This window comes from Ambystoma mexicanum, chromosome 3p, assembly GCF_040938575.1.
Source record: "Ambystoma mexicanum isolate Mex_15411 chromosome 3p, UKY_AmexF1_1, whole genome shotgun sequence".
Lineage (NCBI taxonomy): Eukaryota > Metazoa > Chordata > Amphibia > Caudata > Ambystomatidae > Ambystoma > Ambystoma mexicanum.
Genome location: NC_090925.1, coordinates 678146026 through 678218114, shown reverse-complemented (window position 1 = coordinate 678218114; position 72089 = coordinate 678146026). Strand labels below are relative to the sequence as shown.

Sequence of the window (72089 nt, the reverse complement as noted above, 5' to 3'; positions counted from 1 at the left end):
AGCAGTCGCAGTGTCCTTTGACGCCGAGAAGGCGTTTGACTCGGTCTCCTGGAAGTACCTCTTTTTGGTGCTGGAGGCGTTTGGGGTGGCAAGTACGTCAGGCTGCTATACACAGCCCCGGGTGCAAGGGTGTGCACGAATAGAACTATATCTGAGCTGTTTCAGCTGGGACGTGGCACCAGACAGGGATGCCCCTTCTCCCCTATCCTCTTTGCTTTGACAATAGAGCCCATGGCGGCTGCGATTCGTCTGAGACATTTTAACAAGGGTGTACCACTGAAGGGTGCCACCCAAATAATATCCCTATACGCAGACGATACCTTGCTGTACGTCCGCGAACCAGACAAAAACATTGTTCCTATTATGGCAGACATCAACGAATTTGCGGAGTACTCTGGGTACACGGTGAACAATGCTAAATCAGAAATGTTCCCGCTCACCCCATCCACAAGCCGCCCAGCTCGGATGTGCGGCCTTAAGTGGTCGGAGCGACACATCAGATACCTGGGAGTCCTGGTTTCAAGTAATAGACAGACCCTGTATGCTGACAACCATGACCAGGCGCTACAAACACTCCATACCAAACTACAGACCTGGAGACACCTCTCAATCTCACTACACAGTAGAATTGCCATTCTTAAAATGATTGTACTCCCAAAATTGCTATACCTATTTGTAAACATACCTATATGGCCGGGTAAGGAATTTTTCTCCAAACTTCGATCCATGGCAGTGTCATTTCTTTGGAACGGAAAGGTGGCTAGGATTGGGTGGGAAAAGATGATAGAACCATATGAAAAAGGGGGAATAGCAGCACCAGATTTTGAGCTCTATTACATAGCGGCACAGGCGCAGTTCTCAAAACATTGGTATGACGAGGCAGACAATTCACCCCACACGTGGATAGAAGAGTATACTACTAGACTTTTGAAAATGCTAGGTTCTTGGCTCACCCTAAGTGCGACCACACTGATCTTTGGCCCCTCTCTGTATTTTCTGTACTTCTTTCTATTCTATCCTTTTCCTCTTCCAGGTGCTCCCTGCACACCTTTGTTATCATTCACTCGGTTGTGCTCACCTGCACCTTCTTTGTCTTGCTTTCTCTCAGTTTGCCATGCCACTGGCACCTTCCCTTCGGGTTCTCTTTCTCCTTACTGTGCCTCTTGCACATACATTTCTTTGCTTTCGAGCACCCTTGCATCTGTTCTTTCCTTTACGTGCCTCTTGCACATTTCTTTAATTCACTGTTGCTTACTTGCACCTTCACTTCACTTTTGGGTCACTCGTACCGTTCTTGTTTACATTATTTCACTTCCGAGTGCTCACTTGCACCTTTCCTTCACTTTTGGGACACTTGCACCCTTCTCATTTATCTTGAAGCCTGTTCTTCCCTTTCCGCTCTCTCAGCACCTCTCTCTCACTTTCCTTTTGATTTGCGCTATCTTTCTTGCTTTCCTCTTCGTGCCACTTGTAAATTCTGTCTTTTTTCTCCCTTCATGCTCCAACTAGCCACACGCTCCCGAGTTTCTCTCACTTTCCCGTTTGAAACGCACAAGTAGCGTTGCACTGGAGAGCGGTCCAATCAGGGCATATGGGATTGAGGTCAGGGTCTCACCACATGCTTCTCAGACCCCATTGGAACTGGCACATGTCCCAAAGGAACGAGCACTCCTCTACACGTCCCCAGTACGACACGGGCTGCCTCAATCCGGCTCCATTGAGACAAGCTCCCTAGCCACGCTGCAGCCCCTCACAGGCACCGGACCAGCGCCATGACACGCCGCTCTCGTCTGGATTCTCCAGGCTCCTCGCACTTCAGCTCCCTGCTTGTTGGCTTCTCAGCTTCCTTCAGATTCTCAGCTGGCTTTTCTGATTGTGCAAAACCACACCTTTTATACTTTACATGAGTCAAGTGGAGTCAGGTGTGAGCATTCATTGTGAAATGCCTGACCCTGGCTGACCCAATTAACTGCACAACCTAATGCTAGTAGGTGGCAGTCTTTCTTTTATTTTTCAAGGGGTTTCATGCAGGTAATCCTCATTACTCTCAGTTGCCTCTTCTTCTTCCCAGTGTTTGTCGGAAACAGGGAGAGGGAAATGGAATGGGATTGCAAATATCTCATGAAAGCTGACGAACGGGTTTCAGATGGGAAAAGGGAGAGGGGGAATACCATGTCTCACCCTTGGGTATTCTCTGCCGAATCCCTCGTGACCCTCCACTCAGGTGATCCTCCCTCGCTTGTCCACCCCCAGAGTCAGGATCCAAAAGCGATGGCCCTTTCCTGGCCAGCTGCATGGAAGATCCCGGGGGAGTAGGTGAGAGAACACTGTGAGATTTCTCACACTTTTCTTTGTTGTCTCTCAGTCGGGGTGGTGTTTGTTGGGTTTTGATTTCCTGTGGTTCTCTCTTCGATGTGGCTGTTTGCTGAGATTGTGGTTTGTGACTCTGTCGCTTCGTTGGGGAGTTCTATTAAGTTGATGGAAGGGTTTCCTTGTTCTGGTTCATGGTGGTTGTTTGTTTATTTGTACGTGTGGGCCTTTTTCCAGTCTTTGGTATGTGGGGGGTGGGGATGGGTATGGATTCAGGTTTGGCTCTGATTCCTAATGGGGTCTTATCGAAGGTTTTTTTTAGTTGTGTTTTGTGCATTGAGGTGTTTGGTTTGGAGTCCTGTTGGGTTTGAGGTTTGCTTGGGTCCTTGCTTGTGGGTTGTTTGTCAGTTTTTTGTTTTCTGTTGAGTTAGTCATAGCTGGAAAGATAGCGTGAGATGTACTCGGTGTTCGCTCTTTTCTTGCCCCATATACTCTTCTGTTTAGTGGTGTCCACACTCGGCTTTTAGGTGTTGTGAATTCTGGTGGGTGGTTTCCATTGCGGGGGGTGTGGTTTCCTTCCTGTTTCTGTTTTCCTTTCTTGTTACTTTGTCTTTCTTGTATCGTGGCATGTTGGTGGTCTATGTTTATTGTTGAGGGATGCATGGGTTTGAATTCCACGGCAAGTGCAGAGGTGAGCACAATGCTTTTACGTCTTTATCAACTTTTCAGGAGCTTTACATCAAACCAATTCAAACATAAGTACATAAAATCAAACCACTACACATCCCACGTCACACTTGTGTTTTGAGTAGTTCTGTCCATAACAAAGTTTCTACCATCCTGCATGGGAATTAGTCTTGTCCCCCAAATGGCCCTATAAACTCTGACTCTATCCTATGCCCTTCCTTTCTTTGCTGTTCTTTAGCTTGAAGAACAGCTAAGTGTTCCCCTCTATTTAGGGAATTGCAGGATTACTATATGGCTTTAAAAAAGATGAACAATAGATCAGGTTGTCCCCGGTTATACAAGAAACACACACAATTATACAATGACTTAGACGAAAAGATTCTTATTGGCCCTCATTACGACCCTGGCGGAAAGTGACAGACCGGACCGCCACAGCGTAAATAGCGTTTCCGCCATTGCACGAAGGAGCAAAGTGCGGCCCATTCCGACCCATCGGGCACGAGCACCACGGCATGGCGGAAGTGCAAAGTCCGCGATGGCGGAAATGACCCCAAAACGGCCCACACCGCCGCCGTACGGCGCCCTAGGTGCAATACCGCCACCCATCACAGCGGACACCGCAGTGTGCGCCTACCGGAAAGTACGGTGACCGGAAATATACGGAAACGGAAGTTAAAACATGGGCCCGGAACGGGAAACATCCCGCCGTACACCTATAAAACCACTAAAACCACACAGCCACTAAAAACACTACCCTGAGACACACCCCAACCCGACATCCACCCTAGCGAAACCAAGAAAAATGGGAAAAGTAGCGAAGAAAGCGTGCGACCGCAAGCGGCAGGTCCACTTCTCCCGTGAGGAACTCACCGTGCTTACAGAGACCCTCCAGGAGAATGCTGCCGTCGTCTTCTGCACGCAAATGACCAGGACGGCACTTGCAAACAAGAAGGCCATATGGGCTCTGGTGGCACAGCGGGTAAGTGCGGTGGGGACCGCACCCCGCAACCCACAGCAATGCCGAAAGCGATGGGACGACCTGCGGATACGCGTCCGCAGCATACTCTCTGCCAACCGCAACATTGCCACAGCCACCGGGGGAGGTCCTGAATCACCCATCAAGTTGACCCCCTGGGAAGAAATCTGTGCCTCCACCATCGGAATGGAGAGCATAGAGGGAGTCGGAGGGATGGAGAAAGGAGTGCAGACATCCGAAGAGTCAGGTAGGTGGGCCAAATAAAACAATGCCAAATCCACAAAGTCCATCCATGTGAAGTACCATGTGTCCACATAGTGCAACAGAAACACATGTCCAGGAGAACGTCCACACACATCGGCCTGATAGCGCACGTTAAAACCCACAATAAATACATAAATAATTAAAAACCCCTAAAACACGCACTACACGTGCAGCAGGCACACCCTAACTGCAGGCTGCCAAACAACTGCACCCTCACCCCACACACAAATGAAAGCACCTCCAAGGCCCCGACCCAAATCACCCTCAGGTACCACCCCAATGCATGTGATACAATGCCATTCCAATACCCACAGACCCATTAATAACCCTCGCCCTCCTTTACTCCACCACAGGGTCCGATCCAAACAACGAGCATCAGGACACCCCTACCAGCACACCTGCAAAGAGGGCCAAGACCAACGGCCAAAGACCCTCCACCTCAGCTGCACGCATCAAGACACGGCAGCAGCACAAATCAGGTGGCAGCACAGAGGAGGGAACATCAACAGGCACCCCAGCAGCCAGCATGCCCACAACACCACCACCACAGGTCCCCCCAACGGATGCCACAGAAGGCACTGCCTCTGGTGGCAGCAGCACCATAGGTGACACCCCATTGATGGCAGCATGCTCCGACACAGAAGACGGGGATGTCGAAGTCAGATCCATCCATGACCTGTCCCAATCCCCCTGTCTGTCCCATCCCGTACAACATGAGGATACCACGCAGGGGCACCCACAAGACGACGACTGGCCATCCCCCACAAGCCCTGTGGCAAGGCAACATGAGGACAACTGCCCCTCTGTGACACCCCCGCAAATGGCCATGGCCCAGCAGAGGCAACAGTCCCTCGACCAGTTAATCGTGCAACAGCAGCAACTGGCCACGCTCCTCAAGGACCATGCCGATGAATGTGGGGGCACTAAGGCAGACATAGAAACATCAACTGAGACACTTAGGGCAGAAATGGAGAGAGGTACAGAGACACTAAGGGCACAAATGGAGAGTAGCACCGAGAGCCTGAGGGGGGAACTGCATGCGACGTCCAAGGACGTATGTGCCGAACTTGCCGCAGTGCGCCGTGTGCTCACTGAGCTCTCGCAAACCCTTAGGGACATGCATGGACGTGAGCAGGCAGAGACATCATCCGTTGCAAGTTCCGTCCAGGGTAGCCCCCAACGTAGATCTGGGAGGAACCTGCGCTCCACAGGCAGGGGTGCCCCTGATACCCGCAGAGGGGGCTTGCAATAGCGACAGCCCACTGACAATGAGCATCTTTGGACACTGGTGTTCGGGGGGGAGGTAGGAGGGTGGAGGGGGTGTGTTGGGCTCACTTGGGTGGCGGGTCGATAGGGTGTACTACATGATATCACATATGCCATAAACAGTGCACGATCAACCAATGAGATGTGTGGACATTGATCTTTGTGTACTAGGCCATCATAGGCGTACAGTCCATATTGTGCATGTCCCAGACACACACAGTGCCACGAGTCCCGTGTCCATGTATCAGCCACCAGGCGTGAGTGCTAGAAGCATACATCAATGAGATGCTGACGAATGTCACGGCCCTCCGGTGCCTCGCAGACTCCTTGAGGTGCTGCCACATCCCCACCCTCATCATGACCATCATCAGGTGCTTGCAGTTCTGCGTCAGGGGGCATGGGCACATTTCTACGTACGCACATGTTGTGGAGCATGACACATGCCATCACCATCTTTGCAACCTTCTCATGGCGGTACAGGAGTGCCCCGCCAGACCTGCTGAGGCAGCGGAAACGGCCCTTCAGTAGCCCGAATGCCTGTTCAATGACTACACGGGTACGTTAGTGGGCATGGTTGTAGTCCTCCTCATGCTGGTCCCGTGGGTTCCGGACTGGTGTGAGGAGCCATCTCTTCAGTGGATATCCAGCATCACCTGTATGTGGACGACAAACGTATGATGTGGAATGCCATTGCTACGTATGCACACCCCCCCCCCTTCCTGCCAGGTCATTGCCGAATCACAAACCCCACATTATCATGCATGTAATGAGACTCACCGAGTAGCCAGGATCTGTTCCCTGCGTGTCGCTCCATGTAGCGTGGTATCGTAGAGTTCCTCAAGACCATAGAATCATGGGTTGATCCAGGGAATCGGGCACAACAATGTTTAATGATCCTGTTGGAGTCACACACCATTTGTACATTCAGAGAATGAAATTGTTTTCGGTTGCGGTACTGGGCCTCCATGGCATGTGGGACGACCAATTCCACATGGGTGCAGTCGATGGCACCAATGCAACCCGGTATGCCGCCAAGTGCATGGAATCCCACTTTTGTGTTCGTGATTTCCTGCTCCGAGCGTGGTAGGGAGATGTAGTCGTCTGCGTGCTGCAGGAGGGCATCGAGCACTTGCAATAGTGTCCGTGAGAACAGTGGCTGAGAAATGCCATGCAACTGTCCGACTGTGTGCTGGTAGGTGCCTGTGGCCAGGAAGTGTAGTACAGACACCACCTTCAGTAGGGGTGGGATGGCGGTTGGGCTATCTATCATGCTGACAAGGTCAGCCTGTGTCATGTCCACAATGGCGGCTATGGTGTCCCGGTCCAGACGGTAGAGGGTGTGGATCTGCTCATCAGTGAGGTTGAACGGATGTGCTCGGAGGCGTGGGATTGCGGGCTGCCTGCGTGGTGGTAGTGGCTGTGCTGGCGGCCCTTGCTGGCCCTGCCTTGCCCTCCTCCTCCTCCTGCGTCTTCTCCGTGCGGCCGGTTGTAGTTGGTGTTCGTCTTCTTCTTGGAGTTGGAGTACTTGCAGTGCTATCATGTCCCCCAGGGCCAACATCGCGAGTCCTGCCGGTAGCATTTCGGTGTGGTTGTGGGAGGAGACTGGCTGTGCAATTTATGTGTTATCAGGCTGTATGGCCTCCACCTGTGGTGATTCATTCCACCTGTGCAAACTGCTCTCCCCTTTGGCCGAGCACGTCCCGCGCACAACGCTGCAATTCGGGGAATGGCATCTTGCTATTGCAATCATGTATTTGTACCCGATGGCCGTGTAACATTGGTTGATATGTTCATTCTGCTGTGGTCCCATTGTTTCACATACTATCTGTGCAGTCGCGAACAGACTTGTGAAGGGTCAGTGGAACGTAGTACTCGAGTAACGGTGGGCCCTCATGCATCACTGTACCGAGTTGCAACGACGGGCGGGGCGTCCCATTTGTGGGTGAAAGCAGTTGCCATTTTCACACACAGCCGCACTCGATGGATTAATTAGTGATTTCAAACGGCCACAGATGCCTCTTCGACGTGATGTTGCAAATGAGGAATTCGAAGGGCGGCGCTTTCGGTTTTCAGCTGGCGGCGAGGAAATGCCCACAGGTCTGACTGCAAATATAACGTACTATTATTCAATGTCCTTGGGACAGGGGCCATGGCGAGGATGCAATGATTGATATGAATAGTATGGGATGCGCAATAGCGACGTGGGCGATGAGGCCGGACGTTCCCAAATACATGTTACTTCACTACACTGGAATTACGGGCTGGGGCACTGTGGATTTTGCAGGCTGCATAACGCACAGACTCAATGGATATTTCTAATGTTATGTGAGTAAATATTCAGGCGTTTTGATCCCGGGATGAGGGAATGATGAATGGATGCATGGGCAGGTGATTTGATACAGAGTTTGCCATGTACAGGGCTTCTTGGGATCTATCCGCCTCCCCTACGCTATGTGATGCAGGGCTGCCATAGTGGGACCATCGTCTATCTGGCCTTGTTGAGCCCTCCCTGTCTCGACGCGCCCTCAGACACTTGTGTCCATGCACGTTACCAATCCCATCTGATGGATTCTGTTTTGACAGACGCATGCACAGGTACACTCGTTTGTGATGGTGTTTACACCTCGATATAGATAGTTATGAGTCGCAAGTGGTTTTTGGGTGGTGATGGACCTTTGGAGTGGGCTAGCATGCATATGGCTGTGGATTTAGTGTGATCATTAAAGTGAGTTGTTGGAATGTAGTTCTGATGGCCATTCTGTTCTTTTTCTTTTCTTTTGGTTGACAGGTATCTCCTCCCCTTTTGCCACTGCCATCTGTATGCCACTCCTGCAGATGGGTTTTACTCCCGACACCTGCTGCTTCGTGTTAATCAGTGGAGCAGCATTACGATCTTATGGGACGATCGCCAATGGGCCACATGCCCTTACGCAGTACTGGTGGCTCGGAGCAACATTTCGGCCTTTCAGCTGGACTAGTGCCTCCCCATTGGGACGGCCCTGCGGTTCTGTGCGCTTCAATGTTGCCTTTTCGTACGTGAATGTGGCTCTGTGTACCATGATGGAACAGGGCGTCACACAAGTAGTGGCTGGTCATTTCTTGCGGATGCAGCCCACAATGGTGAAATGTGTTTTGGAGTTCATGGCCTGATGGCTGTATGGGCTTGGTGATTTTGTTGTGCATTAAATTTCTATTCTGATTTGGCCCGTGTAGCGTTCTTCTTTGCAAGTGATGTGGCATATGCCTATTTGGGGAGCGATGTATTGTGAGGAGATCTGCATTGGGTTCCAGCTTCGGAGTTTAGTTGCGTGGTACTGTACTGGGCGCGTTTGCCTACGAAGCCCGTGAGGTCAGGGATGGGGGCTGCCAATATGACTGTTTGAATGTTGTCATGCTCAGGGGCGGGGGATTGGGTTTTGTGTGACAGATGCCGGTCAGCCAGGTGGACTGGTGGAATGATGTGATTTTCGGAATATTGCTGGTCACAGGTGCCTGTGTTTGCGTGCGTTTCTTGGTGGGGGACTGTGGTCATGTCCATTGGGATGGCTTCTGTATTCGTGCCATCTGTGCCCTGCAGCTCCCATTGGCCCCTGTTGTGTTTTTTTGTTCGTTGGCATGCATGGGTGACTTGTACATTTCACTGGTTGCATTGTGGCTTCATTGCACCTACGGGGAGTTGTACTTTGTGGGCAGGGAGCGGTGTACAGGCACTCAGTGGGGCCGTTTACGGTTGATTCGCGATGCCGTACTTCTCACCATGGCGGAATGGTACATTCCGCCATGCTTGATGGCGTTAGGTACATGTCCGCTAGGGTCGGAATTGGCGTACCCTTGCGCCATGGTGGTGTTTACGGTTTGGCATGGCGCGCGCGCGCGTGCTTGGTGCAGTTGGCGTTGGCGTTCACTACGGTGTCGCTAGTGGCTTCGTACTTTGCGGTGACGGGTCATAGTCGCACCGAGCGCTATTCGATGGCGGTATTGCATTTCCGCCATCGTTTTCCGAATTCCGCCAGGGTCGTAATGAGGGCCATTGTGTTTTACAAAATAGGTGAAAAAAACGTCGCCACAGGTGATTGAACCCAATACATTCCCTATGACAGAAACAGATACATCACTTTACATATAAATGGACAAATTATATCAGCATTGAGTGACCGACAATATACATTCCTTGTGCATTATGTAGGGGTTTAAAGTTAAAGAGTGGTGTAGGGCGTGAGGCTGTAGTCCTCGTCTGTAATAGGCAAAACACACGGTATAGTCTTTTCTCCAGCAAGCGCCGTCATCCTGATATACCAACCTTCGACCTGAACCCACCTCGACTACAAACAGGTACTGAGCAAAGGCAGAAAACCAACCTTGACAACTATCAACATTATTTTGGCTGGCCTGAGCCATTACAGAAGGGGACCAGTTATTTGCAAACCAGTCTTGGCCCTGCCACCATTGGGAACCGTCCAGCTAGAGCTGCTGGGATATTTTACCTTTGCATGAGAACACATGCAACCTCAGACATGTTTCAGCCATGTTGGATCTAATCAGTGAGGAGAACCTTGATTTCCTCGGTGTAGCAAGCAAGGAAATGCAAGTCCGATTGTGTACTCTTTCTTTTATAGACAGACAGTCTAACATTAAAAATGGGTGGATAGAATGCTTTGAATGAATCAGAGGCAATGGTATTGATTTGGCAACTTTCGATGGCATTATACTGTGAAAACACAAGGCAGAAACATGACTGGCATAGTTGTGTTCTCGCGTAGAGGGCACATGGCCTAGCAGTTCCTAGCAGTTCCTAATGAACTGATCCTTTTGGTGAAACAACCAATAATCATCTGTATATGGCTAGCAGCTTTCTATAATTCTACAGGTCGGGAGAGAAGTTATTGTATAGAACGCTGTCCAGATCAATGATAGGGGTTATGATAAATCAAGATTAACCAGACTAGAATAGTGCAGTGTTTATTCTATTAAAGAACCAAGAGAAGCATTATCCTTTCCTTCTTTATTAACTCCTCAGCAGCTTTAAATCAAACCGATTTGAACATAAGTACAGAAAATAAACAAGACATCCCATGTCCCAATTGTATTATGAGTAGTTCTGTCCATAACAAAGTCTGCACCTGCACCCTCTTCTCCCGGGGCTCTGTTCCACCTGGCCTCCCCAGGGACTCGTTGTACCCTTCGGAACTGGAGCCTTCCCTGATTTTCGTGTTGTAGAGGCAGTGTGAACACCAACATGGAAGTCAATTGAAGTCCTTTCAGTTACTGGAGCTGATTTTAATGACACAAGGATGTATTTTAGGGAGTAGCATGCATATGGCCAAAGAGGTAATGACAAGGTAGGGCATAAAGTAGGCAGCCGGGCAGGAGGAAGACAAGAGGAAGGCAACCTGGAGATAGGCAAGACGCAGGCTGACTGGAATAGGCAAGAGGCAGACAGGCAATGATAAAACAAGAGACTGGCTGACTGCGAACAGGCAGGAGGCAGGCAAGGAATGGTCAGACAGGAGGAAGGCTGACTGGGTACAAGCAGGAGGCAGGAGGGCAGGCTGGAGACAGGCAGGAGGACACAAGAGTCAGGACAGCAGGAACATGCAGTCAAGGCTCCGGATTCGGGCAAAAAGGAGGACTCCCTAGGAGCACTAAGACACCCTGAATTAGCAGTACCAGCATTTTAAATACATCTCTAGCACAGTATTGAGACTGGGCATCCCCACGCCGGTTACCATGGCAGCAGAGAGCACATTCCAAACTGCGCATGGGCGGAGCCAGTCCTCCACAAATGCGCAGTCGAGGCAAGATGGTGGTGCTCACAGAGGCTGGCACGCCTCCCCACGAGGCCGGCGCATCCCGCCATGGTCGCCTGCTCTGCTAACTCTCCTAGCCATTCACCGCCAGCGCAGGCAAGCCTGCCAAGAAAGTAATTGGCATGCAGGGCAGAGCATGACAATCAGGAAAGGTTGCCCACAGTAATGCCATTCGTTATGATTTATGTAAAACCTTCAATTCATCACTTTTTAGTTTTGCTGGAAAGTGGAAGGATATTAAATAGACAAGGTCTAGACAGTGTGTCACCCATTGGTGAGTGCCTGTGATGTCATGTTGTGTGACACACCCTGTGATCTCACTCCCCATGGTGTCACCTTGGTCAAAGGCTGCGTTGAAAGGCACAACTCTCTGCCCTTGTCCCTCAACATGCAAACTACCTACGTGGAAGCCTAAGCAGAAAGGTTGATAGGTTGCATGAAGCATCTCTTCACACCAAATTAATTTTCTTTAAAAATCAGTGCAACGAAGACCTGGGGATGCACTTTTTAGTTTGGGCTATTAGGTGGCGCTTGCTCCACTTGTAAGGCAAAACTATTGCAAACTATTGCATATCGGGAGAAATGGCTTATGAAGAGGAACACACAGCTTGTAGGTGTTTTTTGGTTATTTGCCCACCTATTGACTGCCCATGGCCATGCTAATCCCTACGTCCATTCCCACATAGTTCCTGCCCCTTTCTCTCAAAGCACCTTTTGTGGGAACTTTTTGAGCTTGCTTTAATCAAGCCTTACCATCAAACTTTGCACTCAAAGTGCCTGCCAGTGTTTTTTCAAAGCAGTCTTCTGAGAGTTAATGACTTAACTAAAGCCGTAAAGCTGCTACTGCTATAATAAAAATGTCTTAACCAGGTCAGCCTTCAGACACTTGATTTATAAGAACTAAGCATGTCCTTGACTGGAAGCATTTATTTATTTATTTATTTATTGGGTTTTTATAATGCGCCTGTACACAAGTGTTTCAAGGCGCAACAAGACAAGGGGGGTGACAAAACAGAAACGGTCCTACTAGGATTTTTGACATTTGGATTGTGCAATTGCAGTATAGAAGGGTAGGCGGCAGTACTGAAGGGTAAAACAAGTCCCTGGGGAGGCCAGGTGGAACAGAGCCCCGGGAGAAGAGGGTGCAGGGGCAGAAAGGTCAATGTGCTAAGTATGATAAATGGGTTAGAAGGGCTAAGGGGGTGCATGCCCAGTCAGGCTAGTTCAGGGGGAGGGAGCTCAAGGGTAAGTGGAGGTTGGGGGGGTCAGAGGAGACCAAGTGCAGGGGTAGACTGATAGGGGAGGGCTTGGTTCCCCTCTAAGAATCTGAAGGCACCAGGCAGCCAGTAAAGAGGCAGGGGTGGGGGAGAGTTTGCATTGGGGGGAAGGAGGAAGAGAAAAGGAGGGTCTTGGGAAGTTTCCGGAACTTGAGGAGATCCGGCTCAAGTCTGAGAGGGGCAGGGAGACCATTCCACTCACTCTCTTCTTGGAGAAATATCTGATCTGCAGAGAGTTGGCGCTAGAAGACTAAAGGGCTCTAGCAGGAAGGCATTAAGGGTAGAGAGTTGGATGTAGCAGGGTCCCAGGTTCCAGAAAGCCTTGTGGATGATGCAAAGGGTTTTGAACTTGATCCTCGCAGCAATCGGGAGCCAGTGGAGAGATTTTAGGGCTGGAGAGATGCGGTCCCTGGGCTTGAGGCTAAGGATAGGTCTCACAGTCATATCCTGGATTAGTTGAAGGGGGCCAAAGGAGGAGTTAGACAGGTTGAGGAAGAGGCTGTTACAGTAGACCAGACTGGAGAGGACCAGAGCTCTGGAGACATTGAGTTTCTGGGGGAAGGTGAGGACAGGAAGAATGCCTCTGAGGAGGTGAAGCTGAAAGTGAGCCTTCTTGGCAAGGTCAGTGATGTGAGGAGAGAAGGAGATAGAGAGGCAAAGTAAACAGTTTTGGCTTGTGTAAAAGTATTAGGCATTTCCCTGACACTGCTATTAGATGTCCAGGTGCTCACACCATTTTGCACCTGCTACCATCAATGGCCAGCTAATAACACTATGGGAGTGCCTGGCAAGTGCCTTTCCCATGCCTACAAAAATCCCAAACTGTTGGCATTTCCATACATGCCAACATTCTGAAGCACCCAGGGGGCGGGGGGGATTTTGTCAGGGCACGGTGGAGAAATGAATTTTCCCATAAGCTTACATTGGGGCTAGATTATTTTAGGTGGGAGAAAGGGTAAGATAGCAACATTTTTAATTTAAAAATCGGGAATTTCCAGTCTAAATTGGGAGGGTTGGCATGTATGCAATGCTTGTTTACACTTCCAATGGTAACTAGAAATGTACATACAATTCAGTATCAATGAACGCATAGCTCTCAACTCACACGCTTTTGGCAGATGTCACCCGCCTAGCAATCAGCTGACTCACCTGTCAAGTCTCCTATATCCCCATTCAATTCAATGGGCTCTCACTCGCCCCCTCCCATACTCTCCCCAAAACAGTATTTTCACCAGCTTTGGCAACACAAAAGGTTGAGAGCTATGTGAACAGGAAACGTTACTTGTACCAATCAAACTACCCAATTGGATTTCTCTTTCTTAATATACATCCCCACAGCTGTACATGTGGCACTGTACAGTCAACCACAGTACAGAAGAATAACACATCATGAGGTAAAATCATACATGCCAACATTCTCACGTGCCTGGGAGGGAGATTTCTACAGAGAAATCGGGAGACAACAATTTCCCCATAGGAATGCATTGGGGAAATAATTATTTTAGGCGGGAGAAGGCGAAAAATAGCAGTATTTTTCACTAAACATATCTGGAGTCTCCCGCGTACATCGGGAGGGTTGGCATGGATGTAAAATACACTATAAAAATACACTATTATGAAATGTTACAAAAAGCCTTCCCTGCGACCCAAAAAGCCTTTATTTTCAAGGAGTTCTGAAACACATTGTAATGCTCCGGTGCTGGATTCATTTTTTATTATTCCCCAAAATTGCCATCAATCGGGTAATGTGCTTATTTTAAAATCCTTTGACTGTATGCAATTTTGAATATAGTAAATGTTATAGAGCCCTTTCTTGTTTTCCATTTAATTTTTGGGCTTATGGGCTGTTTGTTTCCGTAGAAAATGCTGCCCATTTCACATCTCCTCCAGCAGTATGGCGTAAGAGAGGTTCTCTTTTCTGCCTCATCTCGAGAAGGTTAGCTTTCTAGTGTTTCGTACAAAGCTCTCTAGCAGGACAGACTCGAACCGGAAGCAGTTTTGGATTGTAATATTGCACCGGGTTAGAGTTGAGGGAGCGCTCCACTGCACATGTATTGGTGTTTGTAGAACCCGCAAACAGGTTCACGTTTGCGTGCGGGTTAAGGAATCAGGACCCCCGTACAGCACGATGCCGAAAGCCAAAGGCGCAAACCGCAGAAAGAAGTTCAATTACACGGTGAACCGGAAAAAACTGAAGAGAAAGAGCCAGAGAAAGGGCAAACCTAGGATCGAGTGGTGAGGAGTAAACACGTTAATAATAGAGAGGTCGAAGTATGACGAGTGCAGAATGAATGACTCCGAGGAGAGTATTTGTAGGGCAGGAACGGGACAGGAAGAATAATGTGGGTTGGGAGGTATTTTTTCTCGCCCCTCAACGTTTAGCACTCAGCCCCTCAAGATTTATCAACAACACATGGAAAACAGCCACGTGGTGACAGATAAGCACACATCAAAATAAGGGCGATATTTTATTTTTGTATAACATTTTAATTGTCGTCAAAGAAGATTTAGGTGTGGGTAACTAACTGGGGGGAGGGTTGAAGGAGGGGTTGTGTGTTCTTTCAGAATAAAAATGCTCCGATCACCTAAACGTAAAAACTTGAGCTCTAGTCGAAAACAATGGTTACTCAAATCCACCCTCTTTTACAAATTGCTTCCTATTTTGATGAGCTAACGTAATAAAAGGTACCGTGAAGTATTTTTATATTTTGGACCTGTTGTGCACCGTTTGCATGTAAGGTAGCTGGAGAGTATTTCTTCCACCTCACAGGGATTTGCGAGGTGGGAGCACAGCCTCGATCTTCATAGGCAGGACAAGCAATCCCCTCTGGAAGCACACTTTATTAATGTGTATACTCGTGACAGGCTGGCAAGTAGTGTCCTGGTTAATCGCTGACTGCCCATTGCCTGTTTGCAAGGTATAATGAAGCTGCAGGAGACTTCATAAATGGTAGAAGCGTTAATAAGTTATAACGTGTAAAGCGCTGCAGTCTCCGTTCGCCCTCTGCCAGTCTTCGTATCATAACATTCCACACCCAATAACAGTTTGTGACCTCACAAGTTGGTGGCAAAATTCCACTTGCAAAGCAAAGGTGAACTATATACAATGTAGACAGATATTTACAATATACAACACACCACCTTCCCTTTAAACCAAACAACAATGGAACAGCGAAAGGGAGGTGATGGTCATATTTTACAACATATACCTGAACATTTGACAAAGTGAAAAACATAAAATTGGTGGTGGAGATGCCTCAATTGAATTCAGCAACACAACATACCCCTTGTTCCACACCTCCTTCTACACGCACAGCATTTCCATGGTCCTCCACCACCTTCTTCAAACGGGAACATGTAGACTCTACCTGGATAATTTTACTTTCACAAGATCATCTCTTGTAGTTTAAACCCATGCTTCTCATTGTATCATCTCTTAGACGCTTCTTCACACACTCTCATTATCTCACCAAAAGCCTTGACATTCAAGTCCACGATTTTGGAATGTCCCATCCAACTTCGAGTTAACAATGTATTGCGTTTGCGTCCTCGCATAAATTCAAAAGGCGTAACACCGCTCAGAGGATGAGGTGTACTCCTTCATTGGAAAACTCTCCACATCAAATCCCTCGGCCATTCACCACCACTACATATGGATAAGTGTATGCCATCTATGAGCGTTCTATTGAAACGCTCCACACATCTGTTACCTTGGGGATGATAAAGGGATGTCCTCCTGTGTTTAATCCCTTTCTCAACCAACCAAGTTTGAAACTCTCTTGGGACAAAATGCGGACCATTGTCACTGACCAGCACCGAGGGCCAATCTTCCCTCCAGAATATTCCTCCAAGAAACTTGATATTACTGGAAGTAATATTCCCTAACCCCACCCTCTGGGTTCCATGTGTTAATATCCCCACGAAAATATTGGGCTACAAAAATATTGCCATATTTATGTGGTGATATTAAGGCATGGAACCTGTGGGAGACACCCCCGCATTATTTTTAATAAAGGAGTGGCGGACACCCGTGCTCCCAAAAATTATCCCCTCCCCGTTCCAGAGGACCATATATACGGCAATATTCTCCGAAGGCCCATTGTGAGCCTGTGGAATCACCATTGGAGGCACACTCTGCTTCAGTGCCTTGTCACTATTTTTGCAGTCTACACCTTCCTTGATCCTCATCTTAATGAAGTCATCCATCCGTGGCCACCAAAAATCCATCCTCATCAGAGATTTAGTTCTGCAAATACCCTTGTGTCCTAGTTCCACAACAGCATTTTGCATACCTTGGTGAACCAGCAACATTTGTCCTCAACACACCACTCAATCACCAACCCTCAACTCCTCTTTCACCTTCCTGTACTCTTTAAGGCATTCGATCAACATGTGGTCACTGTTGCCAGACCTTTTCCTTTGTATCATGTCTCTTTCCTGCAAATATTCATTATGCTCCTGACAGGCTACCAACCACTCACTTCGCCTGCAGACGTTCCTCCACCACAAATGTCTGTCACTCAGTCATCCATCAGGGTGTCATCCTCCAATAGTGGCTGTCTAGAAAGTGCACCAGCCACCACATTATCAGAGGTAGTGTGATCTATGCCGAATTTTGGAAAATGTCTAGTTTAATAAAAGCAAGCTTTTGGGCCAGTCAAACATTGGACAAGTTACATTGCCCAAAACAATCATAGGATTTAAAGAAATGTTTACTGGTACCTGCCTGCATGATTTCGCTTTGGTTGCGATGTGGTGTGTGGTTAGTCTTTTCAGTTGCTAGTTCATGGTGCGTGTCCATCTGCATTGTACAGTATTCTAGTGTGAAACTAATTGGTGCTATAGTTGGGGACCATTTGAGGCGTCGGTGGAGGGATGGAAGGGAGGTCCTTGCCAACTGACAAACGGTGAACTCTGAATGTGTGCCATGACTGTTTCACCTGACTTGCCATAGCCTAGTCTCACAGCACATAAGGTGACATTACAAGCTGGAGAAAGAATGTTTTGCATGTGTGCATATCAAATAAATGTACCAACTGGAATGATTTCAAAGTGATTGTTTGTCCCCGGTTGTTGGTCTGTTGGGCAAGATATGGTAACGGTAACCATCTAAATTTCTGAACATGTTAAAGAACTTTTCTCATTTTTTGAGGCTTTATTAATAAATCTAACTAGGTTAGCGCAGACATTCAATTCCTTTAAGAAACCCTTAATTCCTTTGTTCACACAGCCTAGTTGCTTTTCTACTTGGGATTCTAAGGCTGCACCAGTCACTACTTACCCCTCCACCTAGCCTCAATATTGCTTTGTGATGTGTTGAGCCCGTCCCTTTCGATTTCTTAACCCACTTAATGCACTGGTGGCAAAGATCGCCATGAAACACAAAGAATAGGGGTGAAGACAGGGTTAAGGGTGGGGTGGTGGGAGGAGACATGAAAGAATGAGGAGCGTGGGCATACAGGAGACTGATTTCAGTTTTTGGGGGACCAGAATAGAGTGGTGTTGCCATTTGAGGTTCAGGGTTAAAACTTGGGGGCAGGTAGTCGGGGCTACTCAGATGTTGTGGGTATATCCTTTTCTGGGTGTCAGTGGTACACTTGCAGGTGGCACTCTTTGAGAATCACCATTGAGAATATCTCCATTCATGAGCAGTTGGGCACGTAAACTGGCAAAATGACTACTGCTCTGCAGGATTACAGAGATAGGTAGTGGTTAAATTGCCTACTCCGCCCCACGTTACCACTAAACCAGCAGTGATCCCACGCATAAAATTAACAACTGTTGGCCATGCCAACAGTTTGGGGGAAAGGCACCAGGTACTGTTGTAGTGGTATTAAGTGGTTTATAGTCAAAATGTCGAAAACAAAAAAGCCGAAAATAATGTTAAAAAAAATTTCGAATTGTTTTTTATTTTTTAAATGGGGTGTTCTCCCAACCCCCATTTATTTTTTATAGCTAAACCCAAAAAACATATAAATAAAAAAACACATTCGTTTTTTTTTTCGACATTTTTTTTTGTTATTGTTTTCGACTTTTTGCAGTCGACATTTGACTGCGCACCGTATTAAGTTCATGCGATTCTAATAGTGCTACCTGGCAAATGCTTATACTTATGCACAAGCCAAAACTGCTGGCTTTGCTAATGCTTGTTTTTAACAGGACTTCAGTGAAGGACACGGATAGTGCTTATATATCAAGTTATGTTATTGTGCATTTGTATAGCACCATATATATCATTGCTATGATATTAAAGCGCTGTGGGTTGAATGCACTTGGGGACCGTAGTCCAGGTCAGTGGGGAGAGTAAGGTAGTATGCAGTGCTTGGGTGCACTCAGTGGTTGTACAGCCAGTGTGGTTTACACATCGAGTGGCTTAATTCTAATCCTAGGTGCAGTGGTTGAGTGATCAGTGGAATGTGCCGCAAGGTAGTTGGCCTCCGAGTTTCTATTCTAGCAGAGGTGGAGCCTGTTTTATGAGATTGTGTGCTGCCAGGCTGACTTCCTTTTCATGCGGTATAACTGTTCTAAAGACTGTTGAGGTGTTCATGGAGTAGTGTAGGTATGTGTGCAGCTAGGCTGAATTAATTAATATCTGTGTTCCATTGTTTGTTGGTGTAAAGGAGAGAATGTGTATATTGGTATGAGTGAGTGTTTGTGCTTAATGCTGAGATGCCCATATTCCTGGTTGCACTGATCCTTTCTGTCCTGGTGGTTCGTGGTAATGGCTCTCCAAGAGAAATTCTGACTGGGCACAGTATTTTGTGATTGCCTGGTTAGAGGGTCCTCGTTTCTGAGGCTCGGTATTAAGTGCCAGAGGGCAAATTTTCCGGGTAGTTGGTCATTATTTAAAATGGGTGGCTGGGCATTCCTGAGGGGTTTGTTTTCAGGTGTGGAATTGTCACATCAACAATGTCACTTCCGACAACAGTAGTGCTAGAGAGCTGTCTGGCTGGAGGATGTAGTGCAGATTCTTGGGAGATGAGAGCCAGTCTAACCTTACTTGATTAGATACTGCCTTGTGCACCAGATGGGTGACATGATCTGGCCCCATCGTCGTTTTTGAAACGTAAGTGCTGTTAGGCTCTGCAGTAATGGCCTTGTGCATTAGTTCCCAGATAGGTAGAGCTTGATGCAGGAGTAACAAGAACTGGCCCAATCGTATGACGTTTGCAGCAGCATTCATGAACTCTCCAAAATCTGCTTTGAAAAAACACACGCAGTCACTTGGAGTGCAAAGTTTGATGGTATGGCTTGATTAAAGCAAGCTCAAAGCGTTCCCATGAGGAGGTGTTTTGGGAGGGGCAAGAACTGGGTGGGAATGACCATAGGGATTAGCATGACCAAGGTGGAAGAGCAAATAACATAACACTCGCGTCCTTTCTCCCTACATGTACTCTAATGCAGTAGTTTTGGCTTATAGATGGCACAAGTGTCACCTATAGCCCAAACAAAAAGGGCACAGTCTGAAAGGTATAGCGCCTTCACCACTTTTGGTAGCACAAGCTGAGCACAGGTTATATCTTCAGGGGGGGTGTGAGGTGATTTAATGCAAACCGCTTTAGTAAAGTGGTTCCAAAATAAAAGTATGGGCAATCAAGATTCTATACAAATATAGGAACTTAACAATCAGTGCAACAAACTAAAATTCCACAAAACCACTCTTGTAAAAGAAACCGAGAATGGACACCTTGGTTTAAGAGGGCACTCTGGGTTGATCATAAGTGTTGTTCAGGCAAGGGGCTTGTCAAAAATGCCAAAAGATCAAGGATGAAGAAGGTGGGTTTAAGTCACTATGGCCCCAAAAGTGGACCGGGTGACACATCCTCTCTGCAATACCTTTTTGTCTCCTTGTCTTTGGGGACTCAACAGCGTTCAGCTCGGCTTCTAGGTACTTCCTAATGCAGCAAGTGTCTGGTTGTGGTGAGCTGGTCGACCTGAGTCCAAAACAAGATGCAGTCCAAGCAGCAAAGCCGCATGGCACGAAGAAGCTTGGAACAGGCAGGCAATGTTCATGTTGTGTACAATGTGATTCAATGCGGGAATCTGGGTCCAGGCCTGTTCCTTGATTTCTGGGTTGCGGAGAGAGACATTCTAGGGTCTCCAGAGCGAGGGTAAGTCTTAAAATTGACACTTCCGCTCCAAGATGTGGTCTGGTACCAACAGGGGTCTCTTCCCATTCAGTGATCAAGATCCTGGTTCCAATGCACAGCCAGAAGACTGGCCTTGGTCCAACAGAGGTGTCACCGTTTCAAATCCAGGCTCTTATAACAAGCACCCGTTGCCTTCTGATTTCGCACACACAGTGCCTTTCCTGCTGGAAATGGGGCAGGGGGGGATTGAAAGTGGTTGAGACCCCTAGAAACCAAGATGGTGGAACGTTCTCAACACACTTTCCTGGCTCGTCTACTCCCAACCCTTTTCATGCCAGCTGACTTCAGAGAGGCACCAGTGGTCAGCACCCTGGTGTTAGTGTAGCTTTTCCCCTGTGCTACCTGCAGGCACCGCTTCCCAGGAGGTCTCCTGAAGTGATTTTTGTATCCTGGAGGAAGGTGTGGCCCTTCAGACACCGGGATTAGTGATGGTTCTAACAGGTGCCAATGCACATCCATCCTGTCATAATTTGGTCCAGCTGACAGAGCTGGCACTAGTGTGATATGAAATTACTGTGGCTGTATAATGTTGTGCTTTTAGTCGCAATGCCCCAACCACACATCCTTCTGTTTAAAGATGTATGTGCCACCGGCCTGACTAAGGCTTACAATCACTAAGTTTGGAAAAAGAGGAGCAGAAGATTAAAAAGGCTTCACCTTGTACAGCAGCTTGCCCTTTCAGAAGCACATACCCAAGAAGGCCCAAATAGCCTGACACAGAATCTCTGTCCTTTGAAAAATCAAACCCCTCATCCAGCCGCAAGTCCTCCGACAGTAGTGCTGGCCCTGGTGGTCTTGCATATCGATGGGGGGAAATACTCTCCAGACGGGCTGCCAGCTGTTCACTTGGCTCCCCTAATTCCACCACGCTGGAGCATGTCTTACTATGGGAGCACGGACATTTTACTGAATTCCTCCCCCACCCCCTTCCTACGTGAACTACATTGGCTGACAGGATACTGTTCAAGACTGCATGTGTCCTCTACAAAGCAGTCCCGAGTAGCACACAAGCGTACCTGGCGGATAAACTCCACATATCCACACTCCTTGCTCCACCAACCGGCTTGAATCACAACTGGTCTGCAAAGAGAGGACCCGCAAACAATCCTTCTCTTGTCATGCACCGACCCTATGGAACTCTATCCCGGTGTCTGCTCAGATAGCCCCACAATCTCTCAAAACATGGCTCTTTCAACAACACCTGACCAAGAACTAATTCCAGTGGATGTACATACCTCTCAGTACTGCACTACTGGTAAAAGGTGCCAGTCCAAATGCTGGCTACCCGCACTCAGCTGCTCTCGAGCTAGGTCTGCGCTTACAATAAAAATGAAGCTTTGTTCCATTAGTTTTCAGAAATGCTTGTGGCCCGTGTTTGGTATTGAAAAGCAATGAAAGGGGCGGTGGGTGGGTTTCTGATTAGCAGACCTTCTTTTTCAAAGGCAGAATTTCCTGGCATCACTTTGACAAATTAAAGCGAAGGTTTTAGCACTATTTCAGCTGTCAATATGTTTCAATTGGATACAGAGATTTTAAATGTGGTTTGCTTGGCATCTGATTTAGTCTTGCTGAACTTAATAAAGGTATTATCCCGATTACTTCTGGTTTGCAATTATTTAAAAAAGATTACAAAAGATTCCTGCTTGCATACCCAATTCCCCCACCCTCCCGGTCACAGGCATACAGCATTCATAGAGGTGCGTAATGTCTTATCCGTTCTCAATCTGTGTCATCATGTAGCTATTCATTGACTTCTGTCAACTGAGAAGACCAGTAGTATCCTCTAATGTTCGGAAAGGCTGATACCCCCTACCAAACAGAGAGATAGTGTTTGCAATGCAATTCATTTGAGTCTTACCATGAGAGCTTCTGTAGTGTATGCTTGATTTTTGTCGAATTCCTTTTTGGGAATTTCGTATGGAGTGTTCTTCGATGCATAGGTATCTACGAAGCATCAGCATATTGAACAGAGTAGCTCTTCCCAGTAGTGAAAGTGGCAGAAGACTAGTGTTTTGGGTCCCCTTGGAAGCTAGTTTTTATGGGTTCCAGGATACATTTTAAGGTTGTTTTTAGTCTTTAATAAGAAAGATGCCCAAGTATAGAAACCGGTCTTTCGCTATTTGGAAGGTACAGTTAATTGGTATTGCAAGTGGCCCTCCTTGAAAAAGGATAGATCTGTCAAATGATCGCAAGTCTACTATATTTCTCTAGGATTCTAACTACATGTGGTGGAGAAAACTTGATTTCCTAAGAAGATTGGGAGATCATCCACATACAATCCTATCTTCGTGTCCGGTCGGCTATAAAAACAAAATCTAACCTTGGTCTGATCTTGGCCATGGTGCTAGAGAGTCTGTGTAAAATGGGCGAGTGGCAAGACGCCGCTCTATCTTGTTCCCTCAAACACCCTCCCCCCCCACACCCCCCTCAAGGTAGAAGAGCAGAGATTGTGTTCCACAGAGGCCATTGGTTTGTTGTAGTTTATCTTCTAATTTCTAAATGTATTGCCAAATCCCATTTAAGTCAGGACTGTCCAGTCTCGAATCACTGTTGATGCCTTTTCAAAATCGATGGCTAGAATGGATGGAGGCGTTTCAATTATATGGGCTCGATTCATCGCTAAATGACGTCTACGCATATTCCTTATATTAGCTTTGTTTGGGTAAGAAAACACATTGGTCGGGGTAGACCAGACTTTGCCTTACATGACTCAGTCAGCTGGCAAGGATTTTTGTATTTGGGCTTCAGCATTAATCCTTAATCCATGATATTCTTCTATAGGAGGCATATTCAGAAGGGGTTTATTTTTTAGGTATTAACTGGGCACCTTTATTTTCATGCCAATTCACTTTGGGGTAGATCTTTATCCTCTACAGGTGCCTCCCTCTGGAACAGCCCCCCTGCCTCTCTCCGTCTTGAGCCGGAGCACCTAAAGTTCTGGAAACTCCTCAAGACCTTCCTCTTCCTCCTTCTCTCTCCCTCTACCGTACTAACCTCCCCTTCTTTTTCTCCACCCTCCTTCCTCCTCCCTTAATCCGTTCAGTTTTTACTGACTGGTTGCCCCGTTCACCTCCAGAGCCTAACAGGTCTCAGGCCGCCCACCAGTCTTTGCACTTACCTCTGTGCCACTGTACTATGTCCAGCATTACTGCACTTTCTGCTTACGCTCTGAGCGAGGCAACCGCTGTACACTTAACCCAGGGCCCTGTTGGACTGAATGTACTTGTTCCCCTTCCTTGCACCTCTCTCTGTATGCATACGTTACCTAAATGTACTAGGACTAGTAAGTTTGTCTGTCCTGTTCCCAAACCCCCATTTATTTTTTTCTGTTCCCCCACCCTAGCTGGGTCAAAAACTGTAACGCCTCGTGCTCTTTCACTAGGAGAAACACTGTTGGGCCTAGTATACTAGTTTTTCTGTTTAGTTCATTTGGAAACTTCAAGACCTAAGAATGACTACTGTATTCCCTTGTTCCCTTCCCTCCTTGAAGCACTCCACCTGTGTATAAGCGCTGTATAAATAAACAATTACAATTCAGGTGTGGTGCTATAGCTGTTTGATTTTAATTGTGTTTTTGTAATGTGCTTGTGAAATACTGGTCAAGCAAACTCAACTGCTTCTTCAGCAGACACACCGATACAACGCCTAAGCAAGAAATACAGCTTATTGAAAAAGATGCAATTTTAGTTCTCTCTTAAAAATTAGAGTAGTCCGAACAGATCTGAAATAAAAGATTTGGCTCGCATGGACAAGGGTACCCATCTGTAAGCAAGATGAAGTGGAACATAAGGGTGGACCTTATTGGACCAATACACTGGTCCAAATTCACAAAAACCTTTTAAGCAGTTCGTATTTTCACATAATTGTACTACTTGTAAAGCAAAGTGCTTCTGAAAAAAATGTGCATCCGAGTTCAGTGGTATGCCAGAGCAACTGCCCAACCAGATATATTCCTCCAGTGCCTCCTTTGCTTTTTCGTTGCTGTTCTTGATTCCTCCTTCTCTTCTTCCATCCATGATCATCACCATGTCACCCTTCTTCATTCTTGGGTGCCAAATTTGTCCGCTTACGTTTGAGCTGTTGTTCTTGTTCCTTAACTTTACAGTCCACTGCTCCCTCCTAATTATTCCTTTTAAATTGCTGTGCGCCTTCTTGTATTTCAAACCCTTTTTTTCTCTGCCTCCCACCTTCACCTTTTCTTCTCCTGCACATATAGTACGTTTTATAAACATTATACTTGCCGGACAACATACGATGCACCCTTTGGCTCAATACAAGACCCATTGTCTCGGCGAGTGACCTCGTTTTTCCCCCCCAGAGTTGATGTGCCTATAAAGATCGTAATGGCATCTCTCGCTACAGTAAGACGCAAGCACCGCAGCCAGGTGTGTGGTTTTGGCCGTGTGGGTGGTGATGTAGAATAATCGTCTACCCTTCTAAGACTTTCATGCGCACAGCGTAGCAAGGAAAGTCGTTGCAACACTTGCCTCCTGAATGAGAAGTGTGGGAGCTGGGTTCATCTTCAGCTTCCATCAGCATCTTTTTTTTAATTGCCCGTTTTTTGCTTTTTGTTGTCTCTAAAAGCCAATACGCACTAAGCTTGTGTATGACTGGAGCGGCAATTCACTTCATGGTTTGGTGGCCACTCTGCTGTATGTGCTGTGTGAAGATACAAACCTAAGTTCTGAACTCATTGACGGCGAATACAGTTTCTTTTTTGACAAAATGCTAACCATTGGTTTATTTATTTTGAAGCATATATATTGCGCCAAGCCCAAAGGCATCAGGGCGCTTTCTTACAGAGTGTAGAAGTTAGTTGTATCACAAGCAATTACAAGACACAAACTGCGATGATAATGGATTTACACATAGATGGCGTGATCATAAAAGCATACAGAGTTTTCGATTACAGGTAGGAGCAGGAGGTGGTGGTGACAGTGGGGTGCTTGGTTGCCTAAGCTCGGGGTGAAGAGGTGCGTTTTGAGTTGTTTCCTGAAGATCCAAAAAGAGTCTTGAGCTCTGATTGGGAGAGGCAGTGAGTTCCACAGTTTGCTGGTAAACGTGGGGAAGCTGCTACCACCTGCCTTTTGGAGCTTGGATCTGGGAGTGGCTAGGCGGTGCTGATAGACTGCTCGAGTAGGTCTAAGCGTTGTCAGCATGATGATGGCGGGGGCATTTGTGTGTGAGTGATCTGAACATGATGCGTTCCTGTACTGTGAGCCACTGTTATTGGCGTCTGGTGGCTGAGATGTGTGCAGATCTAGGGACATTGAGCGCAGCCCTAAGGGCATTGTTTTGTAAGACATGTAACTTCCGGAAATTCTGGGTCTTCGACCAGGCGTACAGTACGTTACAGTTATCGATGCATGTGAGGACTACGGCTCGGGCTAGAGTAAGACCGCTGGCCGGTGAGAGGAATTTTCTGTAGGCCCTATTTTCTGTAGGCCCTAATGAGTTTGCAAGTGTATGCGGTGGCTGAGGTGGTGGCATTTACTGGTTTGTTGAGATTGAGTGAGGAGTATAGGTGGAAGCCAAGCATTTTTACCTCATTGGTGACTTTAATGGTGTGTCCATCTATGATGAATGACTTGAAGAGGTGATTAAGTTTGGCAATTCGGTGTAGAGACGATGATATACTGCCCGGTCTTATCGTCATTTAAGCATAGCCCGTGTTGTTTCAATCTTGGATAGATCGGTATATAGCATTGAGGGTGGCCGTGTCGTTGTCATGGTCTCCTGAGATGGGTATGAGAACCTGGGTTTCATTTGTGTAATTGATGTAGATGACACCCAGGACGTCGAGACGGTCAAAGAGGGGCTTTGTGAAGATATTATATAAGGTGGGGGCCACACAGGAACCTTGTGGCACTCCACAGGTGACTGGGGTGGGGGGAGCTTCGGCTTTGGGGGCGAATACTTTCATAGTTCTGTCACTGAGGAAGGAACTTATCCAAAGTGTGGCATTAGGGGAGAAGTTTGCTGCATGTACGGTGTTAACACAGAATGTTGTGGTCCACCAGATCGAATGCAGCTTAGAGGTCTAGGAGAAGAAGCACAGCTAGTTTCCCGTTGTCCCTTAGATTGTCCATTTGGATTTTTAAATACAGTAGTGCTGTTTCCGTCCTGTGTCTTGAACAGAAACCAGACTGACTTAACCCCAGGATGTTCATTTCCAGGTAATTCTGAATTTGCAGATATGCTACACGATCAAGTATTTTCAGGAGAAACGGTACCGTTATAGGTGCGGTAGTTGGTGGGAGTGTTAGGGCCCAGGGTGTGTGTTTTTAAAAAAAAAAAAAAAAAAAAAAAAGAAATTTAAATGGGCAGTACCCATGCTTTTTTTTTTTTAGGTCCCATTTTGAATGAGGCATTGATAAGATTGGTGATGAATGGGAGTAAGTTGGGGTGCGCAGTCTTTGATTACTGTGGGTGGGCAAGGGTCACCTTGGCATATTGAGGGTTTTAGGCTAAGGATATTCAGAACTTCTGGGATGGATACCTCCATGAATTTGGGAAGCTCCTTGGGGACGGTGGTGTTGGCAGAAGGAGGTGGAGGTTTGTGTAGTTTTATCTAGGCTGATCTTTTTGGCTTCAATTGTAGATTGGAGGTGACTCATTTCGTTTTGGAAGGCATTTTGAATGTTCTCTCAACAGACCGTTTCTTTATTGCAACTTTCTGGGGGAGGGATGGGGATCCCTGAGGATTAGGAATAGTTCCTTGATGTTGGAACTGGCTTTGGCTATTCTGTCGTTGTATAATTTGCCTTTGGTAAAGGGTACTTTTGTTTGTAAGCCTTGAAGGCAGTGTCGAAGAAAACTTTGCTAGTAGATGTGGGTGTTTTTTTCCCCAGAGTGATTCTGCTTTTATTTTAGTTATTCTTAGATCTTTTTTAACTCTGTGGTGAACCAGGCATTGAGGTGGAGCGGTTGTTCAGCGCGAGGGGAGCTAATTTGTTTATAGCCGTCAGGATTTTGTCGTCATAAAGACTGGTCATTATGGTGGGGTTGGCGGTGTCGATCGTGGGAGTAGCCAGGGGCGTGTTGCAGCAGTGGGAGCAAGTTGTTAGCTGTGATCTTTTTGTTTCTCGAGGGAGCCTCTGGGGCTATATTGGGAAGGTAAGTAGGGCTGATCATGGTATTGATGTTGAAAGCGATTAGATATCGGTCCAGGGGCAGGGAGGGTTGGATATGATGATGGCAGTGCAGTTGATATATGCAAGCCAGTTGAGAGTGGGACCTTTCACATGCGTGGGATTCTGGATACTGTGCTCAAATCCAAGTGATGATCTAGTGTTGGCCAGGGAAAGAGCATTGGTGTCAAGTCGGTTGTTCAGCCCTAAATTGAAATCCCCTAGTATGATTTGCGATTTGGGTTTTGTATTAGACGAGATGAGTTGAGTGACCTCATTCTCAAAGCCATATGTGAACCCAGGGGGACGGTAGATGAGGTGGACGTTAAGTGTCGCTGAGAGACAGTGTTAGAGGAGGTGTGGGGAGCGTAGGGCACTTCTCTTATTGTTCAAAGGGGATTTAGCTACGATGGCCACTCCTCCCCTTTTGGCATTGGGTCTCCCCCTTCTGCAGATGGAGATGTTGTCGGGAACAGCAAGGGACAGAGCTGGGCCTGAGGCTTCTTTGAGCCAGGTTTCCGATATCGCTAAGAAATGCAAGTTGTGTTGAGTGATAATGTCAGCAATGTCCAGTGTGTGGGCGGGAAAAGATCTGGTGTTGATGAGGGCTCCCATAATGGTTTGGTTGGGTGTGTTTAGAGTGGTGGGTCGTGTGTTGGCGCGGCTGTGCGGTAAGTGAGGAGCGAGTTTCTGAGTCGGTGGTGGGGCATGAGTGCCTGATGTCTCTGGAGATGTAGGTTCTAGCCTTAAGGTGCTATTTATTTATTTATTTGTTCTTTTCTGAGTGCAAGGGGGTGGGGTAGGCTGCGTATGGAGGTGAGCCCTGGAGGGGATGTCCTAGGTTCCAGAATGTGCCTGTCTTGGGATACGGGTGGGTGGAGGGGCAGCTGTAACGTTGATAGGTAATGGTTGGTTATGGTCAGGAGGGATGACTGGGTCGAGGAATGTAGGTGTCAGGGGGGGCCTGAAATAGGATAAGGTCAGGCAGTGGTAGGCGTATATCAGCAGGTTGATCAAGGCGGCAGACATGGTGGTTGGAGGATACATGGTGAGGTCAGCCTCAGAGTGGCGCTGGGGGGACGTACAGAGCAATTACCTAGAATACACTATTGGATCAGGTGAGCATTAGTGCAGTGCAGGGTGTCTGGTACAATTACACAATAAATCAGAAGGAGGATGGCAAAGGTTTTTCCCGGGCTTGGTGGGGAGAGAGAATCTGGCAAGGTTGGTGTCATATGTTCACCACAGAGATCAAGGGCCAGGATCGGGCCACTTCTGCGTGGAGGTGGCAGAGCGGGAGGGATGGGGCTGAATGGGGGTGGAGTATGAATAGTGGCGAGGCCGCTCTGGCGTCTCAGTCGGGCACAGTCAGGGCCTTTTTTGCGTACCTTTGTTGTGGGCCTGCTGACGCCTGCCTGTAGCCCCAGATAAGCTAAAGGAAGCTGCCCAGCTAATCGGGCACAATCACTGGCCAGGATGTGCGAATTCTTTTTTTATGTATTTTTATTTTTTCGGTGGCGGCCATCTTTAGAAGTGCAAACCACGCGATTTGCTTGTGGCGGATAATATTAAAGATATAAAAATTGAAATATGTCGCGCTCGTCGAGTGGGCAGTAATGCAGATGCAGTTTGTGTAGTTGTAGTATCAGCTGTTTCAAAAGCGCATAGCGTCACAGAAATCTGGTACAGCAATAAAGCCCACGGGTTTACCTCGAGGGAGCTGAGATCGGGAGAGGTGGGTGTGTTGCTCCTGCAGCATACGAGGGACGAGGGGCTCCTGCTTGAATGCTGTAATGTAAAATCGGGCCAGGGCTTGGAAGGCTTTGCATTACATTTTGCGCTTTGCTTTGGATCAATGCAACTCCCTTGACACTTAGCACATTATTTTAATGGTGTCCGATTTGTAGGTGGGGGTGTTCGAATGCTTATCTAGTTTTCTACAGACTTCGTGCTTATGCGTTGGATTGTCGAGAATGAATGACCTGGTGCTCCAAATGAGGAGCAGGCGTAAGAGCTTGGTTCCAGTAATACCTCTGCCTAAGCCCTTTTTGAATTGGCCTGGAGTATTTTTATTTGTTCTGTTTTTATTTACCCATTGACAAATGGAATGAAAAAATAAAATACTGTAGACCTTATGGGCTCAAACATATGTATGCCTGGAGTAGGATGTTTTGAAGATTGGTGACTGAGGAGGGAGTGCTACAGCCAGTACAACGCTGGATCTGGTAATCCATCCGGGTATCAATGACCACAGATTCTTATGTCGCAGTTTTGGGTGGCCCTTTTCATACTTTCAGAAGCGCCAGCGTAACTTTTACGATGACTGCCCGAAGCCGGCACCATGCTGTACATGATGCATCAAAGTGCTCCCACCCTCAGATCCAACTCCCGCTTTTTGGTTCGCTTTTCCAAAAACCTCTTTGTATTAGCTTCATTCCACAACCCGTTCTGTGTGTGTGTGTGTGGTCGTGTGGTCGTGTCTTGGCCTCCTGCAAATGGTGGTCCTTTTGTCTGTGTCTTGAAGAGATGTGGATTTTCACCTTTTTTGGTGAATGTTTTGTCTGCCCTGTATCCAAGAGGCATTTTTGAGTCCTCGAGTACTGTAGCTACAGTAATAATTGCTTATGCATTGCAGTGTTTAGCAGCTTATTACTTTATTGAAACATGTGCACCAAACCCGTTTCTTTGAATTGCACTACTGTATATCAATAACGCTTCATTCCGATTACTTATCCTGAAACCCTTCTTGATTATGTACATTTCTGACAGAATGGCCATATGTTGAGTACTGGATAACCCAAACTTGTTCTGTTTTTAGTAAATAAAATGATGTGGGTAATTCGGTTTCTGAAAGAGGTGGCGCTCATCAGACTCCCCAGCCCCCTTTTATAAATGCCCCATGGATAAATGTTAGTAACTAGTCCCAAGACATTCTCCACGCTAGCCCTGCACGGCACAGGGTAGGCGCAAAGGTCGTGTACATTCCTGACGGCTATTGGAAGAAAAAATGACAGGCAGAGGTGGCTTTTAACTGTCTGCACCTCTGGTTAAAATTATAATAATTGTGTAATCTAGTCAGCCTGGTGGCATGGTAAGGTGCCATATAAAATCCATGCCTGGTTGTGGAATGGTTGCCAGTAGGGTCGCATGATTATATAACTGCAGGGTTTGATAGTAAACCAGTGTCAGATCTGTGAGCATGTTTCAGTTATGGGAGGGCTGAGGCATGCCATCTAGCCTGGATGTATTTAACTGTTGTGTGGGAGAATAGCCTTCCTCTCATGGCATGGGGAAACCTCTGTGATCTCCTGGCTTTGTGTTTCAAAGGCAGCACTGACATAAAGCCACACTCTCACCAGGGTGCTGACAACTGGAGTCCATTTGTGAGATAAGTGAACTGGGCAGATTGAGAAAAGCAAGGGGTGAGTGGTAGGATTTGACCATCTTGGTTTCTGCTTGAGCTCCATAAAACTGCCCCGCCCTTCTCTCGCTGCTACTCTCTACCCCATTTCCTGCAGGAGAAGTCAACATCTGGGTATGATATTGGAAGGCAAAGGGCACTTGTTACCCTTCTTTAATTTATCCCTGGACTTAAAAGAACTCCCCTGGCCTCTGTTGGGGATACAGCATGTTCTAAAGTCCTCTGCCATAGAGGTTAAGACGAAGTTCCAAGGCAGAGGAGCGCTCTGCCCTGTAACAATCTCCAGGCAACAGTGGGGGTGACATGCTGTTGGACCAAGTCTCTCTGCTGGCACTTGAACAAGGAGCCTGTTAATTGGAGGTAAAGGACCCCCTGTACATGGCCGACCAACTTCATGTACTTGACTTGCCTTGTCCCTGGAGACCCTGTATTGGGCCTCCCAGCATCTCGGAATCCGATGGAAACATTTTTCATTTCCTAAAGACATTTACGAGCAGGCTTGACCGCACAAAGTGCCATTCGAGCCTCTACAGGACCTAACTAACGTGGTGCTTTTGGCACCCTAGCCATTTTAGAACTGCTTATTTGCTTTTAAAGCTGGTTTGGACCTACTGCAACGGGCCACGTCAATTCACCCAATCTCTGGTTTGACTCCATGGGCACAACTGATTCACGTGCTGACTTGACTTGCTGGAAACGCTGACTTGACTCAGAATGAGCATCTTTTCGTCACCTATTCGACCACTGCCATCAACATTGGGTCAATTTTAGTAAATGCTTTTAGAAGCACGCCTTGATGCTTGTAACAGGCTAGTCCCCTGTTAAACTTTCCAAAGACTTATCATTAAACAATTGACATTGCTGCAGTCTCTTGCCAGAAGAAAACCCCTGCTTATGAACACAGAGTGCCCTTTCACATAAAGTTCTCCATTTCCCTTAGATGGGTGGGTTTTTAGAATTTTTAACTAGTTGATGCCATTGATTTTAAAGTTCTTATTTTTCTAGAATCTTGATTGGACGTTTTTATTTTGGATTCATTGCACTAAAGATGTTTGGGTTGGTACTGTTATCAGCTCAAACTTACTGAAGCGTATAGCACGGCCTCAGCCCACATTACCAAAAAACGCAAAGGATGTATACCTTTCGGGCTGTACCTGTTTCATCTTTATGATTGGGATCACTGCTGGGTTAACAGAAGTGTGTGGCTGAGTAGGCAGTGTAGCCGCTGCTCATCCCTGTACTCCTGCAGAGCAGTTGTCATTCCGTCATGCAATTAAATTGCCCAAAGGTCTTTCCGCCCCTTACCCCCTGTGGAGTTTGTCAGCCACATTAATTTTTCTGCTCTTTGCTGTGCCATTGAAGATAGGTGTGACGAATGACTGGCCTCTGGAGATGAGGGGGAGGGTCTTTATTTTTTACAGGGTGACAGGATCACCACAAAAGTCAGATAACAAACGGAAAACTCAGTTACAACAAATCTTATCCTGAGTTGCTCGCTCCTCTTGTCCCAGGGGGGCTGCTGTTCCTCGGTGCTGTGATGGATGCAGGCATTTTCTGAGTGCCATATCGATGGCCGTTTTAAAACCAATAATATGCCACTATTCCAGTTCTGAGTAGACTCCTTGCAATGCCTCGTAGATGCACCTCTGTCGCCTCCACCCACCTTCAAGGTTACAGCTTCTTCCCCCGCCCGGGTCTCCCCTTCCAAGGTTTATGCTGCTATGAGCTCGCTAGCTGGTCTCGTGCCTCAACCAGACTTGGGCCAAGCCATCCTCCTCATTTTTTGCTTCTCTTGCTCTATTTGCCACCTTCTGACTCTCACCGGTCCCCCTAATACAACCATCTCTACTTGATGTTACGCACTTCTCCAGACTCTCGCCACCTCCTGGCTGCTTCTCCCTGTCTCGCCTCCGCTCTTCGCAAGCCCTTGTATAATGTTCTAAGCAAAAACCCACCCTGTCAGACTGAGCTGCTGGGCTTATATAGGGAGCTTTCCCCCCTCCCCTTTGAGACTCTTGGTGATGGTCTGTACGTGTGGTTCCTAATTGTTTGTGAAATGGGATTGCTCATTGCTGCCATCCTCGGCTTTATCCAGTTGAGGCCGAGGAGTCTGGGCTAAACCCGCGCTGCATGTTGTTGTTTAGTTAAGTACGTTTTGGGACGTTAAGGTTGACTTTCTTTTTTTACCTTATTTGCGTGTTCCTCCTAGTGTTTGTTTGGCAAGTCTGTGAGTTTGGTGACTTTGTGAGCAGGTTCTCAGACCACTAAACTGTTTACTAACATCGGAACCCCAGCAACACCCATTGCTGCTTGCTAGCACCTGTATACTCTTGGTTGCACGGATCGTGCACCACAACAACATGGTTCTAATGAAGAAGAGCATTGGTGGCCCTGGCTCAGGTGGGGCTTGTCAGAGCAGCTTCTTCTAAGGGCGCTTTTTGAGAAAGCTTGTGCTGGGGGAAACTGCGGGTTTCTTCAAGTGGAGCATGCAATCTCGGGATGTATGTGCTGTGCCTTTTAGGACATGTAGTTCTCCTATGGCAAAAATGCATCTGCCAGAGTCAGTAAAAATAACATGGGTATTGGACTTGCATTCAAAATAACAATGGTGAAGCAGATCGAAACCTGGGACTCGATTGATACCCCTGGTTTGAATCCTGATAAGCACCATATAAAGGGTACATCAGATGGGTGTTCAGCCCCTGCTCACAAAGCCCCTGTATCCACCTCTGTATAGAAGTGCCTCAAAGCACGTGTGCTTGAAAGGACAGCTTTGCACACTCCTACTCGGGTTATGGGTTTGGTAATTCATGGCCAACGCATGAAGTCGGGTGCTTCCCGATTCTCCATGATCACGACCTGGACTCCAAAATGTAACTTGGTATTCTGTTTGTATGCGCAAAATGTGTCCTGCACCGTTTCACTCTTTATTTATTTATTTTTTTTTGGGTGGGATGATTGGTATCATTCCCTCATTAAATTTGGATGCATGGGTACACTCGCTGGGACTAGATCTACCAAATGTGTTTTGGTTGCTTTTGATTGTCAATCCACTCTTTTCAGAGGAGAACACTTCACTGAGGTTTAGCGCCTAAGGGGTCGAGTCTTGCTACGATTCCTTGCACCCCTGTACATTGAATTCCTCTTGTGGAGTTGGATGATTGCTGCCACTGCATATATCTTTAATTAAAAAACGAGTTCCTGAATGGTACTACTTGCTCCATTTAGTGAGTTGGTCCGCACCACTTTTGCATTGAGTGAGCAGATCTGGTACTGAACTGTTGTCCTGTGCTAGGGTGAATTCTCATTTCTGTTCTAATTCCCTTCAACCGTAGAGACCCCCAGCTCTTTTGCTGGACTTTAGGACTTTTTAATTTTAATCCTGGAGTGAGCAAGACCTTTTTCTCACTTCTATGTATTTTGATCTGATTTGGATTATGTGTTTCCTTTGTTTTTGGAGTCTGACAAACTCTAGGCATCTGCTTTTTGTATGGTGACGCACAGCACCTTCAGTGCAGTGTCACAGAGAAATCCTTTAGATTTCTCTTAAGGTTTAAAGAACTTTTTTTTGGGTGAACTACATTTCCCAAGAATAGTAAAGTGAATTTGACTTTACTTGCCTTTTTCTCTTTTGTAGGTCCAGCACCCCCCATCTTATGTGGAGTTCTGGGGGTTACTTAGCCTCTTTTCCTACTTACGCATGTAACATTTTTTTATGTTGCCCTTACTGCTTTAAATGGCTGGTGGCAGTGGTTTAATTTTCCTATCATTGTGCTTTTCTACCGCAGGCTGAATCCTCAGCTGCAGTATAGCACCCATGGGTGACCATTGTGTCAAAATAGCCCCGGTCTTCTTTTTTTCATCATTTCTTGCTTGTGAGGTCTTTCTTGGGTTTTACTCTGCGCTCCAAACCAGGTTTAACCCTTTTGTTAGTTTTGCCTTTGGCAGGCTTCAATACTGAAACCTGCCTCTGGCTCCCGTGTGTCTGTCAGGGCAATAAGTGAGGGAGGTGCCCAAAACTTCCCTGTCCTTAGTCTCCTTGGTTACCTGAATGCACCCAGTCCTGATTAGCTCGCTGGCTGTCCTTGTAGGACAGCGACCCTGCTGTGTTAGTGACAGCTAGGCAGTGCATGAATGGGAGAACGCTGCATAAAAGGTGAGGCTTCTTGGACTGAAGACAGTTGACCACTGGAAGAAACATCCGATGAAGGAATCGTGAGGAGAAGCTTCGTGCATCATCCTGGACCGTTGAACTGCTTGGTGAAGCCCTGCTGCTGTGCTGAGACTCCTTTTCCGAATCGACAAGAGAAGTTCCGGAGAGGACGACTTCTTCCCTTGGGTTAGTGGGACCAACTAACCCTGAGACAAACTTTGCTGGAAGACCTTTCCCCAACTGGCTGTACTTCTTTGTTGCTTCTGGAACAGAATGCCAGGAGGCGAAAAATCCGTAGTAGAGTGCAGCGCCTTTTAAGCTAGACCGAAGCTGTGGGAAGATCCTGAGGACCCTCCTGAAGCAGGACAAGCCAAGCTTGAGTCCCCCTCACCAGAGTGCTGGACTCAAGGAGTGAAGGAAGCCCATCCTGTGTCCAAGATCCACAATGGTGCGATTTGCCTTTTAGCTGAAACCGCAAAGTGCCTCTGAATTGAAAAGAGCCAGACCTGCCGCCGAACTGCTGTGCAGGAGTCCTCCAGATGTCCTCCCTCTTGTCCCCACGACTGAGGCTCAGGAACACAGCATCTGCAGCCAAGACAAAAGCCAGCTGGATCCACTTTTTCTAACCTAAGGTGGTATTCTGACTAAGGGTTACTTACCTCTTTGTCTGTAGCTTGCTTTTCTCAGTTGAGACTTGCAGTAGCTGCTTGCTAGATTTGATATCAGCTCTAACATTTCACAATGTAGTAATGCAACCTGATTGGCTCACCATCCCTCCAAGAAGCCAATCGTATTCTCTGGGAGGCGAGAGCCGGCCTTCGGGAGAAGGCTCTCAGAAAAGGCTCAGATCCCGACTGAGCTGACCGAGCTGCAGGGCCTAATGCTCTGCCACCTTTCACTTTGTCTACTGCTATACTTGCCTACAAAGCCAGCCCCTGCCCATCCAGGTCCTGAGCATTGGACCCTTGCCCTCGCAATTCAACAAACCTCCTTTGAGCCCCAACCAGGATTTAGCAGATGCAGGACTTTTACATCACAGAGGTAACCCTAAATGTGAACACCTCCTGCCTGTAACTGCACTACCACTTGTCCCCCTCCTGTGGTACCATTTGCTAATTGCATTTAAGTTCATGTATTGCCACATGTTATCTATAGCTAGCAACCTGCTGCATCACCTTCTGTCAGTTATACCTATTGTATTGCCTTTACAGTTGCACCTGCATTATACTGCCACCTGCTAGCTGCATTTAGCCTGTTAGTGCATTTATAGTTGAATTACCATCTGATAGCTGCATTCAGCCTGTTAGTGCCTTGATAGTTGAATTGCCACCTGATAGCTGCATTTAGCCTGTTAGTGCATTGCCATCTGATAGCTGCATTTAGCCTGTTAGTGCATTGATGCTTTTATTGCCACCCGATAACTGCATTTAGCCTGTTAGTACATTATGGCCACTGTGTTGCCCATACTTGGCCACTGTGTTGCCCGTACCTAGCCATTGTACGACCTTGTATTTGCAGCCTAGGCACCTATACCTAGCATCTGCGGCCCCTGCGCCCAACCCAAATCTAGCGACTGCCAACTAGGTGCACCCTGCAACTACCTAGAAATACAACCAAAACCTAGCCGCCAGTCATTATGTGCCTGCCCCTCCTAACTTATAACACCACTTGGAACCTTCCCCCTACTCACCACCATAGCCATCACCAACGTACGTAGCCCCACCACCCAACACACACCAGCCATGACACCCATGCTTTTCATGGCACACCCTGCCAACACGTCGACTCATCCCCTGCCCCCACACAATCTCTACTTGAACTCACCTGCGCTGTGGCTAGAACATTTCGCCACTAGGCCTATGCCCAACCAACCTTGCTCAGCAACCATCAGGAATGCAAGACTGGGCTCAAGACGTCCGCGCCACACCCGGACTCCTAAGAGGCCCTCTCTCCCCCTTCAGAGCCCTCCATCTGCACAATCTCCCCGCAGTAGCATCCCCTCACACTCTCCAACACCGAACAACCTACCCAAAGCACCGCTTATCAAAGGTGGCCTGATTAAGGCCAGGCCTGAAACCCTGCCCAACAAAGCCCACATGCTTGATAATCTAAAAGTAACATACGACCTCAAGGGTGGTCTCATTAACGTTAGATCTCTAATGGCCCACGCCTCCGAAATTGCTGACATCGTCACCTGCAACCATCTCGACTTCCTAGCAGTTAGTGAAACCTGGCTGCACAAAGCTGCTGGCCCTGCCCTAATGCTAGCCATACTCCCGAACTTTACCATCTTTAGAAAAGACAGAGACATTTCCAAAGGAGGTGGCATAGCTTTTATCTGCAGAGCCAACCTTACAATCAAAGAAATGGATAGCATTACTATGCCGTCAGCTGAACTACTCTCCTTAAAACTAGAAATCTCTTCTTCACGTACCATCACGTTGCACCTTATCTACAGACCCCCTGGCCCACTAGGCACTTTTGAAGAAGACTTAACTACCCTCTTAAACACTAATGCTAAACCAGGAACACAAATCATTCTATTAAGCGACTTCAACTTAGGCTACAATGACCTAAAAGACTCTAATGCTTCCACCATAGTCAACACCATCTTGGAAGCAGGCCTCACCATACGCAACAACGGCCCCACACACTCTAAAGGCCGCACATTGGACTGGGTCACAGACATCAACTGCGTTTCCCTCATAACGGCAATTGAACCTTGCTTTATGGACTGATCATTATCTGATCTCATTGACCATTTCAGATCTTTCCCAACCCAAATCTACTAAACCACATGCTCCTCCTGCCTTCACCCGCTGCAAAAAATGATAACCCTATCAAACCTCCTCACGGTGATCCAGCCTATCACTAATCACTCTAGCTTGACCACCAACCCGAAGGATCTAGCTGACCTGTACAATAACACCATCAACTCAGCGATTGACGCCATTGCGCGCTGAAGCTCACCAAATCTAAACCTCCTGCCCATCTCAATACCTGGTACATCCCTAAGCTAAAAGCCCTACACAAGGAGAAACGACATGCAGAAGCATGCTGGAGAAAAAACTCTTCTCCCCACAACAAAAACCCCCTTACTGACCTCACCAACAGTTACAAAAAACAAATCATTCAGGCAAAAAAAGAGAACTTCAACGACAAAATAAAAAAAGCAAATTCGAATACCAGGGAAATCTTCTCCATCCTGAGAGAATTAGAATCCCCTATTGCACCCTTGGATTCCTGCACCAAAGACAAAGCCTGGTGCGCAAACATTCAAAATGCCTGTTGCAACAAAATCGCAATGTTACAAGACAAAATAACAGCCAAAAAAACCTCCTTCCACAACATTGCCCTCTCCACGCAAGAAACCATCCTTCAGGAATTTTCCGCCAATCAAACCAAACCTCTTAACCATTTCAGCTTTAGAGCCATTTCTATTGTGGAAACTAAGAATATCATTACGTCGCTTAAACCCTCGCGATGCCTTGGACACCTGTCCAGCCCCTATTATGAAAGAGGCTGCACACGAACTAGCCCCCTTCGTCACATCATTTGTCAATGCATCATTCAAATAATGTTCTGTGCCAACCAACCTTAAAGATGCTTGGATATTACCTCTCCTAAAAAAAATTAACCTGGACTCTAATGTCCCAACTAACTATAGGCCCATAACAACTGTCCCGTTCCTCCTCAAAATCTTAGATAAAGCTGCATATCTACAGATCCAATCCTACCTGGAGATCAACAAGCTACTAGGGACAAGACAATCAGGATTTAGACCGACATGGAACCGAAACGGCTCTCCTTGATCTAAAAAATCAACTAGATGAGCGTAAAGATAGGTCTGGGAGTAGCAGAATAGAAATGTCTATCAGCCGCATTCGATCTGGTAGATCACAAGGTTCTCTGTAACCACATCAAATCGGCTCCCAACTTCTCCACAAAAGCCACTGCATGGATAAAATCATTCTTGGATAAGATAACTATAAGAGTCTTCTCACCTACATCAGCAGCGAATCCAGTCCCCATCACCTGTGGAGTCCCCCAAGGGTCATGTGTTTTTCCCCCCATTGTATTCGATATCTTGGACAAACTAGGGGTCTCATATACCAACTATGCTGACGACACCCAGATTTTTATCCCAATCCAAGGAGACTATGACGGCACCAACCTCATAAATAAAGTCTACCAAATCGCCCAAACCTGGATGGCTACACACGGCCTAGGTCTTAACGACGACAAGACTGAGCTCTTAATCATCGGGTCCACTAGTAAACTTAACAAATTATCCCATTTCTACAATTCCATCACTATTGATGGCATCAAAATCAAGGTAGCCAAGGAAGTTAAAACCTTAGGTTTCTACCTAGATTCAGCTCTCACCCTTGACAAGCAAGTAAATGCTAAAGCCTCAGCAACTAGCTACACCTGCAAACTCATTCACGCATGCAAACCATACCTGTCCACAGACAGCTGTACCACCATAGCGCGAGCCCTCATCCTCTCCAAATTAGACTACTGCAATGCACTGTACCTAGGCACCAGTAAACACAACACTAACAAACTCCAGACCTTGCAAAACAATGCCCTTAGGACAGCATTAGGCTTTCCTAAAGGGCAACACCTATCTGACCAAAGAGCCGTCAACTGGCTGGCCATCAATGACCGTATCAAACTTAAAACTCTAAATATTACACACAACGGTATGAATAATAAAGCTCCTGCATACCTCACAGAGAAATTCACAAAGTACACCTCTGAACGACCCATCAGAAAGGCTCAATCAAATAGTATCAAGGTCCCCAACTTCAAATTGAAAAGAATTGGAGGGTCCAGCTTCCCAGTACTAGCAGCTCATCTTTGGAATTCCATCCCAGATTCACTTAGAGCTACGCCTTCCTTCCATGTGTTCAAAGCTAATATCAAACTCTGCTTCACACCAATGACTGTTAAAGCTTCAACGGTACCGAATATTCTGTATATTTAATGTAAAAATACTTGAAACTTCAACATATCCTATTTGTAAGCTCTATGACACTGTATCATAAGAAATTTTGTATATGTGAAACTATAACATTAGCAATGTATAATTTCTATGTACTTGTAACCTAAGATTCTACTTTCTGCAAGCGCCAATTTGCTTAACGGGCAGGTGCGCTCTATAAATAAATAAACAATACAATAGTAACAGCTTGTAGCCCAACAGTGATTGTCTAGAACAAATGCTCTAACTTTGTGGATGATTTTTTGCTATGTAAGAAGTGCCTCCGCTCCATGGACTTTGCTCCATTTGACTTTGGCTGTCCTGGCTCCCTGCAGACTCTTCTAGTCCATTGACTTAGATCCTAACTGTCCCTCGTAGGTGATGAATTGGATTTTAAAAGTGCTCACATGCTCTGAGAACCTGTTAACCTTTTTCCTTCCCTTAACCTTTCTACCAACCTCAGAATTTTACAAAGTACAAAAGTGATATATAAATGCCAATTCTGTCCTAGTTGGTGAATTCACCACAGGGTGTAGGAAGTGCGTATGAAGCATTGCTGAAGAGTGTGTACTTGCTTTGCACTGATTCTGATTGCTTTGCATTGATTCTAATTCCGAGAAAGTATTTTGATTTTTTTTTTTTATTGTTGCACATTGCCCTTTTTAAAGAATTCTTATTTAAAACTGACTGTTAAATAAATGATTATTTTATTAGCAAACATTGAGTGTGTTGTTTGGATAATTGTATTTGTGGATTTCGATATGACAGCTCTACAGCTCACATTTACCCCTCTTAAGATAGTCTAGCTGCTCAGTCACACTAACAAGTTGTGTAGTACAGACCTATACCACCAATAGGTGAGTTACCTAATGCCAAGAGAACACGACTGGTGTAGTGTCCCACAAGGTTACTGCATCAATCTTTCCTAACATCCTGCACCTAGCCGTGGCACCACACTTGATAACATTGGTCATGTATAGTGCTGACATACTGCCATTGTCCAGAAGAATGTCTTCCTTTTATTAAAAGTATATTCTGTCTTTCCTGTGCCAGTGAGCAGATCCGCAATGCCTGGGATGACACCAAATCAGTGGCTCGCAATTTGGCAGAAATGGGCCTGGCTGTGGACCCCAATCAAACACGGTCTATCCGTAAAGGAAAGGTATGTTGCCCGTTTTCCGAAGGGGACCATCAAGGTAGCTATATGTACACGTGCTTGTGTTCTCTGTGGGCGAGGAAGAGTAGTTATGAACCATGTGCCGAAATCCATGCAGTCTGGAATTACGTATACTTTGAGTGGTGGGAGTGGAGGCAGCGGAGCTAGGATGTGGTGGTTGTCTGGATGTTGTTGTGAGGGTTTCCTAGAAATGGCGGTTGAAAAGTTTTTGTTGAAAATGGCAAGGAGATGTACAAGTTGGTGCTTTCAGAGGTAGCGCAATTGTTTACATAAACCGAATAGTCATATTTGTTATGTACATTTCACTAAAAGATGATTCGTAAGTATGGACAGGGGAAAGTATATACATTGTTTCTGTACAAAATATATGTAAGCATGTAGCACTGAAAGTTTTATGCTTTGCCAATGGACCCTCTCCCAAAATGTGTTTATTGAACCAAAAGCGGACAATTTTCTTAAGATATTAACATAGGAGTGTCTTGGCTGCATGTCCACAGTTTATTGTTGTAATGGCTACATTTTTAAGATTTTTTTTTTTCTTTCTCTTCATGCAGTCTATGCAGATGGATGTGGACCATCCAGCGCAGCTGGTTCCACTTGTCCGAAAGCCCTACGTGTTGAAAGGTTTGAGTTTTCTTTGGCTGATAGTTATTTACATCTCCCTTGTGCATCCAGTATCTACATCCCTATTCAGGCTAAATAGTATCGACCCTTTTACATGAGGGCAGAGTTGGGGGAAGTCGGGGGGGGGGGGTGAGGGGGGGTGAACGGGGTGTGTGAGGCAGATGTTCGTTTTGTGTTTTTTTTTGTTTTTTTTCTTTTTTAATTTTATTATTTTGTCCACAATATCTACTTCTGACCACCAGGTTGCTTTTAAGAATCTGGTTGAGTGGACACAGTGCCCTGCCTAATCAGGTCGCCATCGAGTGTGCTGCAGTTGACCGTTTTGGGTGTGAGGGGGGGAGATGCTGTTGCTTTCCTTGTGACTTGATGTCTGGGTTTGTGGAGGCATATTAATAACCAGTGTCCACTCCACAGGCCAATGCTACTCGGGGTCCGGAATAATAGGTGCCTTTGCTTTGCCTACTCTTCCTGGCTATTAAATCTTTTTCAAGTAACTGATTTCTTCCCCTTGTTCAGGCTTGCAGGCAGTGGCCAGTCTCCCAGAGAAGAGCTCAAAGGGCATATCCTTGGACATGATTGAGTATGTGCGGCACATGATTGAGAACCATGGCCAGAACTACAAGGTGTGTGAAATGCCAATGCTCGTGAAAAGTGGTACAGGGACATTGTGGCGTGTCTCTTTTTCAGTTTGAGAACAATTCCCTGACTACCCCACCCCATTTTATCTACCCACAAGTCCCACTATATTGTAGTTTGGGCTGCAGTACATAAAATTGCCATGACTGTGAAAACATGTGAAGTAGTGTTTACATTTCTGAGAGCATTAACTGGATCTCTTAGATCACGTGGTCTATAAATTGTCCTGCATCATCACAAAAGGCATGTAGTTTGTCCAGCTAGATTTTGAGACAAGCCTGCATCACTCTACTACTACATAACAATCAATGCCAGCACGTCTCTACATGGCAGCATGGGATTTTAACAGCACAATATTAACACTTCTGAACTGACATATGGCACTACTGCAAAATTACAGTAACCACTCTTCTTTGGCTGCATGTTTTCAGTTCAGGAATAATGGATGTTATTGGGAGTGGGGGGGGGGAACGATTAAAGTAAATCTGCTCTGCTGGATGTGGGTCATTGCGGTACTGCAAGTTTGGATTGAGGTGCAATAGCAGAGCAGTATGTTGGCCCAAGAGCTAGACTAGCGGGGCTTGCTGCAAGTCTGTGTGTAAGTGTACTGGTGGAGCTGTGTGGGAGACCCAGTAGTAGAATAGCACGGATGATGAATTCGGGAGGTGGTGATTTGACGGAGATGTGTGTAACCTGGAATAAGAAATGGTTCTGCAAGATATGTTGGTGTGCTTTGACATTTTTGGCTACCTGTAATGGAGTAGCAGAACGTTCTGCAGATCAGGGTTTTAGGTGCGTTGTTTGGTAGGTCAGAAGGATACGGACAAGTTTTGGGCATTCTAAAAACTTAAAATAATAATTGAAAATAGCCTAGCTATCTATGGATTTCCCTGCCTAACCAAACTCACTACAGTGCTCGTCTTTGTGAAGTCCAAAGTAAACCGTCTGTCCTCTGTCCAAAACGAAGCTGTTCTGTCTCTACCACTAAGACAAAAATAACAAAAGACCAGGAGAGATAACTTCCTTCTCCTGGATAGGCTTATTCAGCCTTGGTAGACCAGTTTGAGATACTTTTTGACATACATACTGTATGACTATCTCTTGGATTAATTGTAGTTCCTCTACAGGAAGTTTCAGTCTTTGTTTCCTCATTTGATCCTTTGTAGATTTTTCTCCTCAGTGTTATGGGCTTTGGCAACTCCTGTACAATGTCTAAGTGTCTCAGAAAGGCACTCCTTCTCCGAGATTATTAGGGCTACTGAATCCATCTTTGTGGTTCTTTTTCTCTGTTTCTGTCATTCTTTAACTCTGTGCGCGTTGAGACGGTGGAAATCATGATCCTTCTCCTCTGATTCTTGGCTCTTCTTGAGAAAATTATAACAGACCCAATAGTTATTCTTATTCTCATTCCCGTCTGATGCTAATTAGACGAGTAAAAGGGGGTTTTGCACTGGTTCTTACTATTCTTGTTTTCAGGCCACTCACTGGGACTAGTTGGCTGATGGTACTCTTTATCCCTGTGTTACCTCCAGGGCCTCCTTGGTTTCCAAGGGTTGACGTCACCAGGCCTACTCGCAGGATCAGGCCTTCCCTTGTAGTCAGAATAGCTTTGGTTCTCGCTCAGACTCCTTCTGTTTCTTCGCCGTGGCCTTGCGGCTCCAGCGGTCTCTGCATTGTTGCAAGCCTAAACAGTCCACCTGTCCTGGGTCACGCCACCATCCTCGACAGGTTCCCTCTCCTGGGGTTTTCTTCGACCGCCATCTTCTGCCTTTGGTTTCCTCGATGCTTCGTGCCCACTGCAGATTATGATTTCCTCCTGACTGAAGATCTACCGGTCTTCCTCAGCTATTCCGACTCAGCTGATTTGAAACTCTCGGGTTTCACTTCTCTTAGCCAGTGGTCCCTCTTCCCTTTTTTATGATGGGTTGGTGGGTCCTCCTCATTGTAGGATTATAATCGGTTTTCTTTTAGTTGAACACTCTTCATTATTTGTTTGTTCTTCATCACTGTAGTGTTGGTTCCCAACCACTGACTAATCGACATTACTCGCTCAGCCTTCTTCTTTACAGTATTTGTACTATACTGTTCCTCAGTTTGGATCTTGGGTCTTATGTCTCAATAACGAGCAGTGGCTTAGTTTGATGGATGTCTCTGAAGTTTTGATGTGACTCTTGTTCCAAAAGAAAGGGTTCTAGATTTCCTCTGTGGAATGGAAGTGCTTGTCCCCCAGAGGGGACTCTACCTGTGAGGTTCCGCATGTCGCCACCACCAGGGCGATTATTGCGTAGCAGGTACACCTTCCTAGCCTCACAAGGAAAGGCTCCCCTGTGGAGAAAAGTAACTGAATCCCTTGATGCGTCACAAATGGCAGAACGGTTTGTTTGGTTACAATGCCGGAATCATAAAAGTTGCTGTGCATCTGCCAATCTGTCTGGGTTTCATAACTTAAATAGGCATGGGGTACTAAAGATTTAGATGATGGTCATGGTCCCATTGCGGTGTTGCGGATCACCTTTTAAAATACACCAGCAGAATTGTGTATGGTTGCCAGTAGTGGAATAACTAGGACAAATGTACATCTGCATTCTGGTACATGAGCAACATGCTAGCAGTGCATTGGCTGAGCAGTTTGAGGGCCGTAGTGCTGGAAAACCAGAATTCATTGTCTGGATCGCGGTGTGTTGTGGTAGCTCTGTTGAATTGAAGATTCAGGTGTATTTAGTGAGATCAAATGCTTGTGCTTATCAGTAATGTTGATTCCAGTTCAGGAATAGCATGGTGTGGTGCACCTTGGGATGTGGTCCATTGGCTGAGCTTTGTTGGACAATAAGCTGCTGCATTTTATGCTTGAGACGCGCCTGTGTCGATCCCGCTACTAGAATGACATGAGTGCTTTGGAGTCTGAAGGGGTTCTGCAACAAGAGATTAGGGCACATCTATGGAGATTTCTCTGGCTCCTAATACTAGAAAAGCAGCAATGTGGTAAAGGGCAGTGTGTTCCAACAGAGCCACATAGTCCCTGTCATTGCTGGAATACTGGGTGGGCTACATATGATTAAAATACATTTGCAAGGCTGTTGTCAATCTCTGTGCCAAAATATCAATGTTTGCCACGCAAAAGGGTTAGGTTGCATCTGCAGACGTGTTAGTTGGCAACCATGCAGAAAAAGTAGGTGGATGATATCGTCACCCCCAGAGATAGGAATTGGAAAACTATCTAGAGCATGCAGTCATCCACAATTTTGTTTTTAAATTAAGTGTTAAGTGTACATTAATTAAAAAAATTCCTGGGTGGGGTTTGGTCATTGCAGTGATGGGTATAAATTGATAGTACATACACTCCAGTGAGCAAGGTATAGTAGTACTGTTCTGTATGAAGCTGCCCGTGTTTGAAGCTGGAGACTAACATTGACCTAAACTCTGGCAGACCGGGCACAGTCCACCTCCTGATGAACAAAATGAATTGAACATGCAGTCTTGGAGTGTGTCTCTGAACAGCCCTGTTTTATGTTTCAATATTCAGGTTAGTTGTAGTGTGAATTGCAGCATTATTGCATTCGCTTCTGGCCCTTAAAAAAATCCTTGTTGGTCATGAGAACTATCATTGTTTATTGTTTTCATGTTTCTCTGTAGACAGTCATTTTGGCTTTTTCACTCTAAGTCTCTATGGTGAATTTATTGTGACATTAATTAAAACCTCTTTTGGCTTTTTTTTACGAAACCACTGAATATTTATCTTTATTATTAACCTAATCAAAAGATTACTGTTCAAGTATCTATATACGCAATCAAAATTTGTTGAACCATCATTGGATGGATTTATGACGGAGTGCAGGGGATGGGAGGGCTCCTAATTTTGGATCCTCGTCTTTCTTTCTACATATACTGTTGTTGTGATCCTGTGCCAGGTTCACGTTTCCTCCCCCGCACCTCAAAATAATATTTACATTTCTACATATCATTGAGCAAATTAATTTCCAACTATATAATACTAGGGAATGCTTCTACTGATCCATCCTTTTTCATGGTCATGAGAACGGTGTCTCTGGCCGTGGAGCCAGTGTCTGCAATGTGTGTCTCCAGATGTTATGTTAAAGATTTGCCAATGTGCACTGTTGCCACATGTGTGGTTTCTTGGCACTCTAGCATATCTCTAAGGCAAGGTGTGGGTAGATTGGTAAATTGGTAGGATTGAGCAGGAAAAATTAGCAAGATAGCTGTGATGTGCTGTTAGCAGCTTCAGTTCGGTGACGCTGTTCACTTAGTGTAAGTGTGTTCGGTTGGTAGCCGCAATGTGGTGTTGGGCGAGGCTGTGTGGTTTGTTTCATTGTTGTGAAGTGTGTGCGCTTTGTTGTGCTGTAGAGGTATGGTTGTGTTTAGTTTAGGGTGTGAGACTGTATTATTATTTTTTTTATTAGGGTTAGTTGGTTATGGATTATGACCCCCTCACCTTGACTATGCCGCCTACAGGGAACTGTATTCAAAAACGTCTGGCGAGCCAAAGGTTGCCGACACCTAATTGATATATATATTTCTGATGGTTGTGGATTGGCTTAGAATCACATGCTGTGCATGTAGTCCGACATCTAGTGGAAATCGTGAGTATTGCATCTTTCCTTCAAAGATTGAAAGGGACGTCGACACAGGCTTGACTGTTAGACTACCCCTAACGTGACTTGTAGTGTCCCTAAAATCCCTCATGCGTCGAGGTCCCTCAGATCGTTTTTTTCTGCCAACCTAGTTGGTCACTTATGTCGAGTTCGTAAGTTTTATATTGCTAAATTCGTTTCCATGGCCTATGGTCATCTAGTCAACTTAGACAACCTCCTCGATAACTGCTTCATGGGTGTCCTGCCGCCGCTGACATCTGCAACTGCTCTGTCGACCTTGTGGCCTCTGCCCTATAACCTGGCTCTTACAGTAGGGAGAGTGGGGCCCAGGGTTTTTATTCCTCTGAGAATGTATTTGCCCTCACCCCCCCTTTCTCTTTTTGGTCTGGCTGCCTCTAACCTCTGCTATGGAGATGACTCCTTTTAAATTCTGCCTGTCGTTTAACAGCAAATTTCCCTGCAAAGGCACCCATCGCTGTGTCTTCCTCATGAGCACGACGAATGCACGTGCAAGCCCTGTAAACTCTTTTGACTGAAAAACTTAAGGCAGACAGACCAAACGTTGGGCAGCCTCTCTAAGGTCTTATTGGGAAAATCTCCCCCTTCTGGGCAGCCCTTCCCTCCTCTTGACCATTCAGCTTCCTCTCTATGGACTAGGGAAAGGTTTGAGCAATCTATGGACAAAATGTCCCAGTTTACTGACTTTTCTGACTGATATATTCTACCCAAAAGACCTAGGGAAGTGGACTCCTGCCCCATCCCCTCCAAATTGCAAAATCTCCTCACCTTTGCACAGGGACACCAAGAAGACATCTTGAATGTCCCAGAGGACCCAACCCAGGAGTGTTCTTATGAAGAGCTTAACCCCTTTGATCAAGACCCAGCTGATCAGGCGGAGGACCAGGGCCCTTGGTTTATACTGATGCATACCATTGACCCGTACATAATCTGTCTAGATCCCCCCCCTTCTACTCCTCCACAAAGAGGTTTGTCATCCTGTTGACGACCAGATGCTGTTCAACTCCGTTTTAAAAAGAGCAGCAGACCGTTTTAAAATTGCAGTGCACAAAGACGCTCCAGACTCTACGTGGAGGATATCCTCCAGGAAAAGGCTGCAACTAGCCAAGCCATTCCTTTGCTAAATTCTATAAATAGGCGCCTGGTCCCTTCTTTGCTGTCCCCGTCTCTCACACGGGCAGTCATCTCACCCCCCCAACTCCCCTTTTCCCCCTGGGTTGAGAGTTTATTTCGGCCATCACTCTCCAACCCCCTCTACATCAGGGGGTCGTGCCACTCCAGATTCCTTGGTCGTTGCAACCACTCGAAAGAGGGTGGGATACCACTGTCCTCAGCAGAGTCCCCCTCCAGACAAAGACTGAAAGAAGCTTTACACCCTGGGTAAGCGGACCACCACATCTGCGGCCTACTCCACAAGGATTGCAAATAACGCCACACTCCTGGCGAATTGGTGACGTGCAGTGTGGCCTAGTGCAGGATGGTCTTCAGGATGTTCAGAGCCCACCGGATCGCGCCTGCTGGCAGTCTGGCTGAAGGGAGCCAAGTAACCCATAACATACTGAAAGAACACTCTGGACTGGGCTGAAACCGCTGGACGCACCCCCGCCCAGCATACCCTACTTAAAAGGCATACCTGGTTAAACTCCGGATTCAATCCCGAAACACAGGCCTCTCTAATTAACCTTTTTGGGAAAGCGATTGATGATGCCCTAGAGACAGCAAAGAAAAAACACTGGACTATAAAGTTACTTAGCCAGATCACGGCTAAACCCTTTCACCAGCATGGAGGCTCTAACGTACGCCAGTCCTTTCGTGGCCAATCCATTTCCTGCTCGCCCCAGGGGCAATATGGCTCTGGCAATACCCCCTGGTCCTCCGATGAAGGCTCCTCTGGTAACTTTCAATACCAGCAAAGAGGCTCGCGTTGGGGCAAGGGTAGAGGCAGAAACTCTACTCCTTGAGGCTCCCCGGCCTCCACCTCAAAGTGACTTGCTGGTTCAGGTTCCCCTCCCACGCTTCCCCGGTCATGGGTTGCCTGTCTTCATTCATCCACGCCTGGGAGGGGATCACTTCAGATCAGTGGGTACTAAAGACCGTTGCCCACCGGTATTGTATTGAGTTTCTCTGACCACCTCGCTACCACCCACCAAGCACCAGATGCATGTCGCCAGAACCCTGCACGTCCTGCTGGAAGAGGTTCAGATTCTGCTGGAAAAGGGAAGTGTATTTATTCAGTGTACTTCCTTGTACCCCAAAAAGGATCGCACCCTGTTGTAGACCTGCGCCCTGGTATGTCAAACCTCAAAACTTCAGGATGACACTTCAGGAGGTAATCCCCCCCCTACCCCCCCCCCCCCCCCCCCCCGCTGCAGCAGGGGGATTGCATGGTCACATTGCACATGAAAGATGCATACTTTCATATTTCAATGTTGCCAGCGCACAAAGTACCTTTGATGGAGGACACCGATCAGTTCAAGGTTCTTCCCTTTTGGCATTCTCAGCCCCAAGGGTATTCACAAAGGTACTGACTGTAGTAGCGGCTCACCTGCACAGGCAGTCCATCCCAGTCTATCTCTACCTCGACGACTGGCTTATAACAGGGGGGGGGATCTATGTGATCACTGCGACCCCCTGTAATTGCGACGGCCGAGAAATGCAGATTTCTTTTTTCTTTTACCCCCCCTTTATGCCCCATAGATATGTGGGTGGAGACCCTCGGCCCCCATATTACTATATCGCATACCCCCATATATATGTGGTGTAAGGGGGGGAGGGTGTTTAAAAAAAAAAAAAACACGGACATTTCAGCCGTCGCAATTATAAGGGTGACTTTTTGGCCCATTAACTCGGGTCGTGCAGAACATGCTAGATAAATACCCACACAGTAAATCTCTTAAACCTAGGATTCTCTAGCAATGAGATAAAATCTGGTCTAAACCCCAGCCAGGTCAAACGGTTTTGGGGGAGGGGGGGGGCTCTAATTTGGACAAAAGACAGGCTTGTCTCCCTTCCAACGAGAGGGTTCAGACCATGCTGTTCCAGATCCCTCACTGTGTAGCCAGTCACCAGGTGACTGTACGCAAAGCCATGCAACTGATGGGGATGGTGGCTTCCTGCGTCTACCTAGTTCCTCACGCTTGTCTGCGCATGCGCCCCATGCAAGAGTGGCTCTCGAGCCAATGGTGTCAGGCCAGTGGGACGATCTAGTGGTTGCCTCAGCAGCCCTCATCCAGTCTCTACAGTGGTGGTGAAGGGAAGCTGCTCTCACCACAGACTCAACTCTGACTGGGTGGGGAGCCCACCTCCTTCAACAGACGGCACACAACGTGTGGTCTCCAGCAGTAGCATCCAATCATATCCACCTGTTCTAACTGCTAGCGGTGTTCAAGGCCCTGAAGGCCTTCCAGACACACCTCCAGGGGAAAACGGTTCTATTCCTCACAGGCAGTACTACGGCAATGTACTACTTAAACAAACAAGGGGGCACACACTCTCTAGGGCTGTCCAAACCGTCCCGAAACATCTGGAAATGGGCACTCAAACACATGCTCCTCCTTGCACAACATGTTCCAGGGGGACGCAATCTTCTGGCAGATGTACCCATCTGAGACTCTTCCTCCCCCCTCGCCCCCCAACCCCCGTAGAGCACGAGTGGTGCTACAGGAGGACATTTTACTGTATCTTCGCAGAATCGGACTTCCCAGAGATCGACTTATTCACCACTCTGGAGAATGCCTAATGCCCAGATTACACCTCCAGGTACCCACAGAACCACTTCAAAGGGAATGGCCTTTGGATAACATGGTCCGGGAGATTGTCTGTTCCCATACCCCCTCCCTCGACTCCACCCCCCCCTTACCGGTTTACCGTACTACATAGAATAGTGCACACGGTGAACCGGTCATGATAATCCAGGTGGGCCCCTGTGTGAGCCCGCCAACCTGGGTTCTCCCATCTCCTGGCAATGTCAGTCTCCCAGGAAGCTGTTGTGCCCGTACAACATGTCTTAAGATCAGGGAGAGACACTATATCCATGCCCCCAAACACTCAACTTAGCAGCCTGGCTCCTGAGGTCAGAGTTTGGACACCTTCCGCTCCCTCAGAGATGCATGGACATACTCAGAGTCATGGAAACCTACCACCAGACATTGCTACTTCAGTAGACGGAAGCACTTTTTTAAAAATCTGATGTAATGTCAAGGCCATCAATCCTATTGTTCTTTACCTAATTCGCCTGTTAGATTCAGGACTGGTTTTCAATTCTCTAAAAGTCCCCTTTGACATACACCACATCCCAGAGCAAGGTTTCATGGTGGAACATTTCTGTAATTAAAGTCTTTATGGAAGAGAGATTTCATCCCCCCCCATCTCCAACCCATCTCCCGGGTGGGACCGTAATGTTCTTATCAGTCTAATGGGACCTCCCTTTGAACCAATGCACAAGGCTAGCCTTAAAGCACTCCCCTCCAAGACCGCCTTCCTGGTGGGGATCACCATATAAGGAGAGTTTGTGAACTGCAGGCCCTTTCAGTTCAGGACCCATTCGTTGCGATTCACAAAGACAAGACACCCTCACTTTGTGCCCAAATTTATCTCAGTTCCATGTAAACCTGTCCATAGAACTATCAACCTTTTTCCAGAACGTGGCGGAAAGAAGCCTCTACACACTGGATGTAAGGTGAGCGGTTATCTACTATCTGGAAAAGACAAAGCCACTAAGGAAAATAGTCCAGTTCTTCGTTTCAGTGGCAGCTGGTAGAGAAGGGGGACCCTGTCTCTAAATCATGAACAGCATTACACTGTTTCTCTCTTGCCAAGAGAGATCTACCCTTCACGCATAGAGCACACTTGACTCGGGGCACGGGGGCTACCATAGCATTCGGTGCAAATATTCCTCTAGATTCTATTTGCAAAGCAGCAACCTGGAGTTCTGTACCCACCTTTACACAACACTACTGGCTGGATACAGATTTTCGGGTGGGACAAGCAGTGCTAAGACATCCCTTTGCTACTGTTTCTTCACACATCCCACCACCATCTCTGGGTACTGCTCGCTAGTCTATGCACAGCATGTGAATCTAAGCAGATCCACAGGCATCAGAAGACCTGCATTACTCGCCGTAATATAATTTCTGTTGATTGTATCTGCTTAGATTCACATGCCCCCATCGTGGAGTTGAAGGAACATGACTTCTTACACCTAGTCTCTTCTGTACTTGCTCACGCTGACTATAAGGCTCCCTCACGCCAGAAAAAAAATACCACAGGGACCGCAAAGGATTTTGGGTACACTACACGTCACGGATAGTGTTGGAGCCACGCCCCTGTCAACGTTCCTTTTGATCTTTGAAAAAAAAATCCAATACTCTGCGATTTCCACTATATGGCGGAATATATCGATCGATCTATCCAGTGAAAATTGATGCAGTTTTAGGAACTGGACAGCAACCGCCACGAGGAGTGCAGGCACCGCCACCATCCAGCTGACTATACGATGGCCACCTAGCAGCATTTATTTGGTTGCTAAGTAATCAGAAGCATCATCTGGCCCTTAAGCCAATGGGCTCCGCCAGCAGGCGGAAGCCGGCCCAACGCCAAAGGCCGATAGCAAAAGGCCCCGTCCCAAGCTGGGAGGGCTGGAGGGCTGCCCTGTACCTCTTCACCCTTCTCCCACAGCTCCAGCAAGCCTTCAACATCGCGTGACTGTATACCTCTTCCCTGTCAACCTCAATCAGTAAGAATGCCATTATTGTAATGTAGCACTGCTATCGCACCTCTCAACTCACACCCTCAATCATACAGCAGCCACAGAGCACATCCAATATATCCTGGATCGCCTGCCCAGCGCTTATCCTTTCAATACCCCTTGGCCCTAGCACAGCACCTTGGCTTACCTTGCCTCATAACTCCACTATCCCTGCCCAGCAGTTGTAGCCTACTGCAGCTCGCTCATTATCTGTCCGCCTGCTCCCCTGCCTGCTACTGTTCTGCCTGATACACTGCTGCCTAACGTGCCCTAACACTTCGACTTGCCTCCCCATCAAAGTAGCACAATATTCCTCCTTCGGCTCACGCACACCATTCTAGCCACTGTTGCGTCCTCTCCACGTTACCACCTATAAAGGCTGCACCTTCTACTCACTGCAAGCTCATTTTACCTTCTGGTTACCTATAAATGTTTTCACCTAAATACTGTAATGCAAAATGTCTTAATATTATTGACATAGCAGATATTCACCTAAACTGCACTGTAATCCATGGACATGTACTAGCTTAGCGTGCCATTTGTATCGAACTTAGCTGTATCTCATCAATATGTAATGATCACCTATATCGATGTGCGCTATACTCAACATGTACCGGCACAAAAGCTGAGTAGCCTAACTGAGATGCACTGTATATTTTTTCCAGCATAACACTGTCTTGCAGTAATTGCACTGCTCCCTATGAACATAGACTAATACTATAGCCTCCTACTTGAACTTGACTGCACTGTCACACGTCTCAGGCACTAGCACAGCAGCTGCCTACCTAAATCCACTGCCAACCTCTCACCATGAATCCTAGCATGGTTGTTAAACACCCAAATCAGAGGACATTTTCCCCCCCACCCCCACTTCTACCATCTTTCTTCTCCAAACCACCTGACTCAAACGCCCCACATCCTGGATCCACCGTGCACAACTAACTCCTCGGCTACAACTACTAGGCTCAACAGGCTTGGCAGCTGCATCAAACCTATCCATCTCCTCCGAGATTGATCTACACCAGAAACCAACTCCTAGGTCAGTGCTCCCGTCATGCCTCAGTAGCAAAATATACCATAACAAGCCTACAAGGATCACACCATGAAGTGCCAATGACACCTGCCCCTCCCGCAGCTACCAAGGTCACAACACATGCCTCGCGTGAAGCTACAAAGGTCACTATGACCACCCAGACATACAAACGCATTAACAAGTCCAGGCCAGAACCTTCTCCCTTGCAATATGTACTAATTAATGCCAGATCCCTCCCAGCACATGCAACAGAAATTCACGACCTAATCACCAATCTGGACCTTGATGCCATTGCCATTACAGAAACATGGCTCCATGAAGCCTCAGGACCGGCCATCTTCCTAGTCCTTCCACCAGGATGCACAATCCTCCGGCAAGACAGACCAGCTACCAAAGGTGGGGGAGTAGCCCTCGTAATTAGAGACGTAAGGCAAACCACTTCACATCTCGAAGAAAACGTTGACTCCCTAAGATCATTCTCTCCCAACACTACTGTTGTTATTCACATAGCCTACCGCCCGCCAGGACTACTAGCTGACTTCCATGATGACTTAATCCATCTCCTTCGTGAAAATTTGAATACTACCTCCAAATCAATCCAGATATAGTCAAACGCACTATCTAAAGCTCTACAGGAACTTGGCTTCCAACAAAAAATCCTCAATCCCACCCACTGCAAAGGGTGCACCCTAGATTGGGTAGTAGACCATAACTGCGGTATGGACATCAGTTCCAACACTCCTATCCCATGGACTGACCACCACCTTATCCACATCCTCATCCTGATCAACACTAACGCACCTAAAACAGTCCTGCCTGTCCCACCTGCTCTAGCCAGATGTTTATGAAACCTAACCAAAGAAAGGCTCCATACTTCCTTAGATATTCCAGCGCTCATGCACCCACTTCCCTTAGACCCTCCTGTGCTGGCTGAAATCTACAACACCACGCTCAAAACTGCAGTTGACACCATTGCACCGCTATAGCGGGGGAGGGGGGACTCTAATTCCTGTTTTTCCACCGAACTGAAAGAACTACGTGCCCTCAAGGGCAAAGCCCTGAACAAATGGCAAGGATCCCCACAGGACTCCACGCTAACTGCCTATAGAACTCTAGCAATACAATACAAAAAAGCTATAGTCCTAGCTAAATCTTCAATTTATAAAGATAGGATCACTAACTCTACCTCAGAATCAAGAGAGCTGTTTTGCCATCTTTAAAGAATTGGCCACACCGGTCACCAGCACTCAGGAAGTTGTCAAAGACGAATTCTTATGATTAACAAAATCTAACTCCTACAGAAGATCAATGATCACCACAAGGACCTCTATAACTAGCCCAGACACACAAGAGAAAACACTTCTCTCTTTTAGGGAAGTAACTGAGACCGAAGTATTGGACACCATCCGGAGAATCAAACCGTCCCATTGTAAAGGCGCTGCTTGCCCAGCCAAGCTTGTCGAAGAATGTGCGAACACCTCAGCCCCATTCCTTACAACTTTCATTAATGCCTCCTTCAATCCGAACACTGTCCCTACATGCCTAAAAGAGCCATGGGTTTGCCTACTTCTAAAAAAAAAAAAAAAAAACCTACACTAGACCCTGAAATGGCCAACAACTACAGTCCTATCACCACAGCCCATTCCTGCTGAAAATTCTGGATAATGTTGCTTATACTCAAATACATCTGCTTTTGGAAGCAAACATCATCCTGGGCAAGAGGCAATCGGGCCTCCGCACGAGCCATGGGACAGAATCTGCCCTACTTAATCTCAAGATCCAATTCAGCAACATTATGGACAAAGGCAAGCCGGCACTTCTCCTACTGCTAGATCTATCGGCGGCGTTTGATTTTGTCAACCATGATACCCTATTAAAACAACTCAAGGCTTACCACTTCTCCCTTGAAGCCACAGCATAGATCTCGTCTTTCCTTAAATGGGGACTTATGATGGTCTTCTCGGATACTGCATGTGCAGCACCCACCACCATACACTGGGGAGTCCCGCCGGGTTCTTGCACTGCACCCACCCTATACAACATTTTCACCCTACCGCTCTTCAATGACTTGGACGAACTCAACATAGCCTACACAAACTATGCCGACGACACCCAAGTCCTACTCCCTCTAACAGGCTCCTATGAACAGGAGTTAGCTGCCCTAGACAGCATTTGGCAGCAAATGGTCTGTCTCAATGGAGAACAAGATCCTCTTGGTAGGCACCAAAGACATGCTCGATAAACACGACACCCTATACAGGACCTTCACTATCGACAATACGCCAATCACTGTATCACCAGCAGTCAAAACACTAGGTGTTTTCCTTGACTCCTCCTTGTCCATGGCGCACCCAGTCAGTGCCATTGCATCAAACTGCCTCGCTATAGCCAGGGCTATAGTAGGTTCCAAACTCGACTACTGTAATGCCCTTCTCCTGGGAACTTCCTCCAAAAACCTCAAAAGGTTACAGGTCACGCAAAACAACTCCCTCAGAGCTGCATTGAGCGTCCTCAAAAGGGAACACATCTCTCAGGCAAGAAGAGATGTGCACTGGCTTCCAGTCAGACCGCATTCTATTCAAAACCATGGCCATCACCCACAAGTGTCTCTACTGCTCTGCCCCCCGCCCATCTATCTGAAAATATTACCCCTATCACATCTGCCAGATCAATTAGATTGCACCATTCCAACCAGATCTACGTCCCCTCCTTCAAAAGAGCTAAAGCAGGAGGCTCCAGCTTCCAACATCTAGCACCCAAAAATTGGAATGCCCTGCCCACAGCACTCAGAATTGAAGCCTCATACACAGCCTTGCCTAAAGGGCTGAACTATTCAACTAATTATGCTCCCTAAGACCTCCTGGCGCTCCTCTGTAATGATAAGCAGTTATCCTTACTTTTGTTTGCTTACCTGATTTCTTCAGGATATGATTTTTTTAAAAAAGCATGTCTTACTCCTATCTGGGCTTTGGCAAAACTTGCGCAGAGGACCTTTGGAACCTCTTGCCCCCACCTCCTCATCCATCCAAACAAGTACTTTTACCTGAACCAAGACTTTGACATTGAATAGCTTAATTACCTGCTGGGTAAGGGCTGCTCAATTGAGGTGTAGGCCTTCCAATTATAAGGCAGGGCTTAATACATTACTATATATGTATTCTTTTTTTAAAATATTTTATTTTCTTTACTGTTCTTGCCACTTTACAGTTTTCGTTTCTGTATTGCTTTATTGCATTGCTTTTAATTGTGGTGGAGCGTAAAGTGTTGTGTAATCTTTTGGAGATTCACAACTATATTATGGGAGTGTTTTGTAGTGTATAGCATAACTCGCAGTTGTGACCAAGGCATGATATATACATATGTGTGTGTACTTCTCGGTGCTGCTTCATTACTTGGCTTTCTATGTTTTAACTGTACTTGCACACCAGCCACACATTTCTTGACGTTTGCCTTACTGCTATGCTTGTATTGTCTTGGGAGAGTTTGGCTAGACCAAGTGTCTATAGCCTTGTTTACCAGGTAGGTTGGCCTCTCGGAACCCTCCCACAATACTGGGTCTGACAATCCATCTTAACCATTGCAAAGGAGTTCATATAGGTGTAATATTTGTGATAAACCAATATCTGCCTGCAGAACTAAGCCTCCTCCCCACCACCACCTATTTTTACCATGATGTGCAACAAAGGGCTTACGTTTTTTCTTGAGCTTTAAATCACGCGGGCCAGTGGTAGCCTAACATTTTCATGGATTTCCCCCATCTCAACTCTCTCCCAGAGTCGAAATACTTTTGGTGGAACCCCAAATGCCAGAACTGCTCCTTTTTTCTGTTAAAAACAGTCTCCCCCTCCTTAAGAGACTTGCGTCCCACGAGTCATCTTCTCGGCCACCGCTAGCACCGAGAACCACCACACACGTTATTGCTGTCATAGGCACCAAGCAGCGACGCATTGCTTCCCAGTGGAACATTAAAGATTAGTGACCAGTTTACTTTTAACGAATTAAAAAACGGAATTACTTTCATAACGAAAAAATCTTTTTTAAATAAATCTATGCCATTGGGTAAGGGGTTAAAACGGATTTCGTTGTAAAATCATTCCCTGTAATTTAATTGGGTAATATCACATAGAACCGTGTACTTAAGAACGAGGACCCTAACATTGACTGCTTTAGAAAGACCTCTTTGAAAGATTAGTTTTATGGGACTACAAGGAAGAGTTTTTAACTTGGGATCGTAGTCGTTTTATTGAGGTTTTTTTTCTTTTCTTCTTCCTCTATAGAGACACTGAATTGGATGAATATTCTGGGGAATTTAGAGTGTGGCTTTACTGAGGTAATTGGAGTACTAGTGCCGAAGCTGCTGTGAACCGGACACTGGCCCACCAGTGGATTTGAAATCAGTTCAGGCTTTTAAACCCTTAAGTGCCAAGGAGGAGTATGCTCGTCCTTTTTGCATATACTTGCATAATGACAAATCTGTTACACTTTAACACATCTCCTACTGCCAGGAAGCAACTGTGCATGGGTCCTTGGTCTAGGGAGATACGGGCATTCCATTTCTATTTTATGCTCATTCATGATTGCTCCCGTGCCTTGTACGTCACTAGTTTCTACGTGCAAACTAATTTGTCTTGACCAGCATGACCTATATTTTGTGCGTGTCTGTCCACTGGAGAAAAAAAAAGTTCAAGCACAGCTGCCATTAATCTTCAATACTACAAATATCTTAGTTGAAGGGAATTAGTTGCAATGCAATAATAGCACTACAATGATATGCAAAACAGTACAGGCCGAACAACCTAGGTAGGGGAGGCGGGAGTGGAAGAAAATGTAGACCTTTATTTGGGTGATTTTCGTGTTTTGGATACAAATATGCATAGCAAACTAACACTATCTATTATGTAACACTGAACAAAACGCACAAACGGTGTTCAAATCGTCAAACACAAACTACACAAAAAACAAGATAAAATACTGCTCCAAAAACCCTCCTGGAGATGTGTGGTCTCAGATTGGCTGGCTGAATGAACTCCAACACTAGACAATCCAACAATGACTTGCCCGTCTTTGGGGGGTAAGGGGGGGCCGGTTGGAGGCAGAGGAGCACTTTTTTACAAATGATACGTAACCGGAACTAAAGTCTTTGTCTTAGTTGAAGCAATTTATTAAGTCAGAAGTATGCAAGTCATTGGCTCTTAGTGTGTGGTGTTTTGAGAGAGCAAATGGTGAGGCATTGTCTTGCGCCAAGCCCACTAGCGACATGCAACCAATGTGTTGCTTAGTTTTCGGGTCACGGTGACACATGACATCCTCTGCCCATCAAGTAATGTGTTGATATGCGGTCATTTTAACTAAACTACGGTTCCACATGCTACCATTTAACCTTCCTGGGGTCGTATCTTGCTATTACAGAAGTGGCTGGAAAGCAACTCCCGCATTACTGAATGCGTGCGTGCAGTTGCTGCAGGTACGTGTGGACAAGGGGGCATTCTATCATTCACTCATGAGGGAATGACATTTAATTCATTGAAAATCTCCCGAAATCTCACCTGCGAGCCCCCATGGGCTCAACCACTGGATTCGGTTGCATCCATGAGAGCCATAAGGGGAATCGCAGCCTGTGGGTGAGGTCGTGATCATATGGGATAAGGGGACTTGCAGAAGAATTCATGTGAGTACATAGACAAAAGCGAATTGGGATGCCTAACCGAACAATTACAAATTTTCTAGTTATGGTTAACAAATAAAACATAACCCTGCCACAGCCATGCCCTTCCCATGGTGTCTCGTGTTGCCAGGGGAAAATGCCTGCTTTAAAATGTTATTTGCAGCCCGTTTGTGCTAAGCTTTGTTTTGGTACCCAAAACAAAACTAAGCATTTAACATAAGCGCTATAGGGTGTTAATTTTCTTCCTTGGTGGTTTTGCTTTTCTCATGTCCTACCGGTACCAGCATGTAATTTGTGATCTCATGCGACACGTCATGAGCAGCAGTTGGCAATGGCCAAGTTACGATGACCTTGTACTCGCCCAATGCCAGTGCTGAATCCAGTTGTCGCACGAGGTCCGTGGGTCATATACTGGCCATGTCCTTTCTTACCCCAGCACTTTTCGGGAATTTTTAACGTTTTGTCTTGCCTTCCGCCATATCAGACTGCACCAAACCGAACCACATGTGCCATGTTTTGTAATCTTTCATTGTTTAGTAAGTGTAGTCGGCAGCATTACACCTACAGTGCTTTTTGTATTTTTTTTGGGAGGGGTCGGGAGCAATGCAGATTTGTTTTATACAATGACAAACCGCACTAAAGTTACAAGCATCTGAAAGTGCTCTTGTTATGGGGAGTCTAAAATAGAAGCACAAACTCTGCAATATATCTCTTAACAGGTTGGAAAGAAAAGTAGAAGTGCTTGTGGTGATAAATGCAGCAGTGTAGCCAAAAAAGTGGTGGGCTGGCACTCTAACATATGGCTTTTTCTACAGGCAATGGCCAGGGATGAGAAGAACTATTACCAGGACACCCCCAAACAGATCAAGAGGAAGATTGAGCAGTACCGACGCTATCGCCCTGAGGAATACAGTGCTCTACTCGCTTCAGTACAGCAGGCCCCAATGGATCAATAGTGAATGATACACCCCTGAAGGAGGAATACCTCTATACCGTGAGCAGCAATACTTTACTGGGACAGCTTGAGGATTGAGGATGGAGGAAGCATCTGGTCCATGGCCAATGTACATATGAACTCCTGGTGGGAAGAGACAAGATGCTGGGCTGTGACATGAAGTCGTGAATCGGGTGACTTGATTGCCCTCTGCAATTGGCATTTGTTGTACCTTTTTGGATGTTTAATAGCTGCGTTACTGCCCGAAATCATGCTGTTTTCTTGAGAACTGTACCTTCATGGAGCAGCTCCTATCCCTAATAGTTACTGTCAAAGTTGCTTTACTCTGTGGCAACCCTGATTTGCCCTTGTCACATTTTCATGAAAGCAGAACTGCAAAAAAATACTTCATGCTGTCTTTACAAGGACATTAAACTTTTTAAATGTTTTTTTTTTTTTTTAAATATCACGTGCGTCCTGGGTCAATGTTTGGACAGAATGAAGTGTATCTGTGCTGTTTCATCTCATTGTCTCTAACAAAGTAAAGTTCAGTTCTAATGTTTAGTGTGCTGCATTTCTCGATTTTCTTATTTATGAGTAGGCGAATAATCTTGGGACGGGGGTAAAGCACTCCACACTCCCATCCACTTGTTTCATCATTTACCCATTGGAGGCTCCCTTGATTACGTACCTCCTCTGCAGCCTGCCCCAAGCACCGATTTGACCCAATCGAAAGGTGGTATCCGTCTGAAAATTCATTAATGTTGCAATCGCCCCTTGCAGGATGCAGTGTAAGGGAACTTTAGCTTTCTCCAAGCTGCAAGAGTAATCCTTATTTGAAAGCCATTTGCAGAGTTCTTCCAATGTGTTTAGAGCCTTCGCCCAGCCTGGTAGTCCAACCAGACTAAAGCCCCGATTCACAGAGCGTTTTCCAATGGGATTTTACCATTCTAAAATGATTCCATGAAATAGGCCATACATTTGTTTGGCTGAATGGGATCTCCAATCTCTACTTTAGTTTTGTACTGGCCTCTGTGTTTAGTTTGCTAATGCACTTCATTTGGGAGGGTTATTGCTGCTGATCCTGTGCTTCAAATCAGTTACGTAGGTGTCTTTAGAACCATGTGGCTAGGCTGTAATACTCTGTTCAGACTTGGGGCAAACTGGCCCATTGCTGCTTTCATTTAATGTCTGGGTAGAACCCATTACTTATTTTATTCAAAAACAAATCCTGTCCAGGAGTGAAGTGCAACCAATGAGTGCTTCTGGTCATAAAAGTGCTTTATCTGTCTGCATTTTACCTGTGCAATCATCCGTGTCATTCTCTTCCCGAGTCCTAACACCATCCGCATTGTTCAGATCTGGTGTGGCATATGGGGTTCCGCTCTTTCTTTACCAGGACCAAATGGCCTTGAACAGGATAAGCAAAGATTAGCTGACATGGGTATAAACCGAACACCCTCCTGAGGTACTTCTCCGTTGGCAAACAGACATGGTAGAATGATAGCCCGCTTCTTTCTCTGGGTCTGTTCTGAAGCCCCCATCACCCTATTAACGGGTTTTGTTGAATCATTTGACCAAGCGATTGGTTTGAGGATAGTAGGTGGTAGAAAATGTATGTTGTACCATACATCAGGATAACGTGACTGCTCGCCTGTTCAGCTGCTTTTGACCTGATTGAAACCGTGTACTTAAGTCCTGTATAGTTGATCTTTGTATAAGGAAACAGTCCTAGAATGTGTCCTTCCTTCACCACCACTTGCAACCGATCTTCCTTCAACCATATGTTTTGAATCATATGTCCTGAAGCTAAAGTATGTCTTTTTTGAGTTTCCCAGAGATGCTTGTTTTCCCCACTCCTGTGTAATCGTTCTCAGCCACATTCCTTCCCCGAACTTATACCATAAATATACTATCACAATCCAGCTCCTACATCTGGATTTTGGCCCGTCCTGATCCCCGGTCTCACCCCTTGTGGCACCTGGCCCACGCTCTAGCACCCACCTTCATGACCCCCATGCCCCTCTGATTACAACCCAAGACACCTCCCCTCGTACATCAATACACCCTGATGCCACTCACCCACTCTACCACCACCCTGCATCCAAATCTAAAATCAGAGGTGCAAATCTGGCACGCCAACACCTCCCTCCTCAGAAGCCTATTCCCCATCCCCTTCCCACCCTAACACATCGACTTCCACCCTCCCTCTGACACCTATTGAACACCCTGATATCCCACGCCCCCTATCGAACTCCCAAGCCAGGGGAGCCCTCTGGCGCTCAACAGCGCAAATCCACCTCTTCCTCGACTTTCCTTGCACCCTCCAAGGAACACTCATCCCTGCTTTGGGATCCCCCTTGCTGCCCAGTTCCTCCCCCTTAGCCCACTGGAGTACTCGACACCCTCTCGGCCCCCCTCCCTTGCCACCCTCTCGCCCCCTTAACTCATTCTAGACCCCCGCCAACAAACCACCCCTTCATATCCCTTCCCCTCTCTGAAATCAGCACGTCTTGCCCTTGCTAGAACAGTAGTTTCATCTCCCTATCCCTCTGACCCAATCCTGTTCACCCTCTCTTACACCCATATAGCACCAAAACCCACGAAATGTAGAAAAAGGACCTGGTCCTCTTCCTCGATTCTCTACTCTTCACCACTTCTGCCTCAACCAATCCTCCCAGTCTCTCCCTCCGCCCACCCCCATTCACTCCCCCTCGCCCAGCTTCCACCCTCTCTCCCTTGACTTCTCACCCTGCACCCCAGAACCCCCAACCACCTTCCAGACTCACTCCAAACTCTAGCCACCTATACCCCCCTCACACCCACTGATCCTCTCTCCACTCCCCTCTTGACACTCACCACACCTCTCACAAAGCCGCCTCCACCCGCCTACTCTTCCCAGCCCCCATTGACATAACTGCATCTCCTGTCACTCAAAATCCTTTGGCACCCTGCCCCCCCCAACCCACTTCAGCCTGTCTCAGCTACCCTGGATGTCACACCCTCACCCAAATCTCCAAGCTCCTCATGCTCCCACTCCGATGACCTCCACCAAGACCACACCCCCCCACAGTAAACTGCTTCCTTTTTAATGCCCACTCCGTAGCAAGAAACAGACACAGCATCTTTGACCTCCTGTCCTCTGACAAGCCCAAACTCATCTTTATCACCGAAACTTGGTTCTCTGACGATTATGCCCCTGTTGCACATGAAGCCTCCACACGCCCCTCCCCCCTGGCTACTCGCTCATCCCCCTCAATAGACACTCAAGAGGAGGCGGAGGGGCAGTCCTCTTCAGTTCTCATTTCTCCGTCTCACTCGTCAAATCTCAGACATGCATTCTCTCTTGTGAATCCCTTCTAGTTAGAGTTTAACTACCACCAACTTTCTCCCACAGCTTCCTACTCATCTACAGAAACCCTGGTTACACCAGACATTTCGCCAACAACCTCTGTGATTCTATAGCTACCATTCAAGTAAATCGCCCATCTCGCACATTCCCTGGAGACTTCAATATCTGGTTGGCTATGCCCAACAACCCCATGACCTATCTGCTGGTTGGCAGTGTGGATGTGCTCAACCGCTCCCATCATATGACTGGTCCAACCCACTCAAGGAGGCACGCCCTTGATGAAATTTTCAGCTCCCATGACCTCATTTATATATCCCGCCCCAAACAACTTATTGGACCAACCACTTTGTCATCCACTTCTCTAGCCATACCCCTGCCCCTCCTACAGCTCCCTGCCCCCCTCCCCCCCGAGACCTCAAATGCTGGAACAAAGAAGATTCTTCCTGACCTTGCCAAAGCCCTACTTCATAGTTCCCCTACGCCCCTAGACCGAGCCTTAACAGTTGACTCTTGGCTCAATGACTCGCTAATTCCTCGTGCCCTGCTTCCTCGCGCAGTGGACGATTCCCCCAAATGGTTCACGTTCCAGCTCAGGAACACCAAAAAACAAAACTCTGGAATGCAAATGGCGAGTCTAAAACCGATCTCTGCAGATCCACGTTCGCCTTGCACCACCGCAACTACAAAGCTGAAATCCGAAAGGCCAAAAAAAAGCCTATTACAACAAATTCTCATCTGTGGCACCAGCAGCAAAGAACTCCACAGGATCACATCAGAATTTGTCAAACCCACTTGCACTGTTACCCATTCCACCCCATTGCAATCATTCTGCGATTCCCTCTCCCTACACTTCTACACCACCGCTCTTGACAGGACAACTTCCCTTAACTCCAAACTGTCCTCCATCTCCACCCTCCCATAACTGACGCCCAATTACCCTACCTTCAACCCCATCTCCAGCGACTGAGTTCCTTGACCCAGTATCTGCCAGCAAACCGTCCAGGTACCTCCTCAACCCCGGCCCCGCTTCTGTCCTGAAAGAAATATTCTCGTCTACCTGCGCTGGAGAACATGCAAGAGCCGTACTAAATGACTCCCTCACCTCTGGCATCTTCCCTAATGCCTTTAAAATCGTGCATATCAAGCCTCTTCTTAAAAAGGCATCCCTCGACCCCCCCCCCCCCCAGACCCCAAAAGCTACAGACCAATCTCCAACACCAGATTACTTGCAAAACTCATCGACCGAACAGCATACTCCCAGCTCAAAGCCTTTGTAGAATCCAACGGCCTCCTTGACCACGCACAATCAGGCTTCAGACCACGAAATGCAACTGAAACCACTCTGACCTCGATCTGGGATGAGCTTAAGGCAGACTCAGAAGGATGTGCTGCACCAATGCTCCTCGATCTCTATGCAGTCTTTGACACGGTTTACCACTCAATCCTCCCTGACCGCCTCCACTCCCTTGGAATCCATGGCACTGCTCTCAAGTGGATCGCCTCCTTCCTCAGACAGGCAACGACCCTCCTCTCCCCATTTGTCTCATCTGCTCGCTCGGTGAACACGTACCGCAAGGCGCATGCCTATCTGCTCTCCCGTTCAACCTCTATATGACCACCCTTCCTGGAATCATCCGCATGCACAACATCTCGTGCTACAACTACGCTGACGATACCCAAATCATCCTAAGAATCCCCAACTCTAGCACCAACCCACAGCCAGACTTCGAAGCCTGTCTTCGAGATATTGATCGATGGATGACAATAAACCACCACCTCTTAAACCCCACTAAAACTGAAATCATGGTGTGCTGCAACACTGTCCTTCTACCTCATCCACACCCATGGCCCCCGTCTCGCACCTATTATACCTACAGGAGAAGTTAAAACCATACATCCCATCTCGCCCCTGAAGATCAAGCACTGCCCTGCTTCTAGTAATTCGAGCCACTAACTCAGGATTGGAGGATCCACCTTCTCAACCTTGGCCCCAACTCTGTGGAACTCGCTGCCCCCTCATATCTGACACACTCAAGACTATAATGTTCTGCAAAGCTCTAAAGATGTGGCTCTTTCCATAATACCAACCAGAATTATTCTGTAGCGACTAACCAAGCATCCAACGATGCGATCCAGAGCAATGTCACTACAGAATACACTTATTGACTTGCTACAAGTGACCCGCACCTATAAATCCAGAATATCAATCTCCTTAAATCCCAACCCCACCCAAACACTGCCTCTTCATACCACTATGCTTACTCTCTGCTCTACACCATCACACAATTAGATTGCAGCTACACCCCTCGATCAATTCGGCCTAGCTGCTCATATAAAAACACTACCCTATGGACACCTCATCACTTTAATAAAACACAGCTATATCCCATGACAAACCGGCCTTGCTGCTTACATAAGCGTTCTTCAGGCCTAATGCAGCCAGAACCAGTCTGGATGTCGAACGGCCAGATTGCACACATTTAACTGATGTCAAAACCACCACCCCTAACGCTAGGATGCAGTTACCATTGGGCAATTACATCAGCTGCACACAAACTGTGCACCCAGCTACACTTTCTCAACTTACCTGGACTACGGTCCCCGAGGGGGTTCATCCTACCAGCGCTTTGAGGTTATACCAATGATATATAGAGCGCTATATAAATGCCAAATAACTTTAACATATAATCTTAGTATGGAGGTGAGCTCTAGCTGGAGATGAACATGGAAAAAATTGTTTAACGAGAAGTGTTCACTTTTGAGGGTGCCAAAAGTATTGAGTCCGCCAATCGGCCCATACAGAGCCGCCTTACCCTTTTGTTATCCACCAAGATTCATATTTTGGGTCATACCTGCCCCCTAGGCTTGGCAGTCCCAAAATTACTATAGATCTTGACTTTTGCAAAAGTGTAAATGGTAAGCCCGGACAAATATGCCAAGTGTCCGCTTTAGCCCATATTGAATGTGAACATTTGTTTACTAGTTACTTATTGCTTCAGAACCGTGCTGGGTGTTAAGTATAATTGATTCTAAACATCTTAGGATATATGCTGATCTACATGATCAATCTGTGGTCAACTAAACAGAACCCACATACACCCGATTGAGGACAAAACATAAGCCCGCCCCCAATTGCATCCCTCTCTGTCTGTGGTCTCCTTCTTTTCCATCCACTTACCTTTCCTCTGGTCCATTTTTCTTCTGCAGGTTAAGGTCTGGATACCTCTGGCAGAGGCACAATACACACTGAATATTCGAGTGGGGATTTGGAGCTATATTAACACTTCATAATGTCATGTTTTCCCGTTTCTGTAATTGATATAACAAATTACTTTTTTTTTATGCCTCAAGTTTTTGTCCCTGCCATGCCGCCTTTTAGAGCAGTTTCTGTACTTCTATGTTGGAAACCTTGATCTTGTTACATAAAGGTTAATTTTACTTTTCATTTCACACCCATATGAATTGGTTACCCTTTAAATTCCACTAATTTTCTTCTCATGCTGTAGCTCTTCTTGCTTCAATTCAGGCAGTAAAACGTTATGTCCCACGCATCGGCCCTTTAGTATTCAACCAATTTGAAAACTAACAAATCAAAGTATTTCTTGTCTTGAAAAATGCCTGCATAAAGCTGGTGTCAAAATTTGCATTTTGATTTATGCCCAGATTTGTCTCCAGCGTCAATCGTCCAAGCTATTAATCGATCCTAACAATTATTTCAGTTCATTACACCAATATAAATCCATTGCCTGAACCAGCATTATCTTTATCTGATCAATCAAATACTTTAATTTCTATTTTACTATACAAAAAAATAGAAACCAAATCCTTTATTGTAAGAAAATCCAAACCAGTCTTTTGACACAGTTGTTCCAGATCAATCCCAATTTGGGAACAGTGTTATCCTATTACTGAGATCCTATGTCAATATTTTATCATCTACGAAAACTACCATGCTTTTCCTAGTCTTTCTTCTGTAATCAAACAAATCCCCTTTTCCTAAAACTCCTCTATGGAAAATGTCTCTTGGCAAATGTATCATTCCTGGCTCTCTTGTAGGAGAACAGGTTTTATTGCTTCTAAAAAAGAAAAAAGGCATGGGTTGTATACTATTATGCTGACTGTCCTCTTGCATCCGTGTCTTTTCTTGTAAAGCGTTCAGCAAACAACTTTCCATGCACTTGTACAAACGCAACCTTCTTTGAGACTTATCTGGATTCCGTCCTTGCAGTAGCACCGATAAACTACCATGTTGGTGGTGGATGGTGCCATGTGGATCCTGGCTACAGGAGGCACTTATTGACTCATACATTTAAATTATATTTTGTTTGACATGGTCACCCATGAGGTTCTAATTAACATTGTACCCTGCCATAGAAGTGATTCTGTCCTGGCTTGATTCTCCTACTGGTTAGACATTTGCACTAGATATGTGCAGGTAGGCTCTCTGCAGTCTAATGTCCTTACCATGCAGCGTGATGCCCCTCTCATGCTGTTTAACATCTACAGGGAATCTCTGGGTGATCTAATTTGTTGCTCAGGCCTGTCTGTACAAATACTGCCCTCCTCTATATAAAAGTATAATTGTCCTCCACCATCTTGAGGCCGTTGAGGATTTAATGTCATTACTTTCACTTAACGGAAATCCCACCAAGAATGTTTCCATTAATACTTTTTTGTAGTCCTCTCCTCCCTGTTCACGTAATCAACATTTACTTCAATCACTCTCTTTTGTATTACTCCAACCTTGGAACCTCGCGGTAGTGTGGCCAACTTCTGGTGATAGGTTGGGGTGTGGCATTCTAAATGATTCAAGGTCTGTGGTGACTGTTTTGAGTGGGGGTGGGGCATGTATAGTGCCCCTAAATTAGTGTGTGGGCAAGCTTAGCAAGAGTAACTGAAAAAATGTAGGGGAGGGGGGGGCAGTTAAAATAAAGGGTTACATTTGTGGATTTTATAGCAACGTTTTTGAGAATATGGGGGGGGCGGAGCTGAACACTATACAGTTGGCTCTCTAGGGTAACGCATCTAGAAACACAATAGGTGCCAGGACACCAACAGTATTTGTGTTTTACTACAGTTCTGTGGTGCATGTGTCCACAATATAACCAGCATGGCCAATGCAAATACCTTTCAAGGTGTTGCACCCTTGATGTAGATTTTATTAATGCTGCACAGATTGGCAGAGATAGAACTGCTGAAAGATTAGGCCCCAAGAGATGTGTAAGGATTGTTAGGTACGTTGTGCTACAGTCCAATTTTGTTTTGGACTCTACAAGACTGATCCCTTGGGGCTCCAATTTTTAATATAGACTTCTACTACCCAAGGGTGGTAGAATGACGGAGCAGAGTTGTGGATCTAGGCTAAAAAGGTGAGGGTTGCACACCCTTGTTCTAGCTAAACCAGCTAGAAATACATTAGTAATGATTGTCTATGTAAACGTTATTAATTTACTGTAGTTCAAAGAAAATGACATCCACAATTATTGTTCACACAAGGTCAAGCTATATTTGCGTTAAAATGACAATTGTGAGCAGCCTCTGCCAAAATGCTATATTGCCTATGCATTTCGGGCAATTGTTAAATGCAGTATATGAACATTATAAACAAGTCGCCAGGACCCAATATAGACCAACAATGGTGAACAATTATGTGCATTGAATCCCTCAATAAGCATCAACCTCCTGATTCAAGAAAAACGCTGAAAATGAAACATCCCATGGTGCAATGTGTCTTCAAAGTGGCAGAGCAGCCAGGCTGATCTTAGGAGGAGGAATGTGAGCTGTAAACCCGTACAAAGAAATCTGAACATACATGGACCCCAAAGAAACACTTACACACTTGCAGTTCTATGATTTATTTTATATATACAAATGGCCGTTTTAAACGCAAGGGAATATTGTACCAACAAGCAACATCAAACATTAATTTGGAATAGTAAGGAAATAAAGCAGATTACTAATTTGTTATATACTTGTCGCAACAGAGTGACTTTAATTAAGGTGAGTAATAGTACTACTTTTAAATAAACTCTGCAGGATTCAGGTTTAGGTAAGCTCAAGAATGTAAAGAGCAACAATCGCAGGTAAGCAGTACTTGTAGCAATGCATAAGGTTTAGGCAGTCTTTTCCCTAACAAGAAAGGAGGTATTCATTTCCGGTTTTGGAGGGGAAAATAAGTAATGCCCATGCCACGAGGTTCAGAGGATTAACTGTTAGGAAACCCACAATGCCCAAGTCAATAGGAATGTGACAGTTCTGATGCAAATCTTCTTAGCACAAGTAGTTAACAAGTTAGTTGGTCTTGAGGGGGGGCTGCGGGGGTGTTCAGGAGCTTAGGAAAATCCTTCCTCGAGGGGCATAGGCTGTTGGGTCTGGGCACCTGTAAATGGGTGCACGCTCAAAACAGTGTTTAAACAGCAAAGGAGCGACACACATGGCTTCAGGTAAGTTTCCTTTAAACCCCACAGTACCTTTAGAGTGAAGAAGTTGATGTAGTTGGACTCCTTCTGGATGTATGGCTGCAAACTCGATCTTCTTGTCCATGGTGGTGAAAAGGGGGGGAGGGAGGGGGGGAACGACTCTGCAGCAGTAGTCAAGAGAGGGGCTCGCCAGCACAGAGATAGTTGTACTCCTGTGTTGGTTCATGGTTTTGGCACCTTTTTCCTCAGCATCAGTAGCTAACTATCACTGCCGGTTGGCATCATCTTGGTTTCTCAGTCCTGCACTCTAGTGAGGAGAGGAGTTGTGCTTCTGAAGGTCCATATGGATGCCACTGAAGTTCCAGCGAGATTTGTCAATGGCATGGCAATGCACTTCAAGGTGGTTGAGGTACCCCTGGTATTCGGATTCTGCAGCCTGGAAGGATGCAGGACGGCTCAAATTGTCTTGAGCCTAGTTATGCTCACCAGCTCGGAGGAGGAAGTTGTCCTTGCTGGAGCATCCCTGTCGATTCAAAAATTGGGTCAGGACAGCAGCAGCACTTCTGCAGTGCTTCCGTGGGTACTGGAGGTGCTGCAGGCGTCTCTCGTTGTCGTCTTCGGAGCTTCAGTTCAGTGGTCGATTTCTTTCCCAAAAGCCTTGCCTTTTTATGCAGGAACCGATTCATTGAGTCCTATGGACCTGTCAATCACAGCGAAGTGGCTGTCCTTTCAGGACAGCCAGCTGCCCAGTTCAAACTGGTTCCAGCCAGGCATACCCTTGGACAAAGGCCAGATATGTTTCAGACTCCTCACTCATTTCCTGCCTCTGCAGACACACTGGAGCCTAGGCAGGCTTCACAAAGGGATCCTGCTAAAGGCAAAACTCAAAAGGGACCCATCCCCACCTAGAATGGTAGAAGTGCCAACAAAGGACATCCAAACTAAAAATGGCAATTAAAGACTGGGGCAATTTTGTGAAAATGGTCACCCATGGGTGCTGTACTGCAGCTGTGGAAATGGCCTGCAAATAACGAACACAAAATGGTCAAAAGGTATACGCTGCCACCAGCCATGTAGGTTTGGCTGGCTCGGTAACTATCCAATTACTGAAGCAGTGGGAAAGGAGTTGCAATGTAGCCCCTCAGCACTCCACATAAGGTGGTGTGTGCTGATCCCACAAAAAGAAAAGTAAGATAAAAGTACCCTACTATCCTTGAGAACAGTAGGAAAATGTGATAAAGAACAGAAAGGGAAGCACAAGGGACTCCCTAAGAACACTGCACATAGGGTGCTGTGTGCTACATTTTTTAACATATGCCTTTAGTGAAATACAGGGAGGAAAGCATGACTCCATTTAAAGGTAAAAAGAATACAGTAGCAGATAAGAGAAAAGTAGTGAGTGGTAAAAAGTCCCACTCAGGAGAGTAAAGCAAAACCTCTCAGAAGT

The 72089-nt window shown here is 46.5% G+C and overlaps 1 protein-coding gene across 2 annotated transcripts; it reads left to right on the top strand.

Annotated features, from left to right (window-relative positions):
• The first annotated feature begins 14586 nt into the window (after positions 1 to 14586).
• Positions 14587 to 61435, top strand: NOP16 (NOP16 nucleolar protein). Of its 2 annotated transcripts, XM_069651457.1 has the most exons (6): positions 14591 to 14822; positions 41482 to 41590; positions 42160 to 42229; positions 42746 to 42852; positions 58550 to 58602; positions 60753 to 61435. In XM_069651457.1, the coding sequence occupies exons 1-5, from the start codon at positions 14716 to 14718 to the stop codon at positions 58556 to 58558; spliced, it is 402 nt and encodes a 133-aa protein (XP_069507558.1). In that variant the 5' UTR covers positions 14591 to 14715; the 3' UTR covers positions 58559 to 58602; positions 60753 to 61435. The 2 variants fall into 2 exon arrangements, with proteins under 2 accessions (XP_069507559.1, XP_069507558.1); XM_069651458.1 differs by lacking the exon at positions 58550 to 58602 and having other exon boundaries at positions 14587 to 14822.
• Positions 61436 to 72089: the final 10654 nt, after the last annotated feature.

Coding starts and splice junctions, on each gene's coding strand:
- NOP16 (XM_069651458.1), top strand. CDS start 14,716: ATGCCGAAAGCCAAAGGCGCAAACCGCAGAAAGAAGTTCAATTACACG. Junction 14,823..41,481: donor GGCAAACCTAGGATCGAGTG/GTGAGGAGTAAA, acceptor TTCCTGTGCCAG/TGAGCAGATCCGCAATGCCT. Junction 42,853..60,752: donor ACCATGGCCAGAACTACAAG/GTGTGTGAAATG, acceptor CTTTTTCTACAG/GCAATGGCCAGGGATGAGAA.